Raw genomic sequence first — 72,089 nt, 5'->3', positions numbered from 1 at the left:
ACGCTCATAACACGATGTGGGGAGACTCACGATGCGATACGAGAGGTAGATTCATAGAAAAATTCCTCGTGAACTCCGGTGCATGCCTCTTCAATAAAAAGGAGCCAACCTATTATAACCTTCATCACAATTCATACTCATCAATAGACTTGGCGATTGGTTCTGCTTCCCTTTTTCCCGACTTGGAATGGAGTGTAATCAAAAACCCATTCGGAAGTGACCACTTTCCAATCACACTAAACTTAGTAGCCCAACATAACTCCCTTCCGCATGTCCCTAGGTGGAAACTAGCCTCCGCCGACTGGAAACTTTTTAAAGAATCGACATTTATATCACGAGATTTTATCAGCGAATTTAGCATAGACGACGCAGTAGCGTATTTTACCGCTTTTATCATCGACGCAGCAAACAAGTTCATTCCACAATCAAGCGGTAGCTCATCCAAAAGACGAGTGCCGTGGTGGAATGATGAGTGCAAGGAGGCGCGGAAAAAACAAAATAAAGCGTGGGGCATACTCCGTCGATCCCCAACTGCAGAAAATTTGATGGAATTTAAAAACATAAAATCACAGGGAAGGCGAACGCGACGACAAGCTAAAAGGGCAAGCTGGGAGAGGTTCCTATCGAGTATTAATTCATTCACACAGGAGGCAAAAGTATGGAATGGGCTCAGGAGGCTTAAGGGACAACAAATTCATCCATTGCCCCTGGTGGATAAAGAAGGAAATAAGTTGGAAGACCAGGCTAACGCTCTTGGTGAACACTTCGAGCGCGTGTCTAGTTCCACCCACTATTCGGAGAGCTTCCTGAAATATAAAGCAATAGAAGAACGTAAGCCTCTGAACCGGAAATGTAGCCCAAATCAACTTTATAACCGTCCTTTTGGTATTGCCGAACTTAAAGCCGCCTTGTCAGCTTGTCAGAGCTCTGCACCGGGTCCGGATAGAATCATGTACGATATGATCAAGCACCTGCACTGCGACACGCAAATCACACTACTCACACTTTTCAATACCATCTGGGCTGCTGGGTATCTTCCATCTAAATGGAAAGAAGCTATTGTCATCCCAGTTTTGAAGCACGGTAATGATACTTCATTGCTGACCAGCTACCGGCCTATAGCACTTACGAGCTGCCTTTGTAAGGTTTTTGAGAAAATGATCAATCACCGTCTTGTAGATTTCTTAGAGTCGAACAAAATGCTTGACCCATTTCAATGTGGCTTTAGGGAAGGCCGATCTACAACCGATCACCTCGTGCGCATCGAAGCAAACATCCGTGATGCATTTGTACACAAGCAGTATTTCTTGTCTATATTTCTTGATATGGCAAAGGCGTACGATACGACATGGCGGTACGGGATCTTACGAGACCTGTCGCACATGGGCATTCGAGGTAATATGCTTAGCACTATAGAAAGCTACCTGTCTAACCGTACTTTTCGAGTCAAAGTTGGTAACGTATTGTCCCGCCCATTTATTCAAGAAACTGGTGTGCCACAAGGGGGCGTGCTTAGTTGCACCCTTTTCATTGTGAAAATGAATTCCCTTCACAAAGTCATTCCATCCTCAATGTTTTATTCAATATATGTCGATGATGTGCAGATCAGATTTAAGTCTTGTAACCTTGCAATATGCGAGCGTTAGGTTCAGCTCGGACTGAACAAAGTGTCAAAATGGGCAAATGAAAATGGTTTCAAGCTAAACCCTCTCAAAAGCTCCTGTATACTCTTCTCTAGAAAGAGAGGCTTAATACGAGATCCAGATATCATGCTGCATGGACAACGCATACCAATCAACACTGAACACAAATTTTTAGGCATTATACTTGACACAAAACTAACCTTCATTCCTCATATCAAGTACCTCAAAACTAAGTGCCTGAAAACAATGAACATCCTGAAAATACTGTCACACGCAACATGGGGTAGCGACAGAAAATGCCTCATGAACCTCTACAGGAGCCTTGTACGATCGCGGTTAGACTACGGCGCAGTAGTGTATAACTCTGCTACCCCCAGTGCTCTGAAGATGCTGGACCCTGTGCATCATCTTGCTATCCGCCTCGCCACCGGTGCCTTCAGGACAAGCCCTATTCAAAGCCTCTATGTTGAATCGAACGAATGGTCCCTTGATCTACAACGATCATATTCTACTTTTAATTACTTTCTGAAAGTACACACTGATAAAGACCATCCTTGTTATCCTACCATGAGCGATATGACCTCTGCAACACTTTTTCAAAACAAGCCTGCAGTAAGAGAGCCACTCTCACTCCGTGTGAGGAGGATGAGCGAAGATATGGGCGTTCCGCTTCTTGAAAATCGCCTAATGGCTCCTGCTAAGCCGTTACCGCCGTGGTTGTGGCAGATCATTGACTGCGACACGTCATTTGTTGAGGTAAGCAAGCATGCTCCAGAGGCCCACATTCGTATGCATTTTCGAGAGTTACAATTTAAGTACTCGTGCCCAGAATACTACACAGATGCGTCTAAATCGCATGCCGGCGTGTCTTATGCAGCCGTCGGCCCATCCTATTCGGAGTCAGATGTTCTTCACCATCATACAAGCATCTTTACAGCAGAGGCGTATGCACTATGGTGCGCTGCGAAACAGATCAAGCAGTTAAAACTACATAAGGCGGTCATATATACAGACTCGTTAAGCGTCGTTAAAACTTTGATGTCATGTTGCAAACACAAAAATCCAGTAATTACAGAACTTTTCTCACTACTATGTACTATTTATGCCTCTGGCCAACATGTAACGGTATGCTGGGTGCCTGGACACAGAGGTATTGAAGGTAACGTGCTAGCAGACCGAATGGCAACTTCCTTAGATACAAAATCTTGCAACCTGTCCATAGCTGTTCCAGTTATAGACCTAAAGCCATATTTGCGGAAAAAACTGAGAACGTACTGGCAACATAAGTGGGACGCTGAAATCCTTAATAAGCTCCACGTGATTAAGCCACATTTAGGGCACTGGCCATCACTGACCAACTCCAGACGAAGTGATGTCCTATTCTGTCGTCTCAGAATAGGGCACACTTATGGTACACATAGTTTTTTGTTGACTGGCGGTGAACCTCCAATCTGTAGTAGATGTGGGAACACCCTCAGTGTTCGGCATGTCTTCCTGGAATGTCGCGAAGCACAAGCTGAGAGGGAAAAACACTTCCCTTTAGCATATAGGCAGTGTATACCGCTTCACCTGACACTGTTTCTAGGCAGAGAACCGCTTTTCGACATGAAATCTGTTTTAGCATTCTTAAGTGACGTCCATACGCTCAACGTATTCTGCCCAAGAAATTCGTAGCACGGCCTCCTGCGAGAGGCCGCTGTTGCGATGTCAATCTTTGTTTATAGCACATGCCTCGGGCCCCTTGTACTCAAGGTACCTGGTGAGGCTGTTGTGCTACTCGTTGTCAAGCATCACCTTTTAATTTTTATATACATGTTATCGCAACCTTGTTGCACATTTCATACTCATTGCATACGCCACTTCAGTCACTATCATTATTTTACTACCTATATGTTTTACGCCATTTACAGTGACAGTTTTTAGGCCCCTTTACAGCCATGTCACATCTACCATGATAAACTCATTGCGTGCGTCATAGCAGCTCATCAATTACATTACCACTTGTCATGGCGCTCTTTGGCCATACCTGGCCCTTGCGCCATAAAACACCACACATCATCATCATCATCTGGCGGCTCAAGGCTATTGCGACGCTATGAATGACCTAACGAGACATGGCCTAGTAGAGATTTTGCTCTAAAATGGCTTGGTGCACTGTGCACTGACTGATAACTGATCTGATTTTCCAACAGACAAACAATTAAATATGCAGGAACGCTTCCTCAAAGCATGAAACCACACAAATAGACAGGGGGTGGTCACACACTTATCTGCCCTGGTCCTAGGTTTGCAAACGAGCGTGCCATCTTGAACTGACACTTTTTCTGTTTAATGTTATTCTGTGGGATTCGATTACTTCCTGGGTAAATGGTTAATTTCAACTTATTCGGCGCAGTTAGATCAATGGTAACATTCACACTTTGACTTAGTCATTAAGTATAAGAAAAAAGGTGGAAAGTAAAGCATTGCAGTAAATTTATCCTAATGCTCTTGATTCTTGCTACCTTCTTGGCCTGACAGCTTTCCTGCTTTTTTAGAAAAGCATATGTACTAAGGCATGTTTTGACCAAATAGGTTGATGTTTGCGAAGCTTTGCAAGCGCCACTATAATGTGACAAAAGCAGTGTGTGGCCATTTGGTTATAGCAATTCTTGTGTAATGGCAGTACAAAAAAATGTGTACACATGTGACACAAGCATCGGCTCTCACCTAAAGCTTTAAAATCAAGAAACAGGCAATATACCTATAATAACACGTGGTGACATGATGTCATGTTATCTGTTAAAAGAAATTTTTCTTGCAGTACTACTGAAGGATGACTGATGTATTCGTCATTATTTTTAAATGCCGCAAGCCACAATTACCTCTGATGTTGTCTGGTCATGATACCTGGCTACAATGCGATTTTTGTGGAACACAGAACTGCAGCCAAATTTTTTGCAGTGTTTCACAATGTGTGAGAGAAGGTTGTTTCACACAGATTACCCAAGCTCCCTTCAATCGCACAATTATACAGCGTCTTATACATCCAAAGTAGGCACGACCTTATGGTGATGGCAGACTGTACACAACCCTTGGGGCCTAGTTCACCGGATGCATATATGCTGCAAGCCACAACCATCCTTTTTCATTTTTGGCTTCTGTGTTTTATTATCACAACACAAAACCCTCCTAACAAGGGTTGTGACAAAATAATTCGCGCAACTAAATTAGGCATTAAGGTGGAATATAATGAATGAGATGAGCGAAATAAAATAACGGACGCAGTTGTTTCATATGCTTTTGTGCTTTTTCATGTGCAATAGCGTAGCTGGTCCCTATGGGTTAAAATTTTAAGTTTTTTTCTGTATGAAGCATGTGAGGAGAGATCTGCTCTGATGTGATGTGAGAAAAAAGACTGAAGCCAGAAAAACAAATTTGGTTGTTGCGTGTGGCACAATTTGCAGGTGGTGCGCTGTGGAACAGACGTGTAAAGTCTGCCATTGCCATTTGGTCGGTCCTACATTGTGTAGACAGACATCGTATTAACTTGAGATTGGGGGTGAATCAAGTTTGTGCGCAATAACTGTCATCTGTACATTGCGACACACTGCAAAAATGTGGGTTAATTCCTGTGTTCCACAAAACTCGTAGCCAGAAATTATGAAACTTGGAGATCATAACAAGCGCAAAGGATCGCGAACACAAAAAAGAGACACATAGACTGGACGGGTGCTAGTCTATGTGTCCCTTCTGTGTTCGAGTTCCTTTGGGCTTGTTATGATGTGCAAGTTCTGTTATCACCAACGAGCCCGAACTTCTGCGTTGAACAGAAATTATGACCCGACAGTACATAAGATAATTAAGCTTTGACAGATTCACAACAAGAAGTACAAATGCCTCAGCCATTCTCAGTTACATTGCAAGAAGAACTTGCTTTTGAGTGAATGACGTCACTTCATGTCGCCACATGCTATATTTGATGACTGTTATTTTATTAAAGTTAGACTTTAGAGTAGGCACTTGTGTCCTGCATGTCTGTCTTTGTTTCTGTGGTGCCATTCCGCCAGAATAAATCCATGACATGAACTGCCAGTCCATGTAGTTATGCATAGTGGGCATTGTGGCTGTCAGCCTGAATTTGGCAAGTGCGAAGTAGCAGTAACAACTTGAGAAGAGTAGAATCTTGAGCCAGTTGCTGATGCATATTAGAGTATGGTGAAGTGCAATAGATGGGACAAGGTGAGGCGATACAGACAGGACAGACACTACCGATAACTTTGAATGCTTATTGAAAGATTTCGCTGCACCAGGACAATGCACACATGCGCCCAAGACACTCCGAAACCAGCAACAAACAGAGCAGGCACAAGAAAAAACGACGAAAATTGCAAACGCGTGCACAATCTCTTCATGAAACGTGATAATTGGGAAGCAAGTGCATGTGCTGTAAACTGCACACAGTAGGCACAAGGGTCATAAAAACATAACCAAAGTAGAAGAACCAGCTTGGCTGTGGCTACCCATGAATCGCACTTCTTTGTTTAAAAGTGCCACAGAAGCCACGCTAACGCACATATCAGATCCAAAATTTCCGATTAACACCGCTTCCAATAGCTCATATTCCAATTTTGTTTTTCCGCGACCTAAAACTCCCACATTCTTCAACCGCGGATAGCAAGCACAACTTTTGCAGTGCAAGGCAAGATGCAATCCTTCTCATGTTTTCAAACACCTAAATTGCTGTTGCAGCATATGTTTCGGGCACCGGCCAATCTGTCGCAAGTAAACACAACCACAGCTTAAAGGAATTTTGTACACGACAGAAGTAGCGTACTTGTCAGCAAAGCAATGACCAGGTGCATTTTCTGTGTGCATACATTATAGTATGTAACCCCACTCCCTGCCCCGTAGGTTTTAATTGCTTTTATGAAGCATTGCAGACTATTAACTGTTTGTATGTTGTAAAATGAAATAATTTTGCAGTCAGCACAATGTGTCGTTACCCTATAAGTCCTTACTTTCTCAGTGTCCTTGGCGCTGTTCCCGCTTAAATATGAATTACCAAGTAGCCATTTTTTTCCTTCAGATTATCAAAATGCTCTTATGATGTATTTCATTAGAAAAAAATTTCGCAATTTTAGAAAGAAGTCCTGCTGACCCCAAGCTTGGTGTGAAATGAAGAAATGGCACTCCACATCCACAGGGAGCTTGATTTCCCTTGTTTCATTCTTACTTCTTGGCATAGCCAGTCTCTTAGCTTACTTTTTGGTTCTTCCCTATTGAATTCTCAAGAAAGTTACCAAAACTGTCATTCATTGAAAAACATTTTTGTACTTGCAGACATAGCCAGGCACAAAGCCCTTGAACTCATTTATATTTTTAAAGAAAATGCAGCTTCTGTGTGAAGCAATAGGCTGATTAAGACGAGCAAAAAGAGAAAGGTGGTGACATTAGTGATCAAGGGTTTTCCAACAAAGAAGGTCTCAAGCTGGAGCCAACATCTTTACAAAAGAACAAATGGATTTAGCCTGAGACAGTCCTTGGTCGACCAGACAAGCACCCTTGTCGGAACCTTTGCTCTAGCCTGAGACATACATCTCCTGTTTGCCACTCGTTCTCAACAATACACCAATACAATTGGCAACACATGGGAAGGTAAATTCACATTCGAACAAAGAGAATGTAATGCGCACCTTGCGAGGTAGCATGAACAGTATTTCAGTTACTTGAATGAAATGCAGATTTGCTTGCCATATTTTGATCCCAAATTTATAATTGGGAAGTATAGTTCCTCGGAGAGAATAATAATTTGAAACTGACACAAGTTTGCCACTTTATGTTGGTGCAAACTGTCCTGGTTGCTACACTACCAGTCCTGTCTGCAATTGCATAGCAGTGTTTTGAGTATGCTGCCCAATTCTACAGAAGAGTTATGTTTTTTCCTCAGAAAATGTGATGCTGCTTCAAAGCTGGATGCAAAGAAGTATTTTATATCTGGATGGCGACTGCAAAAAGATGGGCTTTTTGTAAATGAGAGTGAGATGCTATTCGGAAGTGCAATTAAATACAATCTCAAATGACCTCACTCGGGGAAACAAGCCATGGGAGGCCAATGTGAGAAGGAGGATTGGATTTCTTAGAACAAGGCACTTGAACATAAGAAAGCGTGACTTATTTTGTCTAAAGTTGCTGCTATTGGATATGATAAGGAAAGTACTTATTCGTGGCTCCATTTCCAACATGTTACATTGCTGGCTTAATATTTTGCACTGGGTAGAACGAAAAGTCACTGCTTGCACGATGTTCAACTAAAGATGGTAGTCATGTAGAACATTATTCATGTACTATTAGAAAACAAATATATATAAGAGGTATAATTTTTTAACTGCGCTAACACACACTGACAAGGACGAGGCAGACAAGACGTGCGCAGTCTCGCAACTGAATGTTTAATGGGTGAAAATGACATATATACAGAGAAAAATGAACACATCTGATTGGCAATCCAACCATGGATACGTTGACGTCACACAGTAGCATCTAAAAACGCCATCTCGCAATCAGCTAGTGACACCGAAGGTTCGCTAACACACCCACGTGTAGTTTTTATCTTAAATGCCTCAAACAGTTCCCTAGTACTACAGTCCCTATGACGGTACAGAATTCTAGTTTGTTTAAGAAGTGGGAGGCAAGTTTCCTTGTTTAGTTTTTTACAGTCATTACAATGCTTAGCCACGTGGGAATAACCATCTGAGGTGCTGTTTGTTTTATGTTCTTTCAGCCGAACGTTAATACATCTAGCCGTCTGGCCGATGTATACACACCCACAAGAAAAAGGAAATTCATACACAACTGCGCAGGCACAGGGGACAATGGTTGACCCTTGCTTATGCTCAATCTTGCAGACAAAAGGGCTGTGGTTAGATGCCCTGTCAATTACATTCATTACTCTAGCACATAAACGCGACATTTTCTGAGGGGCTGAGAATACGACGTTGACCCCATACCGCTGCGCTACATTCTTCAAATTGTGTGCAACTTTGTGCTGGTACGGAATTACAGCAAACGCTCTTTTTTCTTTATTAGTGCGGGGTGAGTGCACACCACTATTTTTAACTTTCCTTACGAGTTTCTCACATGTTGCTCCAATTACAAATTTTGGGTATCCAGCATTCGTCAGCCTAGTCACTTGGAAACTGATACTTTCCGTTACTACGTGGGGGCATGACTTCTGTAGTGCTGCATCTATGCACGACAAGGCAATTCCACTCTTTACAATCTTCGAATGCCTGGAGGAAAAATTGAGGGGGGACTTATGGGACCTTGGTCGATAAAACCAACATGTGTGGAATAACTCAAAACGCAAACGTATGTCCAGAAATTGCAATTCATTTTCGTGGGGAAGTTCTGTAGTAAAATTGAGGCCTAGTCCCGACCTACAAAAAACTTCCTTTACTTGAAGAGACAGTTCTTCAAGCCTACTTCCATCTACAAAAATCAGGTAATCGTCGACATAGCGAAAGACACGGGAAGCCATACTACAGACTGTTGTATTAACAGCCCTATCCACTTTAGCCAGGAAGATGTTGCTGAGGGTAGGGGCAACCCTAGACCCTATGCACACCCCTGATTTCTGGATGTATTGCTGCCCTCGCCAGCATACATATGTGGACGACAAATACATGCCCAGTAATTCCAAAAAAGCCTCAAGGGAAACGCCACACTGCATGACAAAGCAATGTTCATCATTAAACTCCGTAATGCACTCTTTTACAGCTACCATAAGTTCGCCCTGCGGTATTGCATAAAACAAATCCTCAACATCTAGGCTGAAAGCTTTGCACCCGCCTGGGTTTTCCTTCTCTAGGTAGCGTACCAAAGCAGTAGAATTAGGCACCAAATACGGATCCGCTATCTCTAAATTGGCGAGGTGCTCTTGAAGGAACCCTGCCACAGTGTACTGCCATGTACCCTTTTCCGAAACGATGGAACGTAACGGCAAGCCAAGCTTATGGGTTTTCACAGAAAAAAAGAGCTGTAGAGACAACCCGGTACTGTTCTTGATACACGAGCGTAACTTACTGAGGTTCAGGTCCTCCAAAAGGGCCATAGCCCTGTCCTTAATCCTTTTACACTTCACAGAGACGGGAATGAATTTTTATGCCAATGCTGCACGGGCCTGTTTGGGACTTTCAGAAATCTAGTCGTCAACAAAAGTGCCAAGGATCACATCTTGGCCACGGCAGCCGCATTTCGACGGAAGCGAAATGCAAAATACCGTGTACTTAGATGTAGGTGCACATTAAAGAACCCCAGGTGGTCCATATTAATTCAGAGTCTCTCACTATGGCGTGCCTCCCAATTGTACTAGTGTATTGTTGTTAGGCGGTTATGGCTCGTAAGACAATTAAATTTTGAATTTTTAGTAGTCTGCTCGAAAGTGCAGTGCAATCACTAGACCAAGTCATTTAGCTCGTTTGTGTGATGAGTCCCAATTTCTTAATTTAGTACTTCGGCATTTATCATGATATGTTTTGTGCTAGTCCATGCAAAATACCACTGATTGGCCTTATTATACAATCCACTGTTAATTTTAGGTGGCTTAGTCTTGCAAGTTCACCATATAGTTTGTGGAAAAGTGTGGAATGTCTGTACAAAGGAACAGTTCAAAAACGCGTTTCTTTATTTACAGATTAGTACGAGGCAGGATTAAATTCTTAAATTAGCGCTTCTTCGTTTACTAATTTCATTGTGTTCGGACATGTAGAATACCAACGACTTGCATGTTTACAATGTACAAGGTTTTTTTATTGATGCAAAAAATGCGTTTTTTGCCAGAAAGTGACCAGTTTATTACATTTATTAGATTTGGTGTCTATAATAAATTTTCTTCTCTTTCGCTGTGTGTCGTGTATTTTCCCTTTCAGCGAGTAGCAACTGCTCTCGAAGGTACTTGCGATCACTATCATTTTCCCAAGGACGACTGCATGACAGCACAAGGTTTACAAAGAAAGGCTCTGTGATCGGTGAAAGCAAACATGTCGAAGTGAGGCGACGGGTTCATTCGCCATTGTACCACGTGTGTCCGTGACTTCGTCAGTTCAGTGATGACCCTGTGACGTCGATTGGGCCACGTGTGGCGAGCACGCGGCGAAATGTGTGGCGTGGCGGGATGCCGCGCCTGCGCCGTGGCAGGCGGAATGGACTAGGCAACCTAAAGTTTGCCCTCGTGGCACCAGCGCCGATTGCTCCCCTGGCGGAAGGATGGAAGTGTCGAAGGTCGCCGCTGGGCCAGCGCGCGCCCGTGTTCTCTACGGCGCGAGTGATCATGCGCGTCCTTTTCGCAACCTCATCAACTAGGAAAGATGACACGCAATACTGCTGTGTTGTTGATTGCCACAAGAGCCTCCTACAGAATTCTGGGGAGGTGGTACGAGAACGACAGACGACAAGCGTGGATAACTGCGGATGCGCCGAGTCAAGTAAGCGGCGTACTTTCGCATTCGCGTGCAATATCACGGCCGCTCGGTAAAAAACGCAACAGTAATGCGCCTGTATTTAGCGCACGACTATTTGTTTAGACTTGTCGCGTAGTGGAATCGTACAGTGACATCCGCCGTGTCAGCTTAGCGGTAGATGCATACGTGTAGCGCCGCTAAGCTCGACGACGCGAGCTTGATTCCCGGCCACGGCGGCCGCATTTCGATGGGGGCGAAATGCAAGAATACAGTTCTTACCATGTACTTTGATTTTTGTGCACGTTAAAGACCCCCAGTGGTGAAATTTATTCCTAAGACCCTCCACTACAGCGTGCCTCATAATGATATTGTGTTTTTGGCACGTAAAACCCACGAATTTAATTGATTGTACTGTTCGTTCACTCGCGATCGGCAAAGACGAGCTCAAAATAATTATATCCTTTTAGGGGCGAAGCTCCTTAGGGTGTGGGTCTGTCCCTCCTCTGTAGTATGTAGTAGTAGTAGTCGTCGTCGTAGTAGGTAGCCACGCCTACTTTTATGAAAAAAAAATTCCGAAAGTTGTGTCCGTAGCGCGGAATCGAACAAAGGACCCCTCGCTTCCGAACGCGCGGCGCTAACCGCTAAGCCACGAAGCGCACATGGACACACGCACCACGATGACAATAAATACCCGACATTAACGAAAGACTGCGCGTTTCTAACGCGTTTGTGCTAGCGCGTTACGGCCCGTGTAAGAAGCTGGTGTAAGACGCTGTGGCCTCTCCGCCTTACCCCCGTATTCATAAACGCTCCTCGACTTGAACTTGACTTGCCACCGCCTTGGGCAGCGCGTTCGAAACGCGTTGAAGGCGGTGGCAAGTCAAGTTCAAGTCGAGGAGAGTTTACATTCCCAGGTGAAAATTTCCAACTGGGATCCAATTGGGATCAGCTGGGATGAACTGGTTCCAGCTGGAAACCAACTGGTCCCAGTTACACACCAACTGGTCCCAGTTGGAAAGCAACTGGGTAGCAACTGGTTCCAGTTGGGATCCAACTGGAACAATTTCCAGTTATACTGGGAGTGACTGGACCCAGTTGGGATCCAACTGGAACTTTGACCTGTTGTACTGGAATCAACTGGTTCCAGTAGAGAGGCAACTGGAACTTCTACCAGTTGTACTGGAATCAACTGGTTCCAGTTGGAATCCAACTGGAACTTTGACCAGTTGTATCAGTAGCAACTGGAACCAACTTAAACATTGGCCAGTTGTTCTGGTAGCAACTGGTTCCAGTTTGAATCCAAATGAAATGGTCACCAGAAGTTTAAATGAAAGCAAGTAACATGCAGTAACATGCAGCAGCTAGTCCTACATATACTGAGCAATTAAGTTTGATAGTTTTAGCTATCCTAGCAAACATTCTAATAGAAGTTTGTAATAGTCTAATACGTCAGTTTTGTATTAGTTGTATAAGTTTTGTATTAGACCAATAGAAATTTCTATTAGTCGTACTGATTTACCTATAAGACCAAGAGGCCGTGTGTATTACACTTATTAGTCTTTTACAAGCAGCGTTGCGTGTCTACTAGTTTCTCTATTAGACTAATAGGTCCTATTGGACTTATGCAGATTGTTGCTGGTCTTATACAACATGTACCGCTAGATTCCGCAGCTCTTGTTTGCTGGTGAAAGTTAATTGACAAAAAAATTAGACTAGCGGAATGCTTGCTTGCATGGAGGGGTGTTTCTAATTAATCACTGAATAATTAAAAATACTGCTGTACAATGGTGCAGCAGATTGCGTTCGCACGTTTGCATTAGTTTCAGCACACCATCTCCCAGCGACGTACAGAAAAGCGACGTGCGCCTACATGGTCTTGCCAATTTTGCTTCACTGAGCCTCGTCGCGATGAGTCGAGGAACCAGCTAGTGTTTACCGCACAGCGAATACTCCACCGCGAAAAAAAAAGAAAAACGCGAACAACCAGCCGTCAGATCGCGGTGCCCGGTCAGCTTACGAACAACCATATTTGTTTACCGCTGAAGTTTCGTCAGTGTCGTATTTTCTGTTGAAGTGCGCATAAAGTAAATGTTAAACTTTTAATCTAAATTGCTAACTTGATATCGCATATAAAAGGCCGTAATATTTATTGACATCAAAGAGCAGTATCGCAGAGAAGGGAACACGGCGGGTGGGAAGGATATAAAACTGCGACCATAGTCAGCCGTAATTGCGCACAGCAAGTGTGCAATGGCGGCCGCCATGTCAAGGCGAGGCGTGCGTGCGTGTTAGTGAATGAACGATGTGTTTTTAAGGAACCCGTGGTGTTAGCGCCTGCGCAATCTCATTCGTGGAGTAGTATATTTGGATAGTTTTATCTATGGCTGCTGTTGTGACTTCAAAACAACGCAAGGCAACTCTTTTACCCCTGTCCTTCGCGGCTTTGTGGATCTATCAGCATGCATCGATGTGCAGCGTTTTCCCCGGCGCCAATTTACCATTTCGAGGTAATTATACTTCTTGTTTATGCTTCTATAGTACAGTATGAGGTGTTTTCTTCTGTTTTGTTTATCCTGACGGTGGACGTAAGTACTTCTGTACAGTGCCGTCGGGCCGATTGCTGTGTGCGTTGCAGCAATGATCGACATGCCTGTTTCCGACAACGCTGTGCAAGATTTGTGTCTAGAGTTCTTTATATCTGCCTACTGTTTCGATGGAACACACATCTTACATGTTGATTTTGTGTTCTTTATAATTGTCCTATCGTGTCACGTGGCGTCATTTTTTATTATGATAAACATTTTGAGCTAGCATAATATCACAGTCCTAAAATTAGTTTGGTAATTGCGGAGCCACATTACTCTAATGTGGAAGCAAATATTGCCAGCTTAAACGGGGTTGAGGGGTAGAACTAGCACCCCTGTTTTTAACTGCTTCTATATGTGTGTATTTTTGTGCCCAGGTTTTTTTAACCACTTCCTCAAAAGGACGTCCTTTGGTCGAAGTCAACGAAAAGCTCTCAATCAAGATTGCTGACCTGACGAAGATCTCGAAGAAGGAATCTGTAAAAATACATGCTGTACTAATAAATGCTTTTAGCAATTTTACCTGTTTTTCGTTATGTATCTGGTGCATTGCAACATTTTCTTTCCCTCCAATAGACCTATTACACTAATAAACCTACTAGACTGTATTAGTGTCGATAACCGAATAGGCTATTAGGGTTTGTATTAGAATTTTTGCTAGGGAATGAAGCAATGATAGCTGAACTGCCTTAGTTGTATGAAATCCATCAGCAGAATACACTTTGATAGGCTTCTGCACGGGCCAGTTGCAATGGGGACCAACTGGGACCAGTTGCAACGGGTACCAACTGGCAATTGTTCCATAAACCAGTTTAACTGGAACCAGTTGCATTCCCAGTTGGAAATTTTCACCTGGGTGAATACGGGGGTTATACTCTCTCTGCAATCATGTGATGGCGTCGGCAAACGCGGTGCACGTTCCGGCATGTGTAAACGGCTGCGTAAGACGCTGTGGCCTCTTCCCCTTAGAGTACTGCACGTTTCTAACGCGTTTGTGCTAGCGTCCCCTTAAGCGGGAGATGGTGCAATTATAATGAAGGGCGCTGTTATAAAATAGGAATGACGTCACATATGGCGCGTGTGACTGGTGGAAGTCAATCGTTCGATTTAGTGCGGCGAGACTGGGCGAATTACACGGAAGATTCACGGTTTACCGATGATTCCCTCCGGAGCTTCGCCCACTCATCATCATTCACCCGTGGATATGCGGTGTTTTTTCCAAACGCTGCAACTTAAATTTCTAATTGTGCAGGCAACAAATGGGCCCGCACGTTACTTGTCTTTTGTGTGGTGGCAATCCGTACTTAATGCAAGCTGCGGTCATCGCATGCGTCGGTAGGCGGCAGATCGCAAAGCAGCTGCCCGAGACGCTCGCGTTACGTTTGTTGCTTGGCCATGCTTTCTAGGTTCACAATATGCAAGTATGCTTTAAAGTAATTGACACCTTGCACATTCTTCCTGCTTCACTCTTCCTGCCAAGAATCTTCGTTTCGTGTAGTAACCGGCCATCGGTGTGAGCTTACTTTAGCTGCGGCGGGGCATTCGCCCGACGAGAAACTAGATTTGCTTTGATGAGGCATGTAATGCTAATTCTTGCGCTCGTGCTGCTGGTCCCAAGGTAATCACTGGTTACCGTGATCTGGGTTCATTTCGCGGAGCAGTTTGTACGAGTGATTTCTCATGACCAGCGAAAAGATACCTTGATCAATAGTGCAATGAGTTGCCATGACTCTAGCATTGAATAAGGCATGATATACATTAAATATTTATATAGCATGTTATAAGGCGTTATGCGCATACGTAGTACTTACATCGTTAATTAATTTTATTGGCTTATTGGTGTATAATGCATGTGTTCTTTCTGTGCTGACAGTGCTTATGCCAGTCCCTGGGAGCCAAAATGAGAGCAACCGTGCGTGCGCGCCCAGCTGCCAACGAAACCAACGGCAATCGTCACCGTCTCTGCAAATCTCTGCAAGCATGCATGTCCGCTCAGTGACTGCATCATAGAGAAATAAAAGTGACTAAATTACTGAACTCGGTGTGTACCTCTAACTCGGTGTCGTATACAATCTTGTTTTTTTGGACACCTACGACACGCACTTGGCTTTCACTGTCACATCACCGCCCACAATTTGTTCAACACCACACACGTGTGGAAGCAGGCGCTCCCCTTTCTTGAGGTTGCCGCCACGAAAAAATCTGTTGGCGTCGGCAACCGTCTTGAAACTGCACTGCAGTGTTTGCATCGCTGTTCAGCAAGCAGGCGATCTGCCGCCGTCAAAAACGGAGCGCCGTGAGCACTAGCAGCGAAGGAAAGCGCGGGCGAAACAATGTAAACAAAGCGGAGACTGCACCCCGGCGCGACCGCGCTGCTTGAAATTTCCACACTGGAGGCGCAGCATAAAGCTTTAGCGCAGCAGCGCCTTCTGGCGATCGTTTTCTCGTCTATTGACCCTTTTCGCGGAGCAGTTTGTTTTAGAGAAACGAAATGGCGCTCACGGCGGCGCGCCATACCTTTCCTCAGCGAGCGCGCACGAATACGAAACCATTACCGCTTCTACCTTGCTTCTGTGCGATCAGTTGTCTAAAATGCAACTGAGTTTTCGCTAACACACTGTGCTTCAATCATGCTAGATTGAATCATGTGGATTGAAGACGTGTGCAATAAATAGTTGGCTGCAAAAATAGTGGATGGCATCCTAATAGTAATAGAATGAATCTGTGTGGCCAAGTTCGCGGACCGCTGCTGCAACTGTCCGAACGTGTTACCGGCACTTCGTGATGTACGGCTTTCTTCGAGGATACAGAAATTTGCCCATCCGCCAGCCTTGTATCGCTAACCTTCAAAGAAAGGGCTTTATCCCCAGAACGTCGTCAAGAGTGAGTACCACTCGTTAAACAATGACAAAGGGAGTAGCGCCGCTTCCTGTCATAGTAAGTTTCGCGCACGTTATCTATGCACATCTGTCCCAAATGGCAGGAAAGCTTACGCCCACTCTATCGCCGACGTATCAAGAATGAGTGAGTGGGCGCACACTTGAATATATGCGCACTGTATACGCACAATAAATGCCGGACTACACCTATGACGCACGCATGGTCGAAGCTGAATGTTTCGTGACGGTCCACAAGAGTAAGCCAGTTACTAGCTGTAATATATATTTGGCTACAAGGTATTACAATGTACAAAACAGGTACGTTTCAAGACTTGTGCACAGCAAGAACAAATCTATCGGAACTGAGCACACCCGCGAGCGATTAGGCAGAAAATAATCAGATAGTGGCCGCACCGAGGAACTTAACTGAGTCAGAAACTGACAAGCCACTGCTTCAAAATATTTGCCGAATAAAGAACAAAGAGCAAAACGCACTAATCCTGACTGAATTCATAATCGGAAAGCTTGGATAGCTTGGAATACACATTTAGCCCCGCTTTTAGACCAAGCACCATATACGCTGCTTGCGCCGTTTGGACATAACTTAATCAGCTCTGAAAGCGCTTTTGCATGTTCTCTGAAGCTGTGATCAAAGCTTCGTGTCGTCCACCTAGTCACCGTCTACGATATCTCCGAAAACAGAGGCTTTCTAAACCGCGCCGGCGTCATACACTTCCATAGTAAACAAGGAGGCAACGGAGGCAGTTGAGGCAAGCAATGGACGCGTCGCCACGTGATCAAACATGGAAGCGCCCACGGGATCGCCGCGAAAAGGGTCAATACAGCAGGCTAAAGTGTCGGACGCCGGCGATCGCTCCGAGCGGCGGTATTCGTCTAGGGGGGAGGTAGACGGTGAAAGGGGGAGCTGTATCCACCCCGATCACCCATACTCTCTGACGGGTGCAAATAAAGTGCTTTCTCTCTCTCTCTCGTGCTGGCGAAACGCATGCTTGGGCGGCTCCACGTACGGCGGCGCTCCTTGAGCCTTGATTGCCGCCGTCCGACATTTCCGCCTGCGGTGTTTCGTCTGCTGCTGTGTAAACGCGAGACCCAGGCCACCAAGCATTTTGCTTCGTGCTCACCCCACGTAAACTAAAATGCCTTTAATTCCATCAATAAACTCTAATCAATACCAAACAACGCCCTAAATGCCGCCTTAATCGCAAATGCTCCCAATTGGAAATGATTAAACTTCCATTGTGGCCTGCAAAACCTCTCAGTCAAATGGGGGTAAAGTGGGCATATACGGTACACCCGTTGTATGCCGAAGGAAGGCCCACCTAAGTGCGAGTTTTATCGTACGCCAATTCAATGGGAGCAAAAACGTGTACAGATGAGAATGCGCTAGAGGACAAGCGCAAAACGCCCATCTGAGTGTTTTTATGTTTAGTGTGTGTGATGGTAGCAGAGAGGAGTCATTTTTTTGTTTCTTTTTCCCGAAGCAATTTGAAACACGTTAACCGGATTAATTTTGACTACCTAGGGTTAAAGAACCCCAGGCGGTCAAAATTAATCCGGAGCCATCCACTGCGGCATGCCTCATAATCAGAACTGGTTTTGGCACGTAAAACCCCAGAAAGAAGACGAAGAAGAACTTTCACATGCACCGCGGCCAGCAAGCACCACCTCGCGCTCTCGCGTGGCAATTCGGCACGTGACCGTGCGGAGCACGACGAAGAAGAACGAGCAGCGGATCGCCATTCGACTCGAGGTAAGTGTGTTCTTTTGGCTCTTCGAAGAGCGGGGCTTGCGCAGCTTTGTTCAAAAACTACACAGAAAAACATCCAGCGAGGAAGCATGTGCGCCGAAAGCAGCAATGCCTGACTAGCCGCTACTTTTTTCTGGCAGTTGCTGACTCGTGTCGATATCCGGGTAGCACTATGGCGAATTGCGACACCCTATTATTAGACGAAAGGACGAGCAGTGCTAGACATGCATGTAACGGAGGAAATCAACAGGGATATCACGGCGCTATATGGGCCCGTATAGGTAACGCTGCTAATTCTCTCGTCTTAGTCGCAGCTGCAACATGGCGCCACCACAGGAAGCCGACGAGAAGCTCCCGGCCGCCCTTGAACGCCGCGTCACAGGGGTGAGTGCGACTGCTCAGAACGTCGTAGCGCACTATATTCTCCGTTCCGTACAGAGCAGTCAAAGCTGCGGAGGCTAGAGAGACTTCTTGCAGGCGCACTTGGATACAGTTCGATGTTTTTTTTTTTTTTTAGTTTTTTTTTACCGCAATTGTGCGCAACTGTTTTTTTTAATCTAGGCTCAGTATTGAATTAAAAAGTTTTAATCCTTAGAACCAAACACAATGTGATATACGGCTGCTAATGCATTTTTTTGCATCATTTTTATTTTTGTTGTTCTTTTCTGATTTTTTTTTTATTCGCAACCCGTCGCGAGGGGCCTCACGTGCATGCTCATGTGAGCGAACGCTGTTGGCGCGCAGCGAAACGTAGACGGAACGCGCGGAGTGACAAATTTTCTTGACCGAACTTCTTGCGTAGCTTCGACAGCGTTGACTGCTATATGTATGGAACGGAGTATGAGTGCAAGCGAAGGTTTGGTAGAGACGCATAGTATGTGTGCCAGCAGGTATCGCATCATGTCAAGACAACAAGCCCGCGACGTAGTCTGCTTGCTTAACTGCGCTTACAAGCATCCGATGTCGTTAAAGAAAGAGTAATATTTCAAAACAAAAACGCCCGTCGTCGCTTTCTCGGGAGGTTCGGATCGATATATATATATATATCGGCAAGGTTCTAGCAAAAAGAAAGAGCGACGGGAAAGAGGTGTTTAATTATCTCATCGCACGCTCGTTTGCAAGTAATAAGCGCCCTATTTGGAAATCGAAACAGTGCAGGCGTAAAATGCAATACCCCTGACTCTAAAGTTACAGCTTTATTTTGTCATTATTCATTCTCACATGCATTTGTGTTTGCTTGTGCGGTGTTTCACTGTTGATATACGAACCAAAGAAAGTTTTTAATACTGCAGAAAAATGCAGTTATAGAGAAGGTATGAATGTACCTAATTCCCAGATTATTTAATCTTCATCCAGTCAGTTTAATTTGCTGACTATTTATCAGTTCTACCAAAAAAGTTAGTCGCCCATTTAAAGAACCTTATTAGATCTAAGAAACGAGACATTAAAGAAAGATACGTGCATACAACCTACAGCTTCAGATATCCACACTACCAGATCTATAGGGCTCCTACTGACTACGGTTTCCGAATGCTTGCTTACAAAATGCCCAACTTTCTGAATATACATTCTACAGTATACATGGCATCTGAGAGTGTTTCGCTTACAGCACAATACAAAAGAAGAAAATGCATTCTATTTATTGTCTCCTACAACAACATTGGACGTTTTAGTTTGTGCTGGTGACACCTTTCTCTGCCCATGTACTACTGGTTTTGACAATTTGTATTTTGTTTTTCTTGACGATGTGCACTTATGTTTAACATTCCTATGTGTACTCACCGATTGCTATTGTAACCGATGCGTGCCTATCAGCTGCAAGTGTTTGCTTTTTTATTGTTTTAGGGAGGGGAGGCCTTAGGTGTGAAAGCACCTTTAGTCTTGCTCTCCAGGGTTTGTTTTCTGCTGTAAACGAACCAAAATAAACTTCAACTCGGGAAGCCGAGTTGCCCTCATATGGGCACACGCAGGAAGGGCAATACAAGGTGCCGCTGTGTTGTTCCATTAGGACTACTATAGAATTTCGAAAAAAGATATTCGGCCGGGAAACAAACTGTTTTATTGCATAATCTAGTTAATATTTGAAAGCGTCCTGCCGGAAGCCCGAACGGGGAGAAAATGAGCTGTTTAGGCTGCATTAAAGAAGGAGTACTAGTTGGCACACTTGATTTTCTGCATTAAATAAAGCTCTTGGACGTCGAACCCCACGAAAAAATATTAGCAAGCCTCAGGGCGCCCTTAATAATTCACTTGTAACTTTTCTAATTTGCAGGTGTATGTATCGTGGTGTCATTACGTAGGACGCAATTATACATCACGTAATTAGCTGCACGTAAGAGCAGGCCATCGTAACGTTTGCTTTCGCTCCCGCTCGCTCGTTCGAACGCTATATATGTTGCTGCACGGTGTCGCACAGCGCGTATAGCATCGGGCCTCCGAACAACAAGCGTTTGCTGTGTTTCGGTCGGGATGATTGACGGCCGGCTGTAACACGACGTGCCACGTAGTTTCCGCCGAAGTTGCCTTCGAGCAACTGTGTAACCTCCGCCATGCACTGGGAATACTTGGCGTCCTCGTCCTGACGGTTCCAACCAAAAATGTCTTTGCGCAACGATAATTACTTTAACACGAACATTAGAAGCACAACTATGCTAGCGGAAGACTTTCCGCCATGGTGTCGACTCTGCTGACAGCCACCAATCGCCGGAAAAAGGCCTAGGCCACTGCACGGCCGTCGGGTGCATGCGGCGTTTCAAGGCGCACGTGCAACGAATTTTGCTAGCGTACGTCAGACAGAGGAACCTCTTTTTAGGCATGTCAGCGCACTAAGTTGAAAAGTAAATAGCATTTGCTGATTAGAGTCCATGTGATACTGATTCGTGCATGATTAATTGCATAGACTGGTCCCTGCGTGGAGGTCTGAGTACAAAAGGTGATTACAAGGTGACAGCGTGCCACAAACTGCAGGATTATCGGACTAATGCATGGTAACTTAGCGTGGTGTCGTGAATGGTAGTCAGCAGTTGACAGGTGACATTAAACATGATAATGCTTTAAGCGCATAGTGGGTTGAATTATTCTTGCCGTGCGACTGGCCGCTCGAGGCACATTGCATGTATTCCCGGGCTTCTTTCACGTTCGGAAAAACACTTTTATGTAGCACGGATTGAGCAACAGAAAGCTGTGTCGGGAGTTTCTCATCTTGCTCTACAATTTTCTCATTTACACTTTTCATCTAATTAAAACATTTGAGAAGGTAATTAGGGCTAATTATGTAATTAGGCGGAATGGAAAAAATAATCAGTATCTCCAAGGGATGGCAAACAACATTATACCTTGGTTCTGTCCAGCGGTGGCATTCGCGTATTTTAAAATCTTGGTGCGTGATAGTTGGTACACCCTGTATATGCCAGCGGTGGTATTTGGGCAAGTCTTTCTGGTAAAGCCACTACATCTGCATTCAAAACATTTCAGCTACGAGCGTAGTGCAGGATGTGAGTCCACTTCGACAAAATGGAGCACCAGTGCAAATATCTGGGCATACCTATCCAGGGCCGCAAGTGTGTCTATATTGAAACCATTTCCATTACCGGCATGTATGGCAGTCCCATTGCCAGCGCCACTGCAGAATGTTAAGTGGTGTTCTCCCAAGCTGTTCATCAATGGAACTCTGCCTGGACTGTGTGCCAAATATTTTTGCATGTGAATGTGACGGTGCACTGGTAAGGCATTTGCTCGGGGCTGTATGTGTGAAAGCGTTTTGTTATTCAGAGTGTTTTTTTTTTACTTTAGGAAACTGGAGATGTGTGCAAAGTGTGACATTTCAGCGTACTAACGTATTCACTGGTTTGAAAAGTATTCATTGCGAGCTTATGCCTATTTTTGCCAGAGTGGTACACATATGCCTCTTGTGCGATGCTTTTCAGATAAACCGAGCATTGCTTACTTGCTTACTGAAATGCAGCTTCTAGTGCATTCCAGTTCATTTCCAGGTTTATGTAAGTTTCGTATATGAGGATTACACATTCATTTCTCGTGTACTAGAGTGATAAGATTAATTTATGTATGTATCCTTACTCAGTCACATCGTACACTGCATTACAGTGGTGTTCACTTATTACACTGACTTTCCTGCTTCAGTATTCTATACTACATTCACTTGATTGTTGCTTTTTGTTTTTATGGTTCTTTTAATTCCCACACAGTTACATTATTTGACGAATCCTAAAGGCAATATTTTTGATTTTGACATGTTCCCATTTTTATCACAGGATTGTTTTTGATTGTATGCCGCGTTATTCCTTTTTGTGTTCTTTTCAAGCTTCTAGATTATTGGTAATATTGCTTGGTGGCAGCTACCACGCGATTACAGCTCGCATTTTTCAGTCTACTTCTTGCAGTTGCTGTGACATTGATTTATAAATAATCTAGTCTGTTTATCTGGTACCATGTGCTAACTTCACTATGCTAAATAAGAAACATTAGCACACTCCGTGTTCTTGGTGTTCATAATTGTATATGTACTTACGCAATATATTTATGTATGTTCGTCATCGTTGATCAGTTTTCAGTTCATTGAGAATTGTTCTGCGAGTTTTAGTCATTGTTGATGTTCATTTTATTCCATTTACTTTGCATTTCTCATACCTTTCGCTCAAGCCTTTCCCATTTTGGTTGTAAACATCGTTGCTGCTTACCAAAGACGGTATTCCGTATTCATTTTTGTGGACATGTTCATTTTCATGTGGCTTGATAGAGCCACATGAAAGCCTGGATAGGCAACAGTGCGTGGCACTGTACCAGGCGCTCTTTTGCACGAGACGCCGACACTTCGACTCATCTGGAGCCCCCGAAAACGAGCTTCAGGTTATCGTAAACATTTCAAGACCACTTCTAGACCAGCTTTTTTGATAACGTCTTCAAAGTGTTTAGAAATCATATATGAATAGCCCAGGCAAAGGAAACATTTGTGTCTTTCCCCATCTTATTTCAAGACCAGCTTTTTGAATACCTTTCAGACCAGTTCTAGATCTTCTCAGAAAAATAATTAGGCCGGGCATTAGCAGACATATACGACGTTTAGCAACGAAGTTGTCTTATTCGAGTCTTCTTTAAACCATTTTATCGCCTCGGACAAACGCTATAAAAACGTTATGCATCTCTTCTTTGCTACCTAGGATGAGCGAGAGCATGCACTCAAGTCCTGTCGTGCACAAAGCAAACGCGGCGCATACGAATGTTGCTGCTGTCTGCTACGTAGTGTAGATACAGCGGCCGCCGTGGGGTGCCGCGACGAGTCCGCTGGCTGAGCGCACGGCGGCTCACTGAGGCCAACCGCGTTTGGCGCATCGTAGGATCCGAAAGCGGAAGTAGTGTTGTCTATGTGAACACCCAAAATTAAATTTGAACTGCGTCCCACGGTAACGTTCAGCAGGCGGAGTTTTGTGGGCCCGCCCCACACCGCCGTAGCCTTCAAGGCATTGAAGAAGGAGCGGAAGCACCGCAAGCAGGTTGTTTGATTGCTAATTACTCCGCTTCTTCTTAATGCATTATTTGTACTTTTTGAGAATAAGTATTTCTGAAACAGCCTAATTAAACTTTATATGTTCCGGGCCCCTTTAATTGGCTGACACCCCTGCCCGTGAAGCCATTCGTTCCAGCTTGTTTCTTGTCATGTCACGCTGAGGCAGCATTTAAACATGTCGGCGCTCTGGTTGAGCCTCGCTTCTAGTGCGAGAAGAGAGAGACAGTACAGCTTACTGGAAGTAATATAAAAGATGTGAATTTGTTCATTTGCCGCCATTTGTTAATTCAACTTTTCGGATAATTCAACGCAATCTTGCGGTCTTGCAAAGGATCGAATCAATGGGAGTCGACTGCATGTATAATATTGCGTGACTGATTTTCAACTTCTGGATTTTTTGTTGTTGCATAGCCCTGCATTGAAGTTTAACGTGGACCATGGTGGAAATAAATAAAATGGCATGCAAACATTTCTTGGGCAGGGGATTTTTTTTGCGGGGGGGGGGGGGGACTGTAATGCCTGAGTTGGTTGTGATGCCTGAGGCTTTTCGGGTATTGCCACGCAGGGACTCTCTCAAGCTACACCTGCCCTCCAAAGGCCTGAAAAGGAGTCTGCATCGGCATCTCATGAGCTGTCCATGCGAGATGTCGTCCAGCAACGGTTTGGACTGTGGAAGGCATCCAAGAGTGAGCGGTTTATCACATTCCCAAGCTATAAGTGGTCGATTTTGCATTGGAGACTTCTGGTCTCCTCACTAGCTCAGCTTGTAGAGTGGCTACCTATTTTCGTTAATGATAAATATAACTGGATGAAATTAATTCAGAATGTGGAGTCTAATCTCCTATTTTTCTATATGTCTTTATTCTTGCAATATCTTATCTGTGTATGTGCTGTGCCCCCAAGAAATGTGGAAAAATGGTAGTTTCTTGTGCAATGTTGGGGCTTGCTTCATTGCAAGCAAGCTCGAATATTATTTATTTTTACTTCAGTATTTCAGAAGAAGTTTTAATATCTACTATACACGTTTCGCGAGGGCACTTCCGACAGTCTGGCGTCGAGAGTATGTGTCAGTGTTGCCTGTTAAATCTGGACTGTGAGTTTGCCTTATGCTTGCGTTGCGGAGTGGTAGCTTTCCTTCGATGTTTGTTTTTGTCGTGAATGACTTGCGCTAGTAAGTAATGTCATATACTCATCAAAAGCATACAGGCCAGCACTGTGCAGTGTATGGGTGCACAAACAACCAGTGGAAAAGAACGATTTTGGGGACTATATATATATATATATATATATATATATATATATATATATATATACATATATATTATAAGACCGAGACCGACCGAGCTGTCAAGCGCTTTTTATTCCAAAAAGCAAACGCCCCAGCTCATGCGCGAAGAAGTAGAAGAACAGGGAAGGTGATGTGGCTATGTACAAATGAAAAGGACGAAGTACGTTAATAGTGCTTACACTAACTTCCCCCCGTCATGGAAGCGGCCAGCCTGGCCGCAGATTACAGATTATCTAAACGGGGAGTGAAGGGCTTCATCCGCGAGACGTGAACAATTTCGGCATTCCGGCGGCGCCGGTCAGTGACGGAGTGTACTGGGCGCACGAGATAGTTCACTGCAGATGTTTGCTGCACAACGGTGTATGGGCCAATATAGCGTTGAAGTAACTTCTCACATAGGCCTGGAGTTCGGGCTGGAGTCCAAAGCAGGACTTGGTCTCCAGGGTGGAAACGGAGGTCACGGCGTTTGTTGTCGCAGCGACGTTTGCGCTCAGCTTGGGTAGCTTGCGTGCTTTGCCGGGCGATTTGACGGCAATGTGCAACTCTGGCAGCAAAATCTTCTGGAAGGGACGCGGTAGGCGAAGAAGGTGCTAAAAAGAATTCTCTGTCAAATATGGTGGAAGGAGATCTTCCATATACAAGGAAGAAAGGGCTGTAACCGGTAGTCCGTTGAATAGCAGTATTATAGGCGAATGTCACAAAAGGAAGAATTTTATCCCAGTTAATGTGGTCAGGCCGGATGTACATGGAAATCATGTCAGACAGCGTACGGTGGAAGCGCTCAGTGAGGCCATTGGTCTGCGGATGATAGGTAGAAGTAGATTTGTGCACGGTATCAGTGGCCCGAAGAACGTCCTCGAGAACTTGGGAAATAAACGCCTTGCGACGGTCAGTCAGAAGAACGCGAGGAGCCCCGTGGCGCAAGACGATGGAGCGCAAGAAAAAGTCAGCAACCTCAGACGCGGTACCGGCTCGCAGAGGGGCAGTCTCGGCATATCTGGTTAAATGGTCGACCGAAGTGACAATCCAACGGTGACCAGAGGGTGTCAAAGGCAAGGGACCATATAAATCAATGCCAACAAATTCAAAAGGTGCGTGCGGGCAAGGCAGAGGTTGTAGTAAACCGGCAGGAGGGGAAGTCGAGCGTTTTCGGTGCTGACATGACGCACAGGAGGCAATATATTTGGCCACCGTTGTGGATAGGCCAGGCCAGAAGCAGCGGGTCTTGATGCGGTCGTAAGTCTTGTGGAAGCCTAAGTGGCCAGCCGATGCGTCGTCGTGAAGTGCCTCTAATACGCGCCGGCGAAGGCAGCGAGGTAGAACTGGGACCCACCGGTGACCTGTTGGGTGATAAACGTAGCGGTGTAGCACGCCACTTTGCAGGCGAAATTGTCGAAGTTGGCGTCGCAAGCGGCTGTTGGGTGGTTCGGCGAATCCACTAAGGCGATCCATGAGAGTTCGACAGTAGGAGTCGGCCCGCTGAAGCAAGACGAGATCAGAGCGTGATGAAAGCGTAGCTAGGTCCAGGGGCGTTATCGAGAGCTGGTGTGAGGCAGGCGTAGCATCGGAACGACGTGGTGGGGAAGGCGACGGCGCGTTACCGGGAGAGAGCGAGAGTGGGCAGCGAGACAATGCGTCTGCATCATGATGACTTTTTCCAAACTTGTACGTTATTGCAAAGTCATATTCCTGCAAGCGGAGTATCCAGCGTCCTAAGCGTCCTGACATGTTTTTCATTGATGACAGCCAACACAGAGCATGATGGTCGGTGACGATGGTGAAGTGGCGGCCGTAAAGGTATGGGCGAAATTTCTGAATCGACCAGACGATAGCCAGGCACTCTTGCTCTGTAATGGTGTAGTTCCGCTCAGCTGGAGAAAGTGTTCGGCTGGCATATGCGATGACTTGCTCTTTAGAGGCTGCATTACGTTGCAGAAGTACTGCGCCAATACCTTGTGCGCTGGCGTCAGTATGGAGTATGGTGGGGGCTCGATCATCGAAGTGGCGAAGCACTGGTCCGGAAGTAAGATGTTGCTTAAGAGCTTGAAAAGCTGATTCGCATTCGTTAGTCCATGTGAAAGAGGCACCGGTAACCAGTAGCTTGTGTAGAGGAGCTGCTATGGCAGCAAAATTGCGTATAAATCGCCGAAAATATGAAGCCAAGCCGAGGAAACTACGTAGATCTTTCTGCTGCTGGGGCCGAGGAAAGTGGAGAACAGCACTAATCTTTTCGGGGTCTGGCTGGATGCCATCTTTTGAGACGACGTGGCCCAATACTTTTATAGTCTTGCTTGCAAATTTGCATTTTTTTGTATTGATCTGGAGACCAGCATTTGCAAGGCACTTGAGAACTTCGTCTAATCGATGAAGATGTTGGCTGAAGTTAGACGAAAAGATGACAATATCGTCCAGATAACAGAGGCAGGTCTTCCATTTTAGTCCACGAAGTACGTTATCTATCATGCGCTCAAATGTGGCGGGAGCGTTACAAAGACCAAAAGGCATCACGTTAAATTCATAAAGTCCGTCTGGTGTAGCGAATGCGGTCTTTTCTTTGTCAGTCTCGTTCATCGGAATTTGCCAATAGCCTGATCGAAGATCAAGGCTGGAGAAATATTCCGCCCCTTGCAGTGTGTCCAAAGCGTCGTCGATTCGAGGTATTGGATATACGTCCTTGCGTGTGATCTTATTGAGTGCTCGATAGTCGACGCAAAAGCGAACGGAGCCATCCTTTTTCTTTACCAGAACCACGGGAGAAGCCCAGGAACTAGATGAAGGTCTAATTATCTTCCGCGCAAGCATGTCAGCAACCTGTTGTTCAATGACCCTCCGTTCGGACGGCGAGACACGATAGGGGCGTCGTCGTATGATAGCGGAACCGTCGGTTTCGATGCGGTGTGAAGCCACAGAAGTTTGGCTCAACACAGGGGAACAGCTATCGAAACAGGCTTTGTGCTTCGCTAAGACCGCCAGTAAGGCTTCGGACTGCGCGGCGGTTAGGTCAGAACCAAGAACGGCTGGGGGAGGGAAGGAATTATCCAAACCCGAGGTAGGTGCTGGCGATGAAGAAGGGCAAAGCGTGACTATAGAGATAGGTTGAGTGTTGGCGAGGGTTGCCACAGTCATCCCTTTGGGCAGCATCACAGGATCTGGGGTCGTGTTGCAGGCAGACAGAAGGGCGCGGCCACGTGAAAACCGGACGAGACAGGCGGCAATGAAGATTCCACGAGAAGTACAGCGGGAAGAAGGGGCGACTAGAGCGTCTCCGTCGGCGATCTGCCGGGATGTTACGGATACAACGCCTTCGTGACCAGGACGCAGGACGTAGTCTTCATCAATGGCCAAGTTCACGCATGAAGGTGAAGAATCTGTAACAGGTGCAAGCGCTGTATCCGCGATGTGGACAACTTCCTCTCTACATGAAATGACGGCTGAAGCAGAATGTAGGAAGTCCCAACCCAAGATAAGTTCATGGATGCACGTTGGAAGCACGATAAACTCAATGTGGTGGCGAATGCCGTCGATGAAAACACGAGCAGTACACTGTCCGTCGGGGTGTATTAATGCATTATTAGCACCATGCAAAATAGGTCCAAGATAAGGCGTTTTCACTTTCCGGAGCCGTGAACACAGATCACTACGAAGAACAGAAACGGCGGCACCGGTATCGATGAGAGCAGACGCGGGAACACCTTCAACAGTTACATAAAGCATGTTGGCCGGGCGAACAGGAGGAATTGTTGAAGACCGATAGGAAGCAGTTTCCCCTCCAAAAACTGCAACAATTAGTTTTCCGAGTGCTGGTCGGCAAGATGGGAAGTGGGACGAAGCGGCGATGTAGAGCGCCGGTAAGGCGAAGAAAAACGACGTCTGGCCGAACGGGAACTATGAGGCAGATTGGGAGCAACTGGAGGAGACGGTGAACGCCGCTGAGGGAACGAGTACGAACCGGGATAGTAGGAGTCTGGTCGGCGAGTGCGGTCTCTCTCGTGCTCAGCATAGCCTCATCTTTCATCCTGCTGGCGACGGCGGCAGAAGCGAGATATATGGCCGCGTATACCACAGTAAAAACAAACCGGACGAGGTGGACGCCACTGAGGGTAGGATGGCGCAGCAAGTGCTCTGGTTCCCATCGAGGCCAAATGGTCATAGGTAACGTCAGGAGGCACGGAGGTCACGGTAGGGGTGGGGAGCGAAGCAACATCCGCGTAGGTAGGTGAGGGGCGCGCTACCGGAGCAAGATGCGTCGAGGGCGTAGTCATCGCTGTCAACTCCTGCTTTACGACCTCGCGCAAGTCGAAGGTGGGGGTTGGGGCACAGGCAGTAGGTGAACGCCTCAGGTCTAATATTTGAAGCTCCTCGCGGATGGGTGCGGATGAGAGCACGTAGATCTGAAGAATGGGGAACCTGAGGATCGCTACTGTCATGTTGAAGACGAAGAGACTGCATCTCGTCCAGGCGCTGACACGTGGCAGTGATGTCTTGGACAGAAGCCGGATTTTGCACGATTAAGGCGTTGAACGCGACAGACCCAATGCCTTTTAATATGTGTCGCACGCGTTCGGCTTCCGTCATGCTAGGGTTCGCACGGCGGCACAGAGCCAAGACATCCTCTATGTGTGAGGTGTACGACTCTTGCGGAAGTTGGAGGCGCGTGCCCAGCTTCTGCTTGGCGACTTCTGCACGGCTAGACGAGGAAGCGAAGACTTGCCGCAGCTTGGCGGTAAACGTCGACCAATCCGCGATGTCGGATTCATGATTGAAATACCACGTCTGTGCAACACCGGTCAAGTAGAATGCGACGTGCCTCAATTTCTGGGTATCGGTCCACTTATTGCAAGAACTCACGCGGTCGTAGTTGTCGATCCAATCGTCGACGTCATCACCGCGGCGTCCCGCAAAGACAGGGGGATCACGTTGAGGGCACGTCACAGTCCAAGAGGGAACCGCAGGCGGAGTCGTTTGTGCGGTAGGGTTAGATGCGCCGGAAGAGCCGGGGTTGGAAGTGTCCATCATAGTAGGGGTAACCGGGCGCAGGCGGTGACCGGAACGTAGCTCCAGGGAGGACGGGAACGCGAGAGGACGTCGGGGTCTTGACGTACCTCCACCACTTTATAAGACCGAGACCGACCGAGCTGTCCAAGCGCTTTTTATTCCAAAAAGCAAACGCCCCAGCTCATGCGCGAAGAAGTAGAAGAACAGGGAAGGTGATGATGGCTATGTACAAATGAAAAGGACGAAGTACGTTATTAGTGCTTACAATATATATATATATATATATATATATATATATATATAGTGTGTCCACAACACATCACTCCGGGAGAGCACTGCCGATGAAGTATGTTCACGCGACACCGGTTTCCTGCATCGCCTGAGGACTTACCATTTCAGTCTGATATGACCCATTGCACACATCAGTTTGGTAAACCTAAAAATATTTTGGTAAACCCTCTTCAGCACATTTTCTAATAGGTTGCGAGAATTGTCACCTCTTCCATAGAATATTTTCTCATATGTAGCTGCAGAGGCTACATTTGTTATTCTTTCAAACACGACTTCATTCCAGTGCCTAATACTGGGGTCACACGGTGCACTTTTGATCGCGATCGAGCTCGGAAGCGTATGGAGCAACCACCGCATATCTACCAACCGCTGACTCGCGTCGGCGGGCCGCCGGCGCCTGGTTCTAAGCATCGCCCAACAGCTACGTACGCGCCTGCTTTCCTTAAATGAGGTAACCCTCAACCGCGAAACGTAATGGTGATCAGATTCAATCGACGACTACAGTCACATGTGCCCAGCAATAAGAATAAAAAATACCGCTGATTAGTACGCCAAGTCTCTAAGCAGCAGACGCGGCCGCCGCTACCGACGACGAAACGCCACATCCACTGGCTGGGCTTGTTGTTACCACTGCACTTCACACTCAGCGGTCACGCGAGCACGTGAAACATGTAACAAGTCAAGCGGCACAAGAGAAGCGAAGCGGAAGAAAACAATCGAAATAATGCTCGGCGAAGATCACACAAGTGCGGCCGGCCTGCTCTCGCAAGGCTCACAGTCCAAAATTGCGGTAAAACATGTTGTGACGCCAGGCGTCGCCCGTGTAGCGCAATGGCTTCACTCTCACTAGTGAAGCCGACGGGAGCGGGCGTGTAGAGTTGAGGTGCGATCCCAGCGCAGCAGGAGCAGCGTGCCAAAGATTTAGGTTTTCTTACTTTATATTTCGCTCGTTGTTTTGTAGCGTTAGCTACACTGGCCTAGCCAAGCCCGTTTCGCGCGGCACATCAAGAGCCGTGCTGCGCATGCGCAAGGATCAGTGATGTCACACGGCTTGCGCACCGGAGCCACCGGAGCCGGCACCTCTCGCGCACTCCGCCGCCGCCGCGCGCGACTCACCGCCGCCGGTCTGCGCATTCCAGAGGAGTGACGTCGTAGCCGTGGTAGACGCACTGGCGCCGGCGCGCGCTCGCTGTGCAGTCGCCGTCTGACACTGCGCTGGAGCCGCTGCGCTTCTGACTGGCGTTTGCCAGTGTGGTATAGCCATGGAGAAGGAGAGCGCAAATGCTGCTCAACAGCGCAGAAGAACGGAGAAGCTTGACTCATCGGATCCCGAAGTAGTTGCCTGGCAATTAGCGGTTGAGCGTAGGAGACAACCAGGAAAGCTAAGAATAATCAGCTGAACCTTTGCTAACGCTACGTATATCCTGGCATAGCCGAGCTAAGCCACTGCAACTTTTTTTTAGGAGTGTTAGCTTAGCCAAGCAATCTTTATAAATTACTTTCGGGCTTTTCAGTTTCTTGGTCTTTTCGCGTAGATAAAAGCGGGTAACAAATAATTGTCATTTTTCACATCTACGCCTTGTTAGTATAAGGTGATGGTTGGTACTAAGGGGAACCCACACATGCGCTGTTCTGAGTGCGAGCGTTCTTACGCGTTGGAAGAAACGCGGTTTGAGTCAGCACGCGAAGCGAACGTTGCAGATTTTATCTGTAAGATGTGTGCGCTAGGGTCGCGGCTAGACCGTCTAGAGCAGGAGAAGGATAAGCTAGCTAAGCGGGTGGGAAAGCTAGAAAAGGAACTTAAAAACGAGCAGAAGTAGAGGAAGCAGGTAGAAGAAAAGCTAGTTAACGTACAAATGCAGCTGACGGCCACCATTCCGCAAAGCAATGGTGAACGCATCGAGGCGAGCACCGCGAACGGAGCTGGCTCCGATGCGAGTGCAGCTAAGCCAGCCGAACCCTCCACGCCGGAAAGCAGTGGCGGAAACGTCAGTGATGGTCAGGAAGGGGATACCACTGACGCTGCCGCGGGAGAAAACAACAAAGCCATGGGCAAGCATAAGACAGGAGGGGACGGAATTGTGACCTCGGGGGCAGATTTCGGCGGTGAGGGGGAAGAAAAGCGTCGAGTTGTCTTTGTTGGGGATTACAACATGCGTAAAGTAGAAGCGGCGATAACAGATAGGGTAGGTGCAGGCGAACGAGTCCAGGTTAGCGCGCTTCCGGGAAAACCGATTAGAGAGGTGATAGCGAAAGCCAAGGAATGCATGTGGTGATGATGATGATAATTTATTGGCATCCCCTTTGGAACGGGGCGGCGACAAATAGTCACCTAGCCTGCTTGATTTAATCAGGTATACTATACATGTTCTTTATCTAGCATTTTTGTATACCTCTCTTTATTTTTATTTTTCAAAAATTTAAAGTGTACCGCTACTTGAATCAATGGAGGACACAATGGAGGAGAGACACCTAGAGGTGATGATGGGCAGAGTGGTTGGCGTACTGCATGAACGAGGGGCGAGGATCACAAAGCAAATAGCCAAAGGGGTCACCGACCTGCGGAATGTTTCAAAGGAAGTACAAATCGCGGTGTGCACGGCGCCAGAGTTTGAAAGGCAATGGTAGGAAATTAAAGGGGCAGTCCTTGCAGTAAACAAGGAAATTTGGACTCTAGCTAAAGCAATGAATCTTACGGTCATTGACATCAGCCGAGAAGTGCACCGACCAGCTGGGAAGGCGCTTTTGTGCGTGACGGCATACAAGTGAAAGTGTAGTGGATATAGTGAAAGTGTTGCAACACCAATCGGACGTCGATTCGCGGCACGAGCTGTAGCTTTTTTAGGCGGGCCCCAGGAAATCAGGAAGCAGGATTAAGTATTGAACCTAGCGAAACACTAGTAAATGTCAGAATTAGACGACCAGGACTCAAAAAAAGACGCAGAAAGGATAGGAATAGAGAAGGTAAAATTTGCTACATGAACATGCAGGGTGGTCGCAAGCAGGAAAAATGGCTGGAAATTCAAACGCAGCTGAATGATGAAGCGATTAGCGTGTACGCTTTGACCGAAACGCATCTGCGAGATTTGGAGCAGCCGCCTGTTATTAACAATTTTGTATGGGAAGGGTGCAACAGAATCACCGGGCCAAGGAAAGGCGGAGGCGTAGGCGTACTAATTAGGCGAGGTCTGAAGTGGGGAAGGGCAGACGAGACATGCAAGGAGCATTTATGGATTAGCGGCACATGGCAAGGCAAAAAGACGTGGCTGGGAGTAACTTACCGATGGACAGGTAGTGATAGCACAGAAAAACATAAGGAATTGGTTGATTGCATTAGAAGCAATATTAATGAGTTCGGTAAATCGGGCCAGGTGATATTAGTGGGAGATATGAACGCACACATAGACGATTTAGACAGATACGTACGCTGATTACAACGGCTCTCTAGTGCTGGATCTGTATGATGAACAGAACCATATAGTAATTAACAGGAAGCATAAGTGTCATGGGCAAGTAACGTGGCAATGCGGAAACAGGCAGTGATGTATTGACTATGCCATAGTCTAAGAACAACTAGACCAAATGATAATAGATGAAAATGGAAAAAATAGCTTGGGAAGCGATCATAGACGTTTAGCATTAAAGTTTGGGAGAACACGAACAAATAGCATCAGAATGTTTAAAAATGAATGACGAGCAAATAACAGAGATGGCAAAAAAAGAGAAGAAAATTGAGGCTTTTCTTACAGCAGTCTGGGAATATTAGTAACTGGTGGACGTTATGCAGCATGAAATAAGGCACACACGGCAAAAAAATTGTTGGATTAGAAAGAGGAAACCACATGAGTGATGGAAGAAGGAAATAAAATAAGCTGTAGAAGAGCGTAAAGAGTCAACTAGGGCTCATCGAGAAGCCAAAAAGTTGGGATTACAAGAAGAGTTGCTCTTTAGAAGGAATACACATCGAGAAAAGAAAAGGGTGGCGAGTGAGCTCGTGCAAGAGAAAATTAAATGCTCAAGTGAACGTTGGGTGCATAACATTCACAAAAGAGACAAAGGCGCCCCAAAAAGATTGTGGAACCATATAAAAGCACTGGGAGCTCCACCTGAAAACTCGCAAACGGGTACAAGGGATGAAGACTAACATCTACGAAGGAGACGATGCGCTGCGGTACATCACAGACGTTATTAGGGATAACTTCGGCACGAGAAAAAGCGTAGTTCAGACAACAGATCCAGCAACAGCAGAGAGGCCTGAGAGATAAAAATTTAGCACAGAAAACTTTTATTGGAAAAAGGCAGCAGAAAATGTCCCTAATAACACGGCAGCAGGACGCGATGAAATCCCAATACAGGTAATCATAAACCTCCGTCCAAAAAGCAAGGCACTGCTGACTAATGCCATAAAGCAAGTGATTAGAACAAAGAAAGTTCCCGTTGGATGGCGGGAAAGCATCTCTCTACAAAGACAAAGGAGATAAGGATAAGACGAGCTCGTACAGACCAGTTACAGTAACGTTGGTGATATAAAGGATGGCAATGCAAGCCATAAAATTGGAACTGTCGAAGTGGGTGGAGAAAAACGATGTATTGGGGGAACTACAGAAAGAGTTCAGGCCAGGCAGACGCTTAGAGGAAAATGTGTTTGTACTAACTCAGTGCATAGAGATATCAGTAGCTCAGAAAAGACCTTTATCGATAGCATTTCTAGATATTAAAGGAGCTTATGACAACGTAGACAGGAAATTGCTATGGGATATTATTATTCTTCAGCACGAAGGCACAGATGACGATTTCGTGGAGCTGCTGAGGGAAATATATAGAGACAACCAAGTACAAGTTGTATGGGAAGGCCGAAAAAGTAATGAAATGGTGGGATTCACCAAGGATTGAAGCAAGGGTGTCCTCTGTCACCATTGTTGTTCACAGTTTACGTTAACGGCATAGAAATACGACTGGAAAACAGAGAATTGGGTTTTGATTTATCCTACATGCGTAATGGACAAATGGTGAAGCAGAAGGTCCCTGGACTGATGCACGCAGACGACATTGTGCTACTAGCGGAGAATAACAAAGATTTACAGATACTTGCGAATATCAGTGGGAATGCAGCGACAAATCTAGGCCTTAAGTTTAGCACAGAGAAATCAGGAATTATGATCTTTTATGAAGACACGAATAACTTCGTGGTGTCAATTCAACGGCAAGTAGTACCCATAGTGAAGCAATATAAGTACCTCGGCGTACACATAAACGAAGGAAAGAATTACTCAAGCAACCATCAAGATAATCTGAAAATAAAGTGGAAGCGGAATGAAGCAATAATGAAACATAGAGAGCTGTGGGGCCACAATAAGTATGAGGTGGTGCGTGGAATCTGGAAAGGAGTAATGGTGCCAGCGCTAACATTCGCAAACTCCGTTCTATGTTCAAAATCGGATATCTTGTCGGGTTTGGAAGTTAACCAAAGATCAGTAGGGCGGTTGGCTTTGGGAGCCCACGGTAATGCCACAAATGAGGCAGTGCAGGGTGACATGGGTTGGGCCTCTTTTGAAGTAGGAAAAGCACAGAGCAAAATTAGTTTTGAAGAAAGGCTCAGGAATATGGATGAAAATAAATGGGCGGCTAAAGTGCACAAGTATCTGTACATAAAAAGCGTGGACACAGAATGGAGGAAGAGGTCAAGGAAGTTGGCAACCAAGTACAGGATAATCGAAACTGTAAATATAGACAGCCAGGAGTCATCAGAAAGAAAGTGAGAGAAATAGAAACCGTCATGGAAACAAAAAGGACAATGGAGATTTACAAGAATGATAAGAAGGAAACTAGAAGGGAAAATCTGTACGATAACACAAAGGGCAGTGCCTTGCTATTTGAGGCTCGAGCCGGTAGCCTAAGGACAAAAACTTACCGGAGCAAATATTCGGAACTAGATGAGGTATGTGTATGCCGCAGTTAAGAACCAGAGACCACTCAGCACATCCTAATGGAATGCGACGGTATCCACCCAGCGATAACTCCCAGAAGCGCTCGGGTTTAAAGTGGAAAGAAATATGAACAGATCAGCCGTAGAGATAAGCTAGAGACGATTAGAGTACTAGTGGGAAAAATTCACGGAAAAGATAGATACGACCTTATCTCTTAAAATCATAGCTAGCGATACAAGGTAAATTTTGAAAAAAAGAAAGAAAAAGAGTAATGAGAGGTATACCAAAATGCTAGATAAAGAAAATGTAAAGTATACCTGAATAAATCAAGCAGGTAGGTGAATATTTGTGACCACCCAGTTTCAAAGGCGATGCCAATAAATCATCATCATCATCGTCTAGGGTGCCTCGATGTCAGCGCCCGCTCCCGCCGTACAGGGTGGTGACAGTGTTTTACAAGACACGCGTTGCTCCTTCGCCAATTCATTTCAAGTGGATACGCCTTGCAAACTTACCAGCTACAATTCGTAAACCCGCCGTGGTTGCTCAGTGGCTATGGTGTTGGGCTGCTGAGCACGAGGTCGCGGGATCGTATCCCGGCCACGGCGGTCGCATTTCGATGGGGGCGAAATGCGAAAACACCCGTGTACTTAGATTTAGGTGCACGTTAGAGAACCCCAGGTGGTCCAAATTTCCGGAGTCCCCCACTACGGCGTGCCTCATAATCAGAACTGGTTTTGGCACGTAAAACGCTATAATTTTAATTACAATTCGTAAATTCCAAAATGTGCCGTAAAGTAATTAAGAAGTTAATTAGCGATTTTTTCATATGTGTTTTGATTTCTCGTGCAAGTAATATCCACCTATCTTAGCAATCCATCTCAATAACTAGAATTATGTTGTCTGCAGCAGGCTAATTTTACAAATTCCGTAAAACTTAAAAGTGATCACCCCATACGTTTTGGAAATAAACATTCCCTTTCTTTTAGGGAGATGTCTCACTATGTTTCCCTTTCTCGAATTACCGTGCTCATCATGGGCCGTTGCATAAGTGAACTAATATATATATATATATATACATATATATATGTATATATTGTGAGCGCATTTTGGGCATATCATCTTCGTCGTCTGCGCATACGACGCATCATCTTGTGTGAGCGCATTTTGGGCATATTGTCGTCGTCATCTGTACATACGACTCATCATTATCTTTTGTCTCGTGCGGTGCTTCGTCTCTGCCTCGGGCGCCTGCTCGGAAATAAGGCATCGCATCGGTCGACGTCTCACAAGTGGTGGAGTGTGCTTCGATTCCCACGTGCTCTTACTTTCCCGATTCCCTTGGAGCTCCGGTCCGGTCGTAGTTTGCTCTCACCTAACACGGCGATGCAAAAACCAACCCATCCAGCAGTGCTGCTACCACCTCTGCTCAGCCAGCTGTCCCCACTACCTGGACGGTGAACACCAAACACCGAGATCCTCCCGTCTTTGCCGGCCTCCACGGCGACGACGTGGAAGATTGGCTCGATCACTACAACAGAGCCAGCGACATCAACCATTGGGACGACACGCACAAATTGTGGTATGTCGGTTTTTACCCAACCGAAGTTGCGAAGACGTGGTACCACGAAAGATATTTTTTGGACTGGCCATCATTCACCCAGCAATTTCGCTAGATATTCAGCATGTCCTCTGGACGCTCCGAAGTCGCGAAACAGAGGCTGGCAACGCGCATACAAGAAAAGGACGAGTCCTATACATCCTACATTGAGGATGTCCTCGCTCTCTGCCGCCGCGCACAGAGTGACGTGGCGGAAGCTGACCGCGTTCGCCACATACTGAAGCGCATCAACACAGTCGCCCTGAATGCTCTCGTCATGCAGAGCCCAAACTGCGTTGGTGATATTATCACAGCATGCCAACGTCTAGACACGCTCCAGTCTATTCGCCTGCCACGCGCCTCTTGCGACCCTCGTCTCAACGGTGATGCTGAGTTGCGAGCCCCGATACGCACTCTCATCAGGGAGGAACTTCACGGACATCTTTCTGGACCTGCGACGCTTGCAACCGTTCGCCCCGCTCCTTCTGGACTGCGTGACATCATCAAGGACAAACTGGCGTCAATGACAAACGCCCAAATGGACACGTCTACTGGTCCAATTCGTCCGCCAAGATATGCCGGAATTGCCTCCCGGCCTCCCTCGACCGTTCAGTCTCCACCTGCCGAAGCTTACCGCGACCCCCTGCTTCGCTGGCAGCGAATACTCCTGCGCAGCCGTGCTACTCTCCGTGGCGGTCGTCGCGCCCGGTTTGTTTCTACTGCGGTATTCGGGGCCACATTTCTCGCTACTGCCGTCGGCGTCAGCAGGGTGAAAGGCGGGGCTATGCTACCTTTGAGCGAGACAGCGCACCTAGGTTTGATTACTACGTTCCCGGGCGTCACCCAGGTGAAAGGCGAGGCTACGCCACCTTTGAGCGCGACAGGACACCAGGGTTAGATTCCTATGTTCCTGAACCGTACACAACCTTTTCTGGTCGCTCTCCTTCACCTTCTCAGGACATGGCTCGAGCATCCCGCTCGCCCCGGCATCGCTCTCTTTCACCTTACCGCCATCCCACATCGCCCTTGCGTGCTGCTTCCCATGTTGTGGACACCCGTTCGGTAAACTAGAGGCTGCAGTTTTTGGAGGAGAAACTGCATCGTATCGAACTTTCCCTATTCCTCCTGCTCGCCCCGCCAATTTGCTCTCGGTTTGTGTGGAAGGCGTTTCTGTCGACGCCCTTGTAGATACTGGAGCCGTTATTTCTGTTATACATCGTGAACTGTGCTTCTGTCTGCGAAAAGTGCAAACGCCGTATGTTGGTCCAGTCCTATGTGGTGCCAATGACGTTCCCATCTTTCCTACCGGACAGTGCACAGCTCGCGTTTTGATAGACGGTATTCGTCATGTGCAACTTGCGGTGCTTTCGACATGCGCTCATCAGATGATATTAGGATGGAACTTCCTGTCCGCCGCTTTTGCACTAATTTCGTGCGGCGACCCAAGGATTCACATCAGCGACACCGAGACTTATCCCGTTTTCGATTCCCCGTGTCCCAACCTTATTGCAGCAGCGGATTTTATTATCCCGCCAGAGGAAGAACGTATTCCTACCGTTGAGTCAACAGACATTGTCGACGGAGACGCATTGGTTGTACCTTCTCAGCGCTGCATTTCTCGCGGAGTCACCATCGCTTCTTGCTTGGTCCGGTTCTCGAGTGGCTGTGCCAGCCTCACAGCCTTTAATACGACTCCTGAGCCACTACTACTGCCGAAAGGGTCTACTGTCACCAAGCTCTCCGACGCTGCGCCGGTATGTGTCGTCAGTGTTTTGCCTGCCACGTCTTCCGTGCATTGTACGCCCGCAGAAGGCCACACTAGTGCCTAAATATTAAGGCCACCTTGAGTGCAGATCTCAATCCGGCCCAAACCAATGTACTACTCACCATTTTAATGAAGCATGAAGCTTGTTTTGACGTTTCTTCGCGAGGCCAGGGTCAGACCACTGTAACTACTCATTGAATTGAAACAGACGGCTCTCGCATCATTCGCCGTCGCCCATACCGTGTGTCACCTTCGGAGCGAAAAGTTATAGACGCACAAGGGAACGACATGCTGACACGCGACATTATAAAGCCTTCAGCAAGCGCTTGGTCTTCTCCTGTTGGGCTTGCTAAAAAAACAGGATGGTTCTGTGCGCTTTTGCATCGATTATAGGGCGCTAAACAAAATTGCCCGTAAGGATGTTTATCGAATGCCTCGTATCGATGATGCTGTGGATACTTTACAAGGTGCCGAGTATTTCTCGAGCCTCGACTTGCGCTGCGGATATTTGCAGATTCCAATGCATGGGCCGGATAAAGAAAAGACTGCGTTTGCTACACCTGATGGCCTTTTCGAGTTTAACGTGATTCCTTTTGGACTGTGCAATGCACGAGCTACGTTTGAACGTATGATAGATACAGTACTTCGTGGCTTAAAATGGAAGACCTGCATTTGTTACTCGGACGACATCGTCATCTTTTCGTCGAGTTTCTCCCAGCACCTACAACGCCTAGACCAAGTTCTCGCGTGTCTAGCAAAGGCTCGTCTCCAACTCAATACTAAAAAGTGTCGCTTTGCAAGCCGAAGCATTAAAGTATTGGGCCACGTCGTCAGTAAGCATGATATCCAGCCTGATCCCGATAATATCGCTACAGTGCTGCAATTTCCGCCACGAACCACACTTAAAGAACTCCGCAGCTTTCTACGACTAGCGTCCTACTTCCGCCGCTTTGTCCGTGACTTCGCCGCCATCGCCGCTCCTCTACACAAGCTTCTGACTTCGAGCGCTTCCTTTGTGTGATCGGACGACTGTGAAGCCGCCTTCCAGACCCTCAAACGATTTCTCACGTCGGGGCCCGTGCTCCGTCATTTCGATGCAACCGCCACACTACACACACTGATGCCAGTGGGCATGGAATTGGCGCTGTCCTGCTGCAGTGGAATCAGAAGTCTGAAGAGCACGTCGTGGCTTATGCAAGTCGGGCTCTTTCTCCTGGTGAGCGCAACTACACAATTACAGAACAGGAATGCCTCGCCATCGTATGGTCAATACAAAAATTTCGATCCTATCTCTACGGCCGCCATTTCACAGTTGTGACCGACCATCATGCTCTCTGTTGGTTGTCGTCCCTGAAATACTTGTCTGGACGCCTCGGCCGTTGCGCTTGCAGGAATATGACTTCAGTGTCACGTATAGGTCCGGCAAACATCAAGATGCCGACGCTTTGTCGCGCTGCCCGCTGTCTCCAAACGCCCATGCTTCCGGTCTGCACGTCACAATCTAGCCACACATCTCAGCACACGCCCAGTAGCCCCGGACAGTCGGTTGCCTCAGTTGACTTTCTTCCGTCTACTGACCTCGTCTCACTCCAACCTACTGACCCATACTGCTGTACGCTGATCGACCGACTTACTGGCTTGGCACGACCCCCCAACAGTCGCTTAAGACGACAACTTTCACGTTTTAAGCTTCAAAATGGAGCTATATTTCGATCAATCTACCATCCTTCCGGTAACCGATGGGTACCAGTTATACCTCGCCCACTTCGACTCCAAGTATTAGAAGCATTTCACGACGACGCGACGGCTGGCCACTTGAGCTTTCATAAGACCTACGACCGCATCAAAACGCGTTGTTTCTGGCCGGGCCTTTCCACCTCTGTCACCAAATACGTTGGCTCCTGCGCGTCATGCCAACACAGAAAACGCTCGACACCCCTTCCAGCCGGTCCTCTGCAGCCTCTACCATGCCCGTCCACCCCCTTGAAAATTGTGGGCGTAGACTTGTACGGACCCCTCCCACTCACGCCCGCTGGTCACCGCTGGATCGTTACTGCCTCCGAAGTCGCCGAGTTTTCCGTGCACGGTATCGTTTTGCGCCACGGCGCACCTCGTGTCATCCTGAGTGACCATGGCAAGACGTTCCTATCGCATATCCTTCGTGAAGTCCTCCAGGCCTCTACACCACCCATAAGAACCACATCAGCGTACCATGCGCAAACAAATGGTCTTAAAAATCGTTTTCATCGAACTTTGTCCGACATGATGTCAATATATGTTCAACCCGATCACACCAACTGGGACACCATTCTACCTTTCGTGACGTTTGCGTATAATACTGCCGTCCAACGTACAACCAATTACAGTCCATTTTCATTTGTGTACGGTCGTGCACCGTCTTTCGTCTTGGACACTGCACTCCTTTCAGAACCTGCTGCTAATCCGCGTTTCTTCCTGAAGAATTTGCTGCTCGCATCGCCCGCTGCCGTGAAATTGCCTGCGCCAACATCGCTACCATTCAGGACCAAAGGAAAATTCGCTATGATGCGACGCGTCGCGTTGCTTCGTTCCGCTCAGGCGACGAAGTTCTTTTGTGGACACCTGTTCGCGCACAGGGCTCTGTGAAAAATTTCTGCACAGACATCTCTGCCCCTACACCGTTTTGCAAAGAACGTCGGCAGTTAACTACCGCGTCACTCTTGTCATCTCAGCTACTGACCGCCGCCGCCGCACAAGGAAATGGTTAAAGTATCTCGCCTGAAACCCTACACTCGCCGTACCTACTATTTCTAGCTTGCGGTCTTGCTGACCGCTTTCCTGAAGGGGGGGGGGGGGGGGAGTTAGTGTGAGCGCATTTGGGGCATATCGTCGTCGTCACCTGTACATCTGACTCATCATCATTATTTGTCTCGTGCGGTGCTTCGTCTCTGCCTCGGGCGGCTGCTCGGACATACAAGCGTCGCATCGGTCGACGTTTCACATTATATAGTGTTCTTGCTTTTCACTTATTAAAAAGGACAAATTCCGTGGTTTTATGAGCCGAAACCACGATCTGATTATTATGCGTAGTAACTTCGAAATAATTTGGACCATCTGGGGTTCATTGAATGTGCCCCTAAATCTAAGTAAACGAGGGTTTGTGCATTTTCCCCCGTTTGGAATTCGGCAGCCACAGCCGCGATCGAAACTGCAACCTCGAGCTTGCTTTTTTGACATTCGCATAGTGTGTCTCTGCTCCCGTAAGACAGTTTCCGACCATGTGTTCTTTATCATTCTTACCGTTCACACGCACGATTTCTATCTCGATGAATAAAGTACCTTCGGATATAGCGCTGCTGTATTTATTCGGCTCGTTTTGTCCTATATCTTTTCAGGGCATTACGCACCTAAAGCATTACGGTCAAAAGTTGCGTCAGTCTTTTACAGCGTAAGCTGTTATGGGCTCATATCAATAGCCGTTCCGGCTCGCGATTGTCGCTGCTGCCTCTGGATGACCCGAGCCTCCGCCAGTATGGTGGCGCCATCTAGGTAAGGCGCCTGCAAACGTGGCGTGCGCAGGCGCAGACGACAAGATGCGATTCAGACGAGGCGCGCCAGTATGGTGGCGCCATCTAGATAAGGTGCTTGCAAACGCAGCGTGCGTAGGCGCAGACGACGAGATGCGATTAAGACCATACGCGTAATCAACACGATCCCAATGTGAAATGTGCGCCACGTATTCTGGATACCTCTTCGGTACACGTTATGGCGTCTCCTCGCAAGGTACGAACCACTGCTGAAGAAGCGAATCGTCGAGCTACATGCGCGGCAACAACCAGGCATCATCGGGCTCAGCAGACTGCTGTGCAGAGAGCATTACAAGGCGCAGCTCGCCGTCGACGCCGGGCGGACAGTTTAGATCGTTCTCGTCAAAACGAGGCGAAGGGACTTTGTCGCGAAGAGCCTGGTGTGCGTGGTGCCGAAATTGGAGCTATTCTTGAGGCGCTCCGCGATCGCACGCTGTGACTGTGCTGCGTGTGCCGCGCAGGCCTGTGACTTTTTTTGAAGGACAACCTCAAAGACCTTTAGTGCACACCATATGCGTAAACTTTGTGTTTGAAACAACTTTGTTAGCGTAAGCGAAAACGTTTCAAAAACGAATAGTTATCTGCTGGGCTCGAAATGTACTCTAGTATTGCTTTAGTGTAAACGTTCAACCTCCGATTCTAAGCTGAGATGTAAGTATTGAGATGTACGTAATCATACAAACTGCGAAAATTAGAAATTTTTGCACTGTCAGCGAGCGCAGAACCTAAATTCCCGCTGTCCGTCATAGCGCGCCTTTGCGTGTTCCGACACAATATGCCGGCGCAACCAGACGTGTCACCACCCTGTACGGCGAAGCATTGCATCGTGGCTCCCTAGCAATGGCGATACTGAAACGTTGGTTTGTGAAAAGGTCTATAGTTATCGGGAACTTTGATTTCTTGTCTCATACTCCTGGTCTCCTCACCGCAATGTCTTTCCGGGCCCGAGTACGTGGCCCAAGCACGACACTAAGGTGACAATGTGGGCTTGTTGATGATTCATTAGGTCCAATTACGGTATTGTGCGCTTATAGCATCCGTATTGGATCAATTTCATCGTGATGGGCCGAATCAGCGCTTCTAGGTTGTTTTCCATTATTTGAACTAGGGCACCCGTTTCCTCCCCTTTCGTTATTTGCACCGAATATGTTGCAAGTGAACAAAATTGCTGCATGTTACAATAAAGCCTTGATAGATGTATCCTACAAATCGTTGTGTATGTGTTGGGAAATTTTAGCCACGATTGAGTCACATTAAGTACAAGAATGTTTGTGCACAACCAATAATAGAGCCGTAGGTAAAACAAGAGAAACTGAGTTGGAAGTTCCTACGCATTCATATTACTATTGCAGATTATCAATTTGCATAAAATTTGCCCAGAATGTAGACTAGTCTTTCTAAGAGACTGAAACTTCAACTTTCTCCTTCTAAATAAGATAACCTCAGGACCCCTGTCAGCTTCTTGTATAACTTCCTCAAAGTCTCTGTGGCCCTTGTTGAACTACAGGATGCCTATAGAGTGGCCATATATCTCTATAACAGTGCGTGAAACAAATCTTGTTTTCGGGCACAGCCACTAAATCTTGCTGTTGAGAGAGACTGACACATTTTGGGTTTTGCTTTCAACACAGCAAGACAGTTTTTCATCTGTCAGCCTTTAGTATGCAACAAGCATGACCTTTGCCTGAGCACTGGAGAAATTTATAGAATGAGATAGTGCCAACTCAGCCAAGGCTAATGCTTGCTTGTACTTGCACCAGGAAAGCTCGTCATCTAGTCAAAACTTTTGGTCATGATAATCATCAGTGGAGCATATATCTTAAAATCAAGCCCTACAGCAATTTCTTGGTTGGACAAATGCCTTGATTTTTTGGAAATGAAAAAATAATGTTGGAGCCTAATATTGCAACTAATATCTGAAAGATCACTATTAAGAAGATAGAATTTGTCGACCCTCATCTCCCCTTAAGTAATTGTTGCTATTCCTTTGCCTTTCAGATTCGTCACAAGAGAGCAGTCGGCTTTCAAAGAAGTCAGTATCAGGCACAGACCATTCGCTGGAAGATGCATCCTCGAGCAAGGCGAAAACGCTCGCTAACACACACGCTGGTTCCACTCATTTGGGCCCTGAAGCTCCCAAGCGGGACTCTCCACTCTACAGGCATGCGCAGGGGGACGATTATTTCAAGCGCCCCCTAGGTGCCGCCCCTCGTGTATCCCAAATCTCCACCGTGTCAGCCTCATCTTCTGCGTCACAGTCTCGTTCCTCGGGCCTGGGGTCCATGAGTACAACGACAGAGCGACGGACTCATTCCCACGTTTCGTCGTCTAAGAAGGACAGGTCACAACTTACGATGAGCTCCAGGGGGCCACCTGTCGGCGCTGGAAGCCAGGATGTTTTGCTGACATCCCCATCCAAGCTTCATCACCCGGTGTCTCCCATTGGCTCTAAGATAATTTGCAGCCCTTCCAGCGCCCGTGATAGTGACTCAAAAATTCAGCTGGGAAGTCAGCCTACCAGGTGGTCGTCGCTAAGCAGTCCAGATCTGAGGACACTTAAAAGTGAAGGCAGGGAACTAAGCACGTTCAAAAGCGTGCAAAATCTTCTCGTTCCCCAAAGAGACAAGGACACGATGAAGGAGAGTAAATTACTAGCAGGGAAGAAGTTTAGTGGTTTGAGAGGAGATCCTAAAAAACCGTCAAGCCACATCTCAAGCACAGCTGGCGGCATAAAATCGCCGTCATGCAGCTCGGTGCCTCCAGACTCAAAGTCATGGCCAGCACCACCAGGTACGGGAAGCCTTTGTTGTATTCTTTCTGGCACGGCCAGAGTGGTTACCATTAATTTCTCCCTCTGAGAGTAGTTCATGGTGCTGCGTCATCACGTGTTGCGCACACCCTTGCACATCATGCTACGGAAACTTGAAGAGCTATCCTTTTATTTGTTGAAGATTTCACATTTCTATCTTGTTTTGTTGCTTTCCTGTGACCAGTCAAAATTGCACCTTGACTTTACGGACACGCGTTAGAATTGTGCTATATGTCACAGGTGGTTTTAAAAATTTCGTAAACGATAACAAAAATCACTCCGTAATATAGAATGTTTTATATAGCTGAGGCAGGGTATGTTGTGGGCATCAACCGTGGGTTTTGGTGGAGTTATTGGAGTTGACTGAACACAAGTTATATAACACTTGAGGAACGTGAGTTTAAGCTCAAAACCAGACGAGGACGGTGGAAGAAAACCGGAGACACGCGAGCGCAGTTTGTGGCTGTTTGGACGTGTTGTCTGACCAACACGCCCAAACCGCCACATTAGTGAACTTCGGGAACCTAATTGTTTTGTCTCACAGATGGGAAAAGGCAATACAAAATTATTAAATTGTAATTAGGAATAGTCGAACAGCAAATTTGCCGCATACGGATAGTAAGTATTGAATACCGAATAGTGAACTGCAGACTCATATACCTATATACATATTTAAAGCAGGAATGTTTATTTCTGTAGAATTCGGCACAAAACCTGCACTGACTAGTAAAAAAAAACAGCTTACCAACAGGTCAAAATTCAGTTTTAAACATAAGAATACTAATTGTAATTAAAAACTGCATGAATAGCCTCTCAACATATTCATAGCATGGTTACATTCAAGTTTTTCCAAGGATTAATGGCTACTGTAGGGAATGGAGCTTTACAAAAACTCAATTTATTAAAGGGCTGGTGAAAAAACGTCGGAGGTTGCGCTAAAAAAATAAAAAGCTGCTGATGGACTTGTGTGGCGTGAGTGCGCAATAATGGTTGGTTGCAAGTAAAACATCTCTAATTGTAGCATAAAAGATAAGAATTACCTGCCGGGGTGGCTCAGTCAGCGAAGGCGTTGTGCTGCTGAGCACGAGGTCATGGGATCAAATCCCGGCCGCGGCGGCCGCATTTAGATGGAGGCTAAATGCAAAAAAGCCCGTGTGCTTCCGTTGTAGTGCACGTTAAAGAACCCCATATGGTCAAAATTAATCCGAAGCCCTCTACTACGGCATGCCTCATAATCAGAACTGGTTTTGGCACGTAAAACCCCAGAAAGAATAAGAAGAAAGATAAGATTTCTGCATTACTGAACTGCCAAACACACTAAATGACATACTTTAAGGAAAACTAACATGTTTTCATGTAGGGTTCTGCCGTGAAATTCAAACCAAAACTTGCATTATCCATTTTGTTTCTACATTCCTTGTAAAACTTGTGTCGTCGTTTCACTTGTGATAATTTGCAATAATTTGTTTAGCAGATGGAGAGCAGTAACAAGACTTAACATTCACTTGCGAAGTGTTTGGTTAGTTTCAAGTATTTCAAAACACTAAATATCATTGCTTTTCAAATACTATGAATAGAAATAGTAAGTGTGTAATACTATTTTATGTGTATTCTAAACCTTAAATATACGCCCGTCCCTAATTGTATTACATGACATTCTTCGTTTCTTCTTTTTATTGATCATGTTTGACGCAGTGCTCCTGGTTCCAGCGGACTTTGTTGACCATTCAAAAATGAACCTTGGCACTATTTCGACTGGATCACGCCGGACTGTGCTACTTGCGTTGATAAATCCAACGAAAAAAAACCGGTGCTACGAAATCCGACAGCTTTACTCAAGCATTGATGGGCACCCACCGAAGCACTTTGAGACTGTCGTCGCAGAGTTTCCAGGCCAGCACACCGTGGCAGCTGGCTGCGTTGCTAAAATCCAGGTAAGTATTTCTTGGACCCGCGGTGTTGCTGATATTGAAAAGGATTTTACAGTGGACCTTGAATTACCTAAACATCGTTATAGTACCTCGAACATCGTTAAATAAAGTTAGGTGCCTAAACATACATGAATTTTAATTTTCAACAAAACTTAGCGGTCTTGGACATGTTGCCACAACGGTAGTGTAACCCAAAAGTGATACTCCAAAACTATTGTTTTTGTTATAGTAGAGCAAATATACAGTGGTATATACCTGGTTACACAAGTTAACGTCAAAGAGATTCATCGAGGAGTGACACTTACCCAGCGCCTCAAGCCTAGAAGCGCATCCGCATGTCGGCGTCAAACAGGTTCGTTGAACAGCACGCTACACGCTGCCACATAACCAGTGACTCAAGCTGGTGCGGTGGTTGTTCTCGAATTCCGTTCCCTCGGTTCCCTCGGCACAAGCAGCCCTATGTGCTACCCATTCGACCATGTACTACCCATTGACTACCCATTGACCCACGTTGGAGGGAAACCAGAGAGATAGATAGATAGAGATAAATAAAAAGGGCGTGAAGGTACCCTAAGGATCCTAATCGCATTAAAATGTGGCATAGAAGACTCCTGGCACATGTACTGCGTCTGTTTCTCTGCGGCCTTCATGCTGCCGTGCCGGAATTAAGTAGAACCTCGTTTATATGTTTTGAAAAAAAAAACGTCAGAAAAATCACACTAGCTGGGAAAACGTACGATTCGAAGTCACTAAAAGATTTGGCAGGCTCAACTGTAGTTAAGATATGGTAATCCGAAGCTTTGCACGAATCCACAGCCAAAGTTGCAGCACGAGACGCGTACCGAGCTGGTGGGGCCCCAGCGACCCAAGACGCACATTGTCGTTTTACCATTGCTAGCGACGGGAAACCGAAACGAAATCGAGCTGGTGGTGAGCGACGCCGGAATACGATGCCTGTGAAGCCGCCAGAGCGAAGCACGACGCTCACTTGACACCGCTTGCTGCAGTAGGGAACGGCAGCGCGTTTCAGTGATCGCTCGTTAAAGGAGTGCAGTACGCTTCAAACGTCTCCATGCGTCCCACGCGTTGTGTGAAACAGATGAAGATGCTTACAGCAATAGGGTTAGCATCGATAGCTGGGAATGTGGCGTGTGCGACGACCTGGGAGGAGATTTGCTGCTGTCAAAATTTGAAACTGAGTGCACGCCGGCTTTTTCACGTGAGACAGAAGGGTGAGTACATTGTGAGGAAGCTGCTGCGGCGGGCGGCTATTGTTCTCGATTGCGCGCAATTCTTGTTTACATGGCACCTAGCAGCCGGAAAATGGTACCATACGATCGCAGATATACTGTACGGTGATGTCAAAACATATGTTTTCAGAAACGTATGAACGGCAAAAAGGAAGCGTAACTGTATATATTTGGGGTAATTTTGTGTGTGTGTTTTTGATCACGAAACGTTGACGCTGGGAAATCATACATAACGGGATCGTATAAACGATATTCTACTGTGTTCACAACAATACAGATTTGCATCTAATTCAAAGCAATTCAAAGCAATTACGCATTTCTTTCTAAGAAAATTATTGCAGAGCGTTCACGCACTTTCTGAAGCTACAACTCGGCTAAACGATCAAGCAGACGATATTGCTGAACTCAGCTCAAGGAGTGGGAAACGCTACAGCTAAATGTTTTACGGCAACGGAGGGCAGCAATGCATTTTTTGTCTGACCATTTCTTTAAGATGATGACACATTCCTGTGATGGGAATAATGCTTCTGTAAAGGGGGTTTATTTGGGTCGTAGAGCGGCAGCGAGAAACGCAGCACCAGCAGGTAGGGCGTAGCCAGATAGCGAACTGGGTACGAGCCACACGATGGCAACGGGGCTGTTCAGCGTGCCGATCTTCTCCCTCACAATCACCTCCCGGTATGCAAGACCAGACATTCTGGCGACCTAGGGAGAGTGCAGTGGATCGTAGTACGGCTTGAGCCGGTCAATGTGTACAGTCTCTCGCCCACGACGACGGAGATTGGAAGATGGCGACACGGGTTCAACCACGTAATTAACTGGTGATGTTTGCGCAACCACGCGGTAGGGCCCGTGGTACTTGGGAAGGAGCTTTGACGAAACACCAGGAGCAGCAATAAGCGGGACCCAAAGCCACACGAGGGAGTCGATGGCGAAAGGGTGAGGAGGTGGTTTGAGGTCATCACGCTGTTTTTGGCGACGCTGTTGAGCAGACGTCAATGAACGGGCAAGTTGTCGGCATTTCTCTGCGTGCTGAGCGACCGTAGCAACAGGTGAGCAGTCGACAGGGTCCGGCCGGTACGGGAGAACCGTATCAATGGTGCTGGAGGGCTGGCGGCCGTAAAGCAGAAAGAATGGGGAGAACCCGGTAGTGGCTTGGGAGGTAGTGTTATATGCGTATGTGACAAAGGGAAGTACAGCATCCCAGTTTCAATGATCGGACGCCACATACATTGATAGCATGTCACCAAGAGTTCTGTTGAATCGTTCAGTTAAGCCATTCGTCTGTGGGTGATAAGCAGTAGTTGTGCGGTGAATAATGTGGCATTCTGATAGGGAGTGACTGCAGCACGTCCGAGAGGAATACGCGACCCCGATCGCTCAGCAGTTCACGAGGTGCGCCATGGCGGAGAACAAAGTTGTGTAGAATGAACGAGGCGACGTATTTTGCTGATGCGGCAGGTAAGGCGGCGGTTTCAGCATATCCTGTCAAATGATCTACGGCGACGACAATCCATCGGTTGCCAGTGCCAGTAGATGGAAGAGGCCCGTATAAATCAATGCCGACACGGTCAAATGGGTGAGCTGGGCAGGGAAGTGGCTGGAGAGGTGCGGTGGAGAGGTGCGAGACACATTTGCGTCGCTGGCAGGCAATGCAGGAGCGTACGTATTTGCGGATGAAGGTGTACATGCCGCGCCAATAGTAGCGTAGGCGAAGCCGTGTGTAGGTCTTCGACACTCCGCCGTGACCACACTGGGGGTCGGAGTGAAAAGCGGAGCATAAATCGTTTCGAAGGTGGCGGGGCACGACTAAGAGCCATGTGCGGCCGTCATTGTGGTAGTTGAGGCGGCATAAAAGTCCGTCGCGGATGGCGAAATGCTGGGCCTGTCGGCGTTACGCTCGAGTTGCCGAAGCCACCGGAGGGTTGGACAAAATATCGAATATCGTGACGATGCATGGGTCTTTTCGTTGCTCCGAGGCCATGTCCATGATGTCAAGTGGGAGATATCACGACTGTCGGTAGGAGTACTGGCGTCTGAAGTAACTGGGAAGCGCGAGAGTGCATCGGCGTCAGAATGTCTACGTCCAGAGCGATAGACGACACGGATATCGTATTCCTGGAGGCGGAGGGCCCACCGAGCGAGGCGACCCAACGGGTCTTTGAGGCTAGATAACCAGCAAAGAGCGTGATGATCCGTCACCACGTCAAAGGGTCGACCGTAGAGATATGAGCGAAATTTTTGAAATGCCCATACGATGGCCAAGCACTCTTTTTCGGTTACTGAGTAATTGACCTCAGGTATTGTAAGGGCACGACTGGCATAAGCGACCACGTATTCGGCATTAGTGTTCTTACGTTGTGCGAGCACGGCACCAAGGCCTACACCACTGGCGTCAGTGTGAAGTTCTGTAGGTACGCTTGGGTCAAAATGGCGCAAGATTGGCGGAGACGTAAGTAGGCGGCGAAGAGTGGTAAACACTTCCTCAGAGGCTTCCGACCAATTAGAAAGTACATTGTCGCCTTGGAGAAGTTGGTTGAGGGGTGCGATCACAGTAGCGAAATTGCGAACGAATCGTCGAAAATAGGAGCATAGTCCAATGAAGCTGCATAGTGCTTTCATGTTAGTGGGCTTCGGGAATTCGGATACGGCACGAAGTTTAGCAGGGTCGGGAAGAATGCCTTCTTTGGAGACAACGTGGCCTAGTATAGTCAGTTTTCTAGCTGTAAATAGGCAATTCTTCAAGTTAAGCTGCAGAGCAGCATTCCGGAGACAGGTCAAAACTTGATGTAAACGGCGAAGATGGGTCGGAAAATCTAGAGAAAACATGACAACGTCATCGAGGTAGCAGAGACAAGTATGCCACTTCAGGCCGCGCAGGATGCCGTCCATCATGCGATGATGATGATTGCAATTTATTGGCGCAAGGGCATCTAAGGCCAAAGAGCGCCAGGGCTTGTGTCTTGGTTTATCTAATTGTGAGTTTAAAATTATGATTTAAAATAAGGCTGTAAAGAGCCTCTAAAATAATCTCTCAATAAATAAAATAAAATCTCTCTAAAATAGTCTCTAAAATAAATATAAGATCTTAGCTGTGTTGCGTACCGGCACACATGTTTAATTATTGTGGATAGTCCGAGACCCTTGCTATACAATTCTTGCTTACGCAAGAAGTGGGAGGGCTCAGACATACATACTTTAGTGCATCAGATTGTACCTCACCTGTGAGGCACAATCTGACGATTAGGATGGAATGAGATGATTTCTAGAAAATTAGCTTGTGCAAGGTAATTAAGCACTCTTTTAAAGTTAAAAAGTGCATCTTCTGATAAGAACATCGATGGATGGGGAGGTATTTGGTATTTATAAAGTTCCTTAAAATGAGCCACTCTCTCTCGGTGAAGTTCGGGGCATTGAATGAGGACATGTAGAACTGTTAGGTTCTCACCGCAGCGTGTGCACGTCGGAGGGTCAGTTGCAGTCAAAAGGTATTTGTGTGTCCCATAAGTGTGTCCTATTCTAAGTCGTGCCAAGGTGACTTCGGTGTGTCTATCAAGCTTCAGTGGGAAAGATTTGGTTAGTTGTGGTTTGAGCAGGTGCAGCTTATTTTTATCTTCTTTGTCCCACTCAGCTTGCCAACGTCTACGGAGCGCCTTTCGTACCGCAGGTTTCAGGTCTATACCAGGTACCCAGCCTACATCAATTGTGCTCCTATGAGCCGCTTCTCCAGCATTTTTGTCCGCCATTTCATTGCCTGCGATCCCAGAGTGGCCTGGAACCCAGCATACAACAAGACCAAGGTTTAGTTTATACGCTACTTGTATGTGTTTGAAGAGTTTGTTTAATACGGGATTTCGGCTTGCTTTGCCACAGGACAGGGCTGTGACAACGCTTAAAGAATCTGTGTATATTATAGACTTTTGTACCTTGTGCTGTACTATGTATTCAACAGTGATCAGAATACCGTATGCTTCCGCTGTAAAGATGCTGCTATGGGTATGCAAGGTTTTGGAGTTGGAGAAGTTTGGGCCATGGGCTGCGCATGATACTGAAGTTGCAGACTTTGAAGCATCAGTAAAAAATGCCACAGATCTATACTTGTCTTCAAGGGCCAAGAAATGTTGCTGAATGAGGGCACTTGGACAACTCTTTTTACTAAGCTCTTTAAAGGACAAGTCACAGGTGACTGGGCATTGCTCCCAAGGTGGGTTAAGTTCAGCGTAGTCAGTTTCTTGCAGATCTGTGAAAACTATTGCAAGTTTTTCCGCAACAGACCTCACTGCTAGCGGGAACGGCGGGGCGTGTGAAGGCCGGTTTAAATACAACTGATTTGTTGACTGATCATTTATGAGTGCTTTGCATGGATGTTGTTTTAGCGACATGATTCTTATTGCATAGGTGACTCCAAGATACGTACGCTGATAATCCAGTGGCCACTGATCCGACTCTGCATAGAGACTTTGGACCGGGCTGGTACGAAAGGCACCAAGTGCTAGGCGGAGACCCAAGTGATAGACAGGGTCAAGTAGCTTAAGTGTTGTCTTTGAAGCTGACTGGTAAACAATACATCCATAGTCTATGCGCGACAACACAAGGCTTTTAAAAAGAGATAGGAGACAATACCTATCTGTTCCCCACGATTGGTGAGATAGAATCTTTAAAATGTTCATAGTTTTAAGGCATTTCAGCTTCAACTGTTTTATATGTTGAATAAAGGTGAGCTTAGCATCAAATATTACACCCAAAAACTTTTGTTCTTTTGCAACGATCAGGCTTTTCCCATTCATCGAAATGCATGGGTCAGGACATACCCCTCTTCGTCTGGAGAAAAGCACACAAGTAGTCTTTTCTGCATTGAATCGGAAACCATTTTCATCTGCCCATTTGGTGAGCCGATTAACACTTAACTGTATCTGCCGTTCACATATGGACAGGTTGTAAGATCTGAAACTGATTTGGATGTCGTCCACATAGACAGAGTAAGATATCGTAGGTGGTATAACAGAGCGGAGAGAGTTCATTTTAATTATAAAAAGTGTGCAGCTTAGCACTCCCCCCTGTGGTACTCCGTTTTCCTGAACAAAAGTGCGCGATAGTGCGGTACCAATTCTTACACGGAACTTCCTTTCAGATAGGTAATTTTGCAGAATGTTCAGCATACTACCACAAATTCCATAGGACGACAGGTCTTGCAGAATACCGTATCGCCAGGCAGTGTCATATGCCTTCTCAAGATCAAAGAATACAGATAGACAGTATTGGTTGCGTACAAATGCATCACGTATATATGACTCAAGGAGAACAAGATTATCAGTTGTAGACCTCGATCTTCGAAACCCAGATTGGTGAAGGTCCAATATACCATTATATTCCAAAAAGTAGACAAGGCGGCGGTTAATCATTTTTTCAAATACTTTAAGTAAACAGCTAGTGAGTGCAATTGGTCTGTAACTGTTAACTAAGGACGGGTCTTTGCCGTGTTTGAGTATTGGTAAGACTATTGCCTCTTTCCAAGATGAAGGTATATAACCAGTTGCGAAGATTTTATTGTAAAGACCTAAGATACAGTTTAGGGTCTCATCAGGCAGATTGTTTATTATTTCATAAGTTATCCTGTCAGAACCTGGAGCTGAGCTGCCACAAGAGCCTAGGGCAAGCTTGAGTTCATGGTATGTTAGTGGTTTGTTGTAACCTTCTGATGACGACTTGCTTGGACGCAGAGGAATATTTTCAGCTATTCTTTTATGGTGCAAGAACTTTTCGGAATAATTCTCCGAGCTTGATACTCTCTGAAAGTGCTCACCGAGAGTGTTTGCTTGATCTTCTATTGTATCACCAGAGCCAGTGATGAGAGGCAAAGAATTTTGGCGTTGTCCTTTTAGTTTACGTACCCTATTATATACTTTGCTCGCATCCGTGTACGAGTTTATTGAGGACACGTAACGAGTCCAGCTTTCTCTTTTGGATATTCGGCGGATACGGCGGCCATTTGCTTTGCACCGCTTAAAATTTATTAGATTTTCTGTTGTTGGGTAGCGTGAAAATCTGCTCCATGCTTTGTTCTGGTGTTTCTTTGCAATTTCACACTCTTTGTTCCACCACGGTTTTGGGTTCACTTTATCTGTGCACGACTCAGGAATGCAGTTTTGGGCAGAACAGAGGATATGTTCAGTGATGTAACTTGTGAGTTCGTCTACACCTAGGTGGTCCACATCTTCCAGGCACAGTGTACATAGGTTTTTAAATTTTGACCAATCTGCACTATGAAGTCTCCATTTTTTAGGGTAAGCTGGTCCATCGTGCCACTTTGTTGTTTCCAGGAGTGTTGGGAAGTGATCGCTCCCATATGGATTACTAATAACTTTCCATTCCAGATATGGAAGAAGTGATGCTGACCCTATGGCTAAATCTATACATGAGTACGTGTTGTGTGTAGAACTGTAAAAAGTTGGCTCTGCCTTGTTAAACAGACAGGCTCCAGATGAAAGAAGGAACTTTTCTATTGCCCGTCCTCTCACGTCACATCTTGAGTCACCCCAGAATGCGCTGTGAGCATTAAAATCTCCGAATACTATATAGGGTTCAGGAAGCTGGTCAATCAGCTTTTCAAATTCTGCTGTATCAAACCGTTCATCAGGTGATATATATATGGAGCAAACAGTTATAAGATGATTGAACAATATAGCCCGAACAGCCACTGCCTCGAATGAAGTCTGGAGCGAAACATGCCGGCATGCTACTGACTTTTGGGCTATGATTGCCACACCGCCTGAAGAAGATTCACCATTATTTCGATCTTTACGGAAAACTATGTATTGTCTTAAAAAGTTCTTGTGTGTGGACTTTAAATGTGTTTCTTGAACACAGAACAGTCGTGGCTGATATTCCTTCAGTAGATCTTTGACATCATCTAGATTGTGAAATAGGCCCCTGGCATTCCACTGAATTATTTGAGTAGCCATATTAGGAAGGAGTTGTGTTGTCTGTGTTCAAGAGCACTTCGTAAGGGTAGGTAAATATGTATATAAGGACGGTAACCGTTTAGGTTACCGGTCCCTTTCCCGGCGCAGTTACAGGAAGTTTATCCTTCTTTGTGCGCTCCAGAGAGCGCTGTTCTTTTGGCGTCGAAGACGCCGGGGTTCTTGGATCGACCTCCATAACCTTCTCTGAGGCGCTGGAGGATCGAGAACTAGGCGCTGAAACTCGCGTCTCAGGCCGTGGAGTTCGGTTTAACTTTGGGACCTGCGGAACCGAGGTCTGCAGGCCCACCTTCGATGATGATGGAGCAGCACTTGCTGCTGCCATCAGGGGAGCGGGCGGAGTTATTACCGGACCACTGACAGTGACCGCGGTAGACTCCCGAGGCATTTGTGACGCTGCCCCCCGTCGCGCCACCTCGGAAAAGCTGGGGTGATCTAAGTATGAAAGGCGTTTCCTTGCTTCGTGGAATGTTAGATTTTCTTTGACCTTCAATGCAATGATTTCTTTTTCTTTCTTCCATTTAGGGCACGTCCTAGAGTAGGCTGGATGGCTTCCATCACAGTTCACACAATGTGGAGATGAGTCGCAAGTGTCTGATTGATGTTCATTCGAGCTGCATTTCGCGCAAGTCTGCTTTCCTCGGCATGTCTGAGATCCGTGCCCATACCTCTGGCACTTAAAGCACCGTCGAGGATTTGGAATGTACGGCCTGACACGGACTTTGATGTAGCCTGCTTCTAGTGTACTAGGGAGCACACTAGTTCCAAAGGTTAGTACAATGTGCTTTGTTCGAAGTTGTTCATTATTCCTACGGATTAGGATTCTTTGTACTTTAATGACATTTTGTTCCTGAAAACCTTCAAGCAGCTCTTCCTCACTAAGGTCCAAGAAGTCATCTTCTGAAATTACTCCACGGCTCGTGTTCATGGTTCGATGTGCCGACACAGTGACTGCTACATCGCCAATGCATTTCAAGTCATTCAATTTCTCAAATTGGGTTTTGTCCTTTAATTCAAGGAGCAGGTCTCCATTGGTCATCTTTGTGGCTTTGTAGCCCGGTCCTATCGTGTTTGCGAAGGATTTCGCCACCATGAAAGGGGAGAATTTACGCACGCTCGTATTGCCTTCACTGTGGATTACATGGTACTTAGGGAAGTGTTCTTCGTTGTTTTTCAAAAAGAATTGAAAGGTTGCATCGGTGCGCCCTCTTTTCAGAGGGCGATCAAGGGAAAGTGGTTTACGGGAAGCCATAATATAGGGATCGTGAGTTCGGCAGCAGCGCCAACCGCCCACCACCGAGCCCAACATGGGGACGGAGCAAATCTTGCGAGCAAGACAAGCCCTCGCCAGTTGTACGGTGCTACTATAACCCAATCTGGAGTACCCAAGGTTGGCCACCCACACAAGGTTAACCCTCGCTGCCTGGAAAGTCGGAAGTAAATAGAAGAGAGGAGAAGACAGGAAAGATTGAAAGGTAGAGAGAAAGACGCAGATTGGAGAGGGGGACAGGAAAAGGCAACTACCGATTTCCCCCGGGCGGGTCAGTCCGGGGGTGCCGTCTACGTGAAGCAGAGGCCAAAGAAGTGTGTTGCCTCCGCCGGGGGGCCATAAAGGTCCAAACTCCCGGCATCGGCTCAACCCCCAGGATCCCCTTTTCCCCGGACACGGCTAAGCCGCGCACGGTTAGACGCGGGAGGGTCCAACCCTCGTGTGCTCGGGTACGTGGTGGCGCAACTCACCAAACGCCTGCTTGCGCAGACGCCCCTGCGGGGGCCGTCCATCATGCGTTCAAAGGTGGCGGGTGCGTTGCAGAGACCAAACGGCATGACAGTGAACTGGTACAAGCCATCTGGTGTTACAAACGCGGTTTTTGGGCAGTCGGCGTCAGCCATGGGCACCTGCCAGTAGCCAGAGCGGAGATCTGAGGAAGAAAAGAACTCCGCTCCTTGTAAACAGTCAAGTGCGTCGTCTATACGTGGCAACCGGTAAACATCCTTTCGAGTAATCTTGTTAAGCCTTCGATAATCAGTGCAAAATCGTATGGTTCCATCTTTTTTCTTAACCAGGACGACTGGTGATGCCCAGGGACTACTAGAAGGCTGGATGACACCGCGTTTGAGCATATCGTTCACCTGGTCATCGATAACGCGTCTTTCGCTCGTCGATACTCGGTACGGACGCTGCCGAATGGGTGCATCGCTACCGGTGTCGATAGTGTGCGAAACAGTCGTTGTGCGGCCAAGTGACGTTGCTTGACACTCAAAAGAGGAAGAGAAGCCTTGGAGCAAGTGAAGAAGTTTGGCTCGCTGCGTCGTCGTAAGGTCACTGGCAATAGATGGCGTAAAAGAACGCGGCAGCGACTGAGGAGGCAGGCGATTCTTCGAGTGCGGCAAGATAAGTGGAGTCATCCATAGTGCCAAAGATTGAAGGTGAAGCCAGTGAATCTGCTCTCCCAAGGCTTTCACAGCGGCGTAAAGTAATTGGTTCGGCCGACGGGTTTGACACCCACATCAGAGAGACGCCAGTGATGAACTCGAGAACAGCGAACGGCAGTGGTAGTGATCGGCGGCGAACTAGAAGTTCAGAGGGCGTGAAGAGTACTGTGCCGGCTTCTACAGAGGCACAAGATACACTGACAAGAGCAGAAGACCAGGCAGGTATAATGGTATCTTCTGAAACGGTGATTCTGCGACAAGAGTCCTCGTTGGCGTGGATAATATCTGTAGAAAACGGAAACAGCTCAATTTCGGCGCGGGCGCAGTCGATGATCGCATGATGTGTGGAGAGAACGTCCCATCCTAATATGACATCGTGAGAACATGATGGCAACACGATGAATTCGGTGACATAGAGAACCTCCTGAATGACGACACGAGCGGTGCAGGCACTTGATGGCTCGACGTGCTGCGCGTTGGCCGTCCGAAGGGATAATCCAGAAAGCGGTGTCGTCACTTTTCCAATTTTGCGGCAAATACGGGCATCTATCGCTGAAAGTGCAGCGCCGGTGTCGACAAGGGCTAGTGTCAATATTCCTTCTATTGCGATTTCAATAACGTTTTTCGGTGAACTATGAGACCTTATACATTTTGCTGACACCGCAGTTCTTGCCTCCTGAACTGCGACATTCAGTTTTCCTGGCGCAGAGGGCTCCGCCGACGGTGCGTGGGCGAAACGGAGCGCCGGCGAGGAGATGGTGAACGGCGAGCGGAGAAGGCGGTCTCAGCGGCAGGAGGAGAATCGTAGCTGTCCGAACAATTGCGCCGTTCTTGGAAACGTGGCGCATATGGAGGCACATTGTTGGAGACGTTCGGTGCAAGTAGGCGACAGTGACGTGCCACGTGTCCAGCACGGCCACAATAAAAACAAATCGGATGGTTGTCTTCCGTGCGCCATTGGTCTTGAGGTCGTGCACGCTGTACCACTGGTCGAGCGGGAGGGGATACAGGCGGGCGCAAAGGAGGGCGAAGTGGACCGTAGGTCTGCAGTCCAGGTCTCGCAGTGACTTCGGCGTACGTCAGGGGAGCGGAAGTCGGAGCCTGATGGAACGAAGGCGGGACGTAGTCGGCTACCTGCTCCTTGATGACATATTGCAGAGCGGGCGCCAATGGAGAACTCGACGGGCCGTGTGTAAGCGGCATGAGCGAAAGCTGACGGGCAACTTCTTCACGGACGAAGTCCTTGATCTGTGATAACAGCGAAGTGTTATCCGGGGCAACAGCCAAGCTCGACATTGAAGTGGCCTGTGGAAGAGATTCCCGGGTGGCTACGCATTGTTTGCGTAGTTCATCGAAGCTTTTGCAGAGACTGACGAGTTCTGACACTGTTGCCGGGTTCTTCGCCAGCAGCATCTGGAAGGCATCGTCTTCAATGCCCTTTAAGATGTGCCTGATCTTCTCGGCATAGCCATTGCGGCGTCAACGCGGTTACAGAGGTCGACAACGTCTTCTATGTAGCTGGTAAATGTCTCCCCGCTCTGTTGTGCACGACCACGCAAACGTTGCTCGGCGCGAGGCTTGCCAACGGCGGGGCGCCCGAATACCTCCGTTACGCTAGCTTTGAAGGCCGCCCACGTCGTGAGACCACGTTCGTGGTTTCGGTGCCACACGCTGGCGACACCGCTCAAGTAAAACGACACGTAATTCCGCTTTTGGGTGTCGTCTTCTTCTTTCTGGGGTTTTACGTGCCAAAACCAGTTCTGGTTATGAGGCACGCCGTAGTGGAGGGCTCCGGGTTAATTTTGACCACCTGGGGTTCTTTAACGTGCACTACAACGCAAGCACACGGGCGTTTTTGCATTTCGCCTCCATCGAAATGCGGCCGCCGGGGCCGGGATTCGATCCCACAACCTTGTGCTCAGCAGCGCAACGCCTTAGCTGACACAGCCACCCCGGCGGGTATTGGGTCTCGTCCCAGTGGTTGTGGTTGCTCACCCGGTCGTACTCAGCCAGCCAGTCCTCTACGTCATGATCATCTGTACCACTGAAGATGGGTAGGTCGCGTTGACGTAACGGGCCAGGGCAGACCAAGGTAGGCACCGAGGCAGCGGGTTGTGGTTGTGGTGGTCCTTCTTCCCGCATAATGAAGACAGGCTGTAGTGTCCGGTTGCGAAGTTCCAGATTTCCGGTCGTACCCCAGCACTTCCACCAATTGTAAAGGGGGTTTATTTGGGTCGTAGAGCGGCAGCTAGAAACGCAGCACCAGCAGGTAGGGCGTAGCCAGACAGCGAACTGGGTACGAGCCACACGATGGCAATGGGGCTGTTCAGCGTGCCGATCTTCTTCCTCACACTTCCTACAACCTTGTTGCACTCAAATAGCAGTTGCGAAGTAGGCTTCCCATCGCTCGTGAAAGGTCAAGGTATCAAACTCTGAATGCAAGCTGCATACAAATCTGTGATCCGTTATGCACCACCCAAACGGTTCTTTCGGTATCCTTGAAATCAATAAGGTGCTGGCAATTATATGAAAACAATCAAAACAAACAGCATCCCTCATTATGCTTAAGATACATGTACTGCACAAAGTTGTGCAAGCGGAATCTGAAATTCAAACTGTGATCTGTGAGGGGCTTTAGAGTCGATGCAGAGACCCTTTTAGTGTTTACACGTGCCAGTGTCGCTAGGCAGTTAAAACATTTGCTCATAAAAATTTTGCTCAGAAATACACAAGAAGGCTAGGTACATGACACTCGACGCATGACCGAAACAATTTTCTTATATGATATTCAAAGATGTATGTCATGAGCTTGTGCAGACTTTGTCAGAAGTGTACAGGCTACTCCATGCCTTCTGCATAATATGTCGTTCAGCTGCATGGCGCGGTTCCGCTGGCACTCCTCACACTCCAGGCCTCAGAATGGTGAGCACAAGAGTTCCTTTCATTTTCCAAGCCATTGGAACTTACCGCATATCACAATAATGCCCTAAAACAGCCTGTAATCAGCCTGACAGTAGCAGGCGAAGTAGCCTGTGTGCTTTTGACAAATAATGTACCTATTGTAGTCAACTTCGGACAAAATATTTTTTTCTTGTCAAAAATGAGCGCTGCATATTTTCTGGTGTATGAAGGCAGTGCTGCCAAAGTGTGGAAGGGTCTATACATTGCGTGTATGGCACAGGTATCAGTGCCAGATATGATTGTATTATTTAGCCTTTCTCAATTTTATTATCCCAGAAATCCAGTGGCGTCTGTTTGTTTATTTTCACTTTTATCTGTCCACATGTGACTGCTACTAGTATGGCAAATCTCTATTGTCGCATTCCCAAAGTCTAAATGTAAGTGTACTGCCATTTCAAGTAATCAAATGCACGTATGCACCTGAAGGTTTGAGAAAGGTGTTGTAAGACGTTAAAGGGAATTTCGTTTATGATGGTGTTCTTATGTCCGAGTTGGGTGAAAATTTAGCTTTGCCATGCCCTATTGTTTCAGTTAAAGAAAGGGCAGCTCTATGCCTTGACTTTTTAGAGCGCAGCTCTTAAGCCCAGGCCACACGTACGCTTGCGGACGCACACACACTCGCGTCTACGTGCTTTGCGCCGGCCCCGCCTAGCGAGGAATCACGGCTTGCATCCCCAAATACGCGAGACAGCGCGCTCACTGTCGTCAATCGTTGACGCCTTGGCAGACACCACTTCGAACTTTGTTATTGACAGTGTTTCAAAATGGTTCGAGACCTATAAACGTAATTGTTATATTTTTAGAGCTGTTAGATTAGCACAAAAAGTGAAGAAGCAGCACTTTATTGTATAGTATAAATCTGCTTCACTGAGAGTTGAATGTACCGCGCCGTCGCTGCGTAGCCAGGCGCGTCGACGCGGGGCAGCCGAAGCTCTCAATAACAGAGAGGAGCTATTCACATCTCGGAGACGCGTTTCGACGCGTACGAGCCGTGCCGCACCGTCTGTGCATGCGTAGGCGCGCGGACGCAATCGTGCGCGTGTTCGCAAGTGTACGTGTTGTCGGGGCTGTAGGCGCCCGTTCATGCGCTGAGTGTCGGCGTTGCAATGCCTCGTAACCGAGCGAACGAGCACAGCGAAAGATGAAAGGAAACACGGAGCGCGGCGGCAGATGAAAGTAGTGCGCGCGAGGAGGAGAGTGGAGGAGGAGGCTACAGTGAGAGCATGAGGCGGGAGCGGAGGGGAGAGGGCCTGCGCATGCGCTGAGTTGCTCGAAGCCACATCTTCAGCCCCGTGGGCGATCTCATCTGCGCTTCCGAGGGGGTGGCGTGAAGTGGGGAGGGCCACGCTCGTCCGCGGTGTCAGCTGCCGAGGTCAGTCCACGACCAGCGTGTGTGACGTGGATCACTGCCCCTGCAAGGGGCGATGGCGGGCGGCAATGAGTAAGGCTCGATGTGACGCTCCCTTGGGTGTTGTCACCGCTGACACTGGTGGCACGATTTCCCCTCGACAAAGGGCCGCTCTCGTCGTTGGTGGAGCGAAGGCGTGCGAGGAAAAGCGTAGTGCCGCGCAAGACGGACTGTGCGGCGGGCGACGATGGCAAAGATATGGCACCAGAGTAGCGCGCGTCGTTTGCATGGAAACAAAACGCTGCATTAGCTGCATGGCAGCTGCGGTGAATCGCGCCCACGCGGCACCCACGCGCTGCCTCTCCCTGTTAGTGAGGCGGTCGCGCCAGACTTCGCTCCGTTTGCAATGTGCCGACCGACACAGATTGTCTGCGCCAGCTACGCTACTCTAGAGCACTGCACGGGCTCGGGCTTACCCGAAAGCCCGGGCCCGGCCCGGCCCGTGGGCCGGGCCGGGCTCGGGCACGGCGTGTGCTTTTTGACCCGGGCCCGGGCCGGGCTCGGGTTTTTTGACGCGGGCCCGGGCCGGGCTCGGGCTTTCTGCGAGTTATTCTCGGGCTTCTCAACTCTGAAAAACATGTATTTTTCGGTCTCGGGTCGGGTTCGGGCCAGTTTCGAGTCGGGCTCGGGCCGGGATCGGGCTTAAGGTAAAGGGGTGGCGGGCCGGGCCGGGCGGGTAACGTAGATTATTTCCGGGCCCGGGCCGGGCCCGGGTCTCGTCATAAAAGTTTTGATCGGGCTCGGGCGGGCCGCCCAATGTAAAAACGGGCCCGGGCCGGGCCCGGGCCGCAAAAATCGGCCCGTGCAGTGCTCTACGCTACTCACAGTGTTCTCTTCCTAGTAAAAACCGTGTACCTATGTAATCACAATACAAAATATTGACATGAGAAATGAAAACACGGATAAAGCTGAGCTCAAATTTTGCATTAGGGAGTATAGTAATCGTCGATGAATGTTTTTCAGTCCCACTCACTTCGTTATAAGGAGGGTTTACTGTATTTGTTCACCTACAGCTGAATATATGTATTCTGGTCACCAAATCGCCAACTTCTCGACAAAAGCAGCTATAAAGTGAGAAATTCTGAAGGTGCATGTACATTAAGCCAGTGGCTTGGCTTGGCTAGCCCGCAGTAGGGAAGACAAGCCAATCGCATGTTATTACAATGATTGCGCTGTTGTGCAATAATTATGGTGCAAAGTGCGAGTTTGTAATTTAGCATTGTACAATGTACCGATGAATGTACCCATAGTCAGATTGTGCTATTCAATCGATCGCACAGCAGTGTATAAACGGCTGTGCAAAGTTTGAGTTGGTACTTCAGAATTGCTCATGTGCTATGTATTGGCCAGAGTGGAAGTTTGGGCACGTTGGCGATCTATAAGAACCTTAAACGGGCGAAATGAAGACCGACGAAAATGGCCTGTGCGTGGGTGTATATGCGCCTTTTTCGCCCGTGTTCATTTCGGAATTTTAGCCTTATGTACTCTCGTGGCAAACCACCACTGGGCCATAAAAATTGACCTGGGAACCTTTTCTGGCCCATCAGAGAAATCACTCTTGCGTGAATATTTATTTGCGCTGCTGAGCACGAAGTCGCGGGATTGGGATTCTATCATTGCGTTTCGACAGAGGCGATATGCAAAAACGGCCGTGTGATTGCGTTGTCGTGCACGTTAAAGAAACCCAGGTGGTCAAAATTAATCCAGAGCCCTCCACTACGGCGTGCGTCATAATCACAACTGGTTTCGGCACGTAAAACCCCAGAAAGAAGGGAAGTTACATTGCTATAACGTTGAGATAAACTCGGCAAACATAATTTCAAAGTGAATTTACTTATAACGAATATCGGATCCAACGAAGATAATTTCTTACAAAAGCAACATCATTATAATGTGATTTGATTGTACAACAGCAGTTACTGTTAGTAAAATGAATCGTGTCTCTTTTATCTTGGTACACAGGGCTCTTTCCTATCCATGAGTCCTGGGGCTGTGGAAATCACATTGGGCCTTGTGACCGAGAACGAGGCTGGCGGACAGATGACTCTCGTAGCGCAAGTAGAGGGGCCTCGCATAGTCCTGGAGCGAAGCCAGTCCCACAACTTCGAAGGTATGCATTTCGACGCGGACGAAAGCAGCGCAACCAGCAGTGCTAGAAAGGAAGTAACAAAATGTCCAGCGCCGTGCCCGCTATAGTTCTCATACGCGGGGTGAGGTTTAAAGAGCACAGTCCAATGCTCATCTTGCTGCATCTTTGCCATACCCTCCTCACTGGTTCTGTGATCATGTTCCAGTCACTGTTGCCATATTATAGTTGATTTCCAGCTAGGTCTAGCTGGTCTTTGGCTTGTATAGCGGTAAACAATGAAGCATGTTGTTCATGATTCTTTATCTTTTGCTTCATTGTTGAAGCTGCTGTACAGCATGGACCACTGTTAATAGGAACAACTAACCAGTAATAAAGCCAGTATGTAACGAACATTTCTTAACCTTTATTGAAAAGCGACTAATATGATCCATCAGACGTACATAAAATTTCAAGTGAAGATCACTAAATGCAATATTCTTTAAATCCGAAACCATAAGAAGTGCATTAAATGTGGATATTTGAGACCAATTGCTGTTAAAAATGACAGGCTATAACATGCGCACACCATGACCTTCTCTAACAGACGTCGTTACCAAGGCAAGTGAGAAATTGTCACAGCACTTATGCATTCAGATTTTATGTCTAGTAACTAATTAAAACATTCGCACTTAGCATGTTTCTAGCAATGCTGACTTTAATTCTTTAACCCCCAGTGCCGAGCTGTACTCGTCATGGGAGGTTGTACCAATATCGGCAATGACGAGTCACACTAGTTCAGCCCAATGCCATGCTCTTGCCCACCGCCAAAGACGAGTTACCGTCGATAATTGTCTTTAGGTGAAATTTTCAACACTACAGAGTGGTAGAAGTCCTCCAACAACATGCAATTGAGTATCAAGAATGAAGTAATGAAATTTCAGAATAAGAAATGACAAAAATTGATGTGTACATAAAAAATTGAAAATTTGGTACGTTTTTCTCGAATTATTTGGGGGTTAAAGAGTTACAGCATTGTGCGCTTAGTGGTATTGACTTGAATGCATGTTTAATTGTCTCCTTTAACACTGCTTCAAGGAATGTTAGCGCGCTCAAATATGCATGCAAGTTACCCTCTTCCCACGAATGGCTAGTGCTGTCTAGGCGACACTACGTGATGTCATGGCTACCTTGGCAGCATAGCAAGCTTTTCCATAGCAGCTTTGTGACCAGAAAAAAAAAGTTATCAGAAGATTCTGATACTAGCTAGCTAAGATTGTCTGTTGACCCCACTATCACTAGTGGTAGCCTGCAGCAATTCATCTGAACACTACGAGAAAGCATTTTGCTTTCTTTTTTTGCTGTAGCAGTATGGCGTACCACCTTGCTTCATACAAGGACGGTTGTTTGAGCCCACAGATGTTGCCTAAAGTATTTGTGTGTGTGTGTGTGTGTGTGAGAGAGAGAGAGAGAGCGAGAGCGATAGCTCCCACATGTTTCATCTATTTGTCCTGCTTATTTACAGCAGCGTGTGTTAGTGTGTGTGTGTGTGGAGAAAGAGAGCTGCCACATGTTTGTTTATTTGTCCTGCTTATCTGCAGCAGCAGAAACGAAATGCTATACAGCTGACAAAGACCTCTGCTCCTAACTCAATTCGACACGCAGGTCGACGAGCAGAAGCAGGCCATAATCGTGTGGTAATCAGAATCAACATGCAAATAAAATGCCTTAAGAAAAAGTACAATTTACTATACCACTGTACAATACTATAGATATCTATAAACTATTGTACTATATGTATAAAAAACAACGATAACCACGTCGGCGACAAAAAGAGTAACTGCAAATACACACACTCAATATTAAGTTCAATCCAAGCATATTTGAAAGCATCATTTGTTCAACAATGCTATCACTGAGAGGTTGTTGAGGTGATTCAACAATGTAGGTATTATATATTCTACGCTTTGTTTACCGCTCCTAGTCCTTAGTCCTTAGTTCTTTTTTTTTTTCTTTTCGTTTTTGGTTTGGAGACACTCCGACATATTTCGTCTAATCCAATGCATTAGTTTGAAGTGGTAAACTTGGGTAGCCTTCAGCATAGAATAATTTAAAAGAGTGGTCCTGTATTTAAGTCTCTAATTAGGCCATGGTAGTGTTCAAGTGCTCTTAACATTCTCTTCTGCACAACCACTATTTACTTCCTGTAATTGCATTGCGTAGCTGTGCCCCACACCAAAAACAATACGATAGCCTGGAGCAGAAGGGAACGCAGTATAATTCAGTTTTCAGTAGGAGGGTGCTAGTTTTGTACATACACCCTACAGTTTTACTCAATTCTATTGCGAGCTTTATATAGGCTTATTCCATTGTAGCGCCCACCGACGCCGCAGCGCGGAGCGCTTTGTTCGGCGCTCTCAGCCGGTGCCTTGGCGCCTGCTATCAAAGAAAGAGAAAAATAAAGAAGTGCAGCGTGTGCTCGGGGCGCAAGTTCGGCACGCGCAGTGTCGTTCCAAAAGCCAGCCACGCTGGTCATCGCAGCCGCCGCTCCGCTAGCCGCCTTCGCCTTCTGAGTAGGGACGACGGCACGGCTCGTACAGCCGCCGTCATGTTCCTCCTACATTGGTGACCTGGGAGAACGCGCCTTCCACCGAGCGACACGCTGCCATGGCTCACTGGCCGGAGCCCCAGTTCGACCCACCACTGCCGCCGTTCTCGTCCAGCTACGTCGGCGCATGGTTCGCCCAGTTCGAGGCGGCTCTGGAGCTGAACCACATATGGATACAGGAGTTCAAGCACGCGGTACTCGACGTCCTGCCGCTTGCTCTCCAGCTCCACCTCGGTGTTCCATCGCCTGGCCCGCGCCCGTACGACGAACTGCGGCAGTCCATCCTGGACTTCTACGGTGCTGTCTACCACCCTCTTCCAGAGGTAGACCGCGCGGTGCGCGAGTCATCTCTGCCAGCGCCCTCACCGCCAGCACCAGACGCGTCTGCTCCTGCACCCGTTAGCCACCATCAGGCAAGCATTCCTCCCTCGACTTGCCCCGATACCGTCTCGGCGACCACGCGACGCGCTACCGCACAGTCCCCGGCCTCCGGCTCTCTCCAGGGGTCTCTTTCGTGCGAGTACGCGCACAATGTTGTCGCCGAGGGTATCGTCACGACCATCACACCGGCCACGTCATCGCCTTTCTCGCTCCCAACGATGGCAGGCGATAGTGGAGACACCGCCGACCCAACGCCGGCTACCGTGCCGCACGCCATTGGGTCTGTCTCCAATGCCATCGCTCCTGCAACAACGACACCCGACCCGTCCACGCGGTCCGCTGAGCCGGTCTCCGTGGCGGCGTGCGAGCTCGGCACCGCGCCGATTCCACTGCCTCCGACTCTGCCGGCTAACGCCACCGCGGACATGGGTCACGACCTTCTGCGACCCCCACTACATCCCACGTCAGGCATCCTCACCGAACCACCGGATGCTCCTGTGGCCCCTGAACCCACTTGCCCTGCCGGCCAGTGGCTTCCTCACGATGCGCATCATCGCCTGCTGCACTGGATGATTGTCGCCTCCCGACAAGGTATGCCACATCCCCGTGCAATGCACACGTCTTGGCCGGTCCAGCACTCCATCGCTCGGGCGCGCACCTTACATGCCACGCAACGGTGCGGTACGTAATACGCCGCCGACAACGCTCGCGCGGGTACCGCCAGCGCACCATTCGCCTCACAGGCCTCCCCGTTCCTCCTTCAAGACGCATGGGCCGATCACTATATCGTCGGTTGGACGCGCCCCTCCCAACAGCGTCCGTTCAGCGAGTCCCTCGACCCTTGCGGAGCTCCCAGTGCCGCCCGCCTGAATGGTGGCAGTGACCCGATGCCTTCACGTTGACGACTCGGACTGGCCACGGACACTTTTCAATCAGGACTCAACTGGCTCGCCATTTCGACGTTCCGTCTGGGCGGGGGGCCCTGTAGCGCCCACCGACGCCGCAGCGCGGAGCGCTTTGTTCGGCGCTCTCAGCCGGTGCCTTGGCGCCCGCTATCAAAGAAAGAGAAAAATAAAGAAGCGCAGCGTGTGCTAGGGGCGCAAGCTCGGCACGCGCAGTGTCGTTCCAAAAGCCAGCCACGCTGGTCGTCACAGCCGCGTCGCTCGGCTCGCCGCCTTCGCCCTTCTGATCAGGGACGACGGCACGGCTCGTACAGCCGCCGTCACGTCCCTCCTACACCATGTTAAAACCTCACTGTACTACAGCCCTGAGAATTGTTGGCTATTTCTTTACCTGTTCTATATTTGTTGCTCTTAAGCAACATAGTTTCAGTGAAGTTGCATGTCTTATATATAGGAGCAAAAATAATATATTGTCACGTTGTAGTGACGGCGAACAAAACAGTCGGAAAACTGTATGACGAGACTGATTCTTTATTGGGCGAACCTGTGCCCACAAAAGCAACGTGCACTCCAAGCACAACGATAGCGGCGAACACAGTCGGCAATCGTCGAAATCTGATCAGCGGCGAAACGCGTCGGCTTTTATACAAGAGTAATCGAAGGTTCCAGAGTAATCCCTGGTGCCCGCGTGTCTTCCAGAAAGTGCTAGACAATTCGCGTCGCTCATACAATCAGATTACATAAGCGTCGGTGGCAACAGACAATGGATAGAAGCATCGATAACGTTCGAGAAACTTCCGAAACATGCAGGCGCGTTCTGCGCCTAGCGATCACGTTTAACATTCGTTAGCCGGTGAAAAGCGGTCACCGGTGAAAGATAAACAAGTACAGGTGTCAATGTTTAGTTTTAATAACATTAATTTAGAACTTACAACCTTTTCCGTAATGTTCCGAGACTTAGTCCATTAAAAATGCGTTTAACATGGAAATCATTTGTGCAGCACCCTTTCTAAGTATCCTCACTTGCAGTCGATACACAGCTTCCAACGCTTCTTGAGGTCTTGGGAACAGTTGGAAAACGCTTCTTTTGGCAGGGCTGTCAGCTCCTTTGTCGTGGCATCTTGAATGGCCTCCACGCTCCCCATCCAGCGACCTTTTAGGGCTCTCTTCAGACGAGGAAACAGGAAAAAATCGCATGGGGAGATGTGAGGTGAGCATGGCGGATGGGGAAGTACAGTAATGCTGTGCTTGGCGAGAAATTTTGTCACTCTGAGAGCAGTGCGCGGCCTTGCGTTATCGTGGAGGACGCTCTATTGTACAGATGCCCATAAGTCGGGGCGTCGCAGTGCATCACGCATGTGTTGGATCACGCGGATATACAACACCTGATTCACCGTCTGCCCTTGTGGGATGAACTCGTGGTGTATGAAACCTCTGGCATCAAAAAAACTATCAGCATCGTCATTGTTTTCGACTTCTGTCGCCGCACCTTTCTTGACGCCGGAGAGCTTGTGGGCCGCCATTCGGCGTTCTGCCTCTTTGTTTAAAGATCGTATTGAAAACACCATGTTCCGTCTTCAGCAATGATGCTGTCGACGAATGCAGCATCCTTCTCTGCCTCGGAGAGCAAATCAGCGCTCACTGATTCCCCCGTGTCCTTCTGGTCCTGTGTGAGGGAGTGTGGCACAAGTCTGGCATTCAGCTTTCGTTTCCCCAAGTTCTCAAGCAAAACTTGGTGGCATGTTGTCTTACTAATGTCGAGAGCATCCGATAGCATTCGGTCTGTAACGGTGTGGTCTTGCTTTACGATCTCCCTGATCCGAGCCACGTTGTTTCGTCTTCCACCGACGTTCTCTCCGAAACGAACCTTTTGTGCCACTCGAAAACTCGTGCCCGCGATAATGTCTCGCTGCAGTAAGTAGAGTGTACTAGAACTATTGAGTGGCGCGACCGAAGCTGGCGCCTTGCATACCAGCGTCCCCTCTTTTGGAGAAAGTAGTGGTGGCGCTGGTGTCGCAAACTCTTGAAGCAAGTTGGCGCGCTGCGGCCTGTGATAGGTGTGTGCGTGCACGCGTGCGAGCTCTGCCGCACATTTGTGACTCAAAAAATGGGGGGCGGGGGAGGGGGAAAGCAGCGTTTAAATGACTGTTATGCACCTGGGTGCAAGACTGGATACGCTCGCACGGCCCAATGCCGCAAGGTATCGCTTTTTAAAGCTCCCAAAGATGAAGAGCGACGACTTGTGTGGGAGAGAAAGAGAAATGGGTGCAGACTTCGGCACTAATTGCACTGTGTGCGAGCTTCACTTTGAGCCTCATTTCATCGTGAGAGACTACGCGCACATAACGGAACAGAAGTTTGAGTGCCAAGAATGAAACCAGTTCTTCGACCTGAGGGGGTGCCGACTATTTTGCCGAATGTGCCTTGATATCTAACCAATAAAACACCGGCACCGCGGTCACTGACGAAACGGCGTCAGTTTGCGTCTGATAATGGCGGCAAAATTTGTTGCATTTAAGAGAGAATGCTGATTTAAAGCAACTGCGTGCAGTAGAACTACGATTTCATACACTACTCTTTACAGAAACCCACGAAGAAGAGCGCGTTAAAGAAAAAAACATAACAAAGCTTAGAAATCTGTAAATCTGCTTTAAAAACAGATATCGCAATTGTGTGAACTGGATCTGTTAGAGCATGTCGAGCGGAAAAATGTTACATATCAATGTACAGCTTAGAAGAAATCTTTAGAATGTTTACGAACATTCTGAAAAATTCCTGCTAAGAAATTATGGGTGCATTTCAGAGCAGTGTATAATACATCAATTTTGCGCACTGTAGATAACCCCGTAGATTATTGCGGTATAAAAATTTGTGACATTTTTGTTTAGTACTTAGTTAAATTTGATGCTTGCCTTTTGTTTTAGTTTCACAATATTTGTATGAAAAAGATTGACAGCTTTAATAAACATTCTGCTTCCTACACTTTGATGATTTGAAAGTTTTCTTTAAAAATGCAAGGAACCCCTTCAAGAGCGGTGCAGTGGATGCTGAGCAAATTGATCTTTTCTTTTTCCGCATGCATTTAGG

General features: G+C 47.3%; 1 protein-coding gene across 1 annotated transcript; it reads left to right on the top strand.

The window, feature by feature from the left end:
- Positions 1-18,289: 18,289 nt before the first annotated feature.
- Positions 18,290-45,603, top strand: LOC125943824 (uncharacterized). Its single transcript, XM_049663350.1, has 5 exons — positions 18,290-18,318; positions 18,624-18,699; positions 24,405-24,525; positions 45,270-45,482; positions 45,530-45,603. Exons 2-5 carry the CDS (start codon positions 18,637-18,639, stop codon positions 45,601-45,603), a joined length of 471 nt encoding a protein of 156 aa, XP_049519307.1. The 5' UTR covers positions 18,290-18,318; positions 18,624-18,636.
- The last annotated feature ends 26,486 nt before the right edge of the window (positions 45,604-72,089 follow it).

This window comes from Dermacentor silvarum, chromosome 1, assembly GCF_013339745.2.
Source record: "Dermacentor silvarum isolate Dsil-2018 chromosome 1, BIME_Dsil_1.4, whole genome shotgun sequence".
Taxonomy (NCBI): Eukaryota; Metazoa; Arthropoda; class Arachnida; order Ixodida; family Ixodidae; genus Dermacentor; species Dermacentor silvarum.
The sequence above is the reverse complement of the archived record's forward strand: the minus strand, read 5'-3'. Positions and strand labels throughout refer to the sequence as shown.

Bases quoted from the DNA above. Each gene is read 5' to 3' on its own strand.
- LOC125943824 (XM_049663350.1), top strand. From the start codon at position 18,637: ATGGCGCCACCACAGGAAGCCGACGAGAAGCTCCCGGCCGCCCTTGAA. The intron at 18,700-24,404 runs GTGAGTGCGACT...ATTGCCACGCAG, and splicing joins TTGAACGCCGCGTCACAGGG to GGACTCTCTCAAGCTACACC. The intron at 45,483-45,529 runs GTGTATCCCAAA...TCTGCGTCACAG, and splicing joins CCCCCTAGGTGCCGCCCCTC to TCTCGTTCCTCGGGCCTGGG.